We start from the raw sequence: 72,089 nt of genomic DNA, 5'->3' as shown, positions 1-72,089 counted from the left end.
GAAGTGTTTCAACAAAAATACATGAAAATATTAATTAATTTGGAAATATTTTCGATGCTTACTGGTTTTTTACCAGTTCATTTTAAGTACGTTAATCTATTTTAGTCCTATTTACGCCTATTTTAGGCCTATGTACGCCTGTATATGTGACTTACTATATGCCTTTAAGTCATGTTTCGTAGACTTAAATAAATATAGTTGATGCTTACTGGTTTTTTACCAGTTAATTTTAAGTACGTTAATCTGTTTTAGTCCTATTTACGCCTATTTTAGAACTATGTGCGCCTGAAGAAGTGTTTCAACAAAGAGACATGAAAATATTAATTAATTTGAAAATATTTTCGATGCTTACTGGTTTTTTACCAGTTCATTTTAAGTACGTTAATCTATTTTAGTCCTATTTACGCCTATTTTAGGCCTATGTACGCCTGTATATGTGACTTACTATATGCCTTTAAGTCACGTTTCGTAGACTTAAATAAATATATTTGATGCTTACTGGTTTTTTACCAGTTAATTTTAAGTACGTTAATCTGTTTTAGTCCTATTTACGCCTATTTTAGACCTATGTGAGTCTGAAGAAGTGTTTCAACAAAAATACATGAAAATATTAATTAATTTTGAAATATATTCGATGCTTACTGGTTTTTTTACCGGTTCTTTTTAAGTACGTTAATCTATTTTAGTCCTATTTACGCCTATGTGCGCCTGTAGAAGTGTTTCAACAAAAATACATGAAAATATTAATTAATTTGGAAATATTTTCGATGCTTACTGGTTTTTTACGAGTTCATTTTAAGTACGTTAATCTATTTTAGTCCTATTTACGCCTATTTTAGGCCTATGTATGCCTGTAGAAGTGTTTCAACAAAAATACATGAAAATATTAAATAATTTGGAAATATTTTCGATGCTTACTGGTTTTTTACCAGTTCATTTTAAGTACGTTAATCTATTTTAGTCCTATTTACGCCTATGTGCGCCTGTAGAAGTGTTTCAACAAAAATACATGAAAATATTAATGAATTTGGAAATATTTTCGATCCTTACTGGTTTTTTACCAGTTCATTTTAAGTACGTTACTCTATTTTAGTCCTATTTACGCCTATTTCAGGCCCTTGCATGCCTGTAGAAGTGTTTCAACAAAAATACATGAAATATTAATTAATTTTGAAATATTTTCGATGCTAACTGGTTTTTTACCAGTTCATTTTAAGTACGTTAATCTATTTTAGTCCTATTTACGCCTATGTGCGCCTGTAGAAGTGTTTCAACAAAAATACATGAAAATATTAATTAATTTGGAAATATTTTCGATGCTTACTGGTTTTTTACGAGTTCATTTTAAGTACGTTAATCTATTTTAGTCCTATTTACGCCTATTTTAGGCCTATGTATGCCTGTAGAAGTGTTTCAACAAAAAAACATGAAAATATTAATTAATTTGGAAATATTTTCGATGCTTACTGGTTTTTTACCAGTTCATTTTAAGTACGTTAATCTATTTAAGTCCTATGTATGCCTGTAGAAGTGTTTCAACAAAAATACATGATAATATTAATTTATTTGGAAATATTTTCGATGCTTACTGGTTTTTTACCAGCTCATTTTAAGTACGTTAAACTATTTTAGTCCTATTTACGCCTATTTTAGGCCTTTGTATGCCTGTAGAAGTGTTTCAACAAAAATACATTAAAATATTAATTAATTTTGAAATATTTTCGATGCTTACTGGTTTTTTACCAGTTCATTTTAAGTACGTTAATCTATTTTAGTCCTATTTACGCCTGTAGAAATGTTTCAACAAAAATACATGAAAATATTAATTAATTTTGAAATATTTTCGATGCTGACTTGTTTTTTACCAGTCCATTTTAAGTACGTTAATCTATTTTAGTCCTATTTACGCCTATGTGCGCCTGTAGAAGTGTTTCAACAAAAATACATGAAAATATTAATTAATTTGGAAATATTTTCGATGCTTACCGGTTTTTTACCAGTTCATTTTAAGTACGTTAATCTATTTTAGTCCTATTTACGCCTATTTTAGGCCTATGTATGCCTGTAGAAGTGTTTCAACAAAAATACATGAAAATATTAATTAATTTGGAAATATTTTCGATGCTTACTGGTTTTTTACCAGTTCATTTTAAGTACGTTAATCTATTTACGCCTATTTTAGGCCTATGTATACCTGTAGAAGTGTTTCAACAAAAATACATGAAAATATTAATTAATTTGGAAATATTTTCGATGCTTACTGGTTTTTTACCAGTTCATTTTAAGTACGTTAATCTATTTTAGTCCTATTTACGCCTATTTTAGGCCTATGTACGCCTGTATATGTGACTTACTATATGCCTTTAAGTCACGTTTCGTAGACTTAAATAAATATAGTTGATGCTTACTGGTTTTTTACCAGTTAATTTTAAGTACGTTAATCTGTTTTAGTCCTATTTACGCCTATTTTAGAACTATGTGCGCCTGAAGAAGTGTTTCAACAAAGAGACATGAAAATATTAATTAATTTGAAAATATTTTCGATGCTTACTGGTTTTTTACCAGTTCATTTTAAGTACGTTAATCTATTTTAGTCCTATTTACGCCTATTTTAGGCCTATGTACGCCTGTATATGTGACTTACTATATGCCTTTAAGTCACGTTTCGTAGACTTAAATAAATATATTTGATGCTTACTGGTTTTTTACCAGTTAATTTTAAGTACGTTAATCTGTTTTAGTCCTATTTACGCCTATTTTAGACCTATGTGAGTCTGAAGAAGTGTTTCAACAAAAATACATGAAAATATTAATTAATTTTGAAATATATTCGATGCTTACTGGTTTTTTTACCGGTTCTTTTTAAGTACGTTAATCTATTTAAGTCCTATGTATGCCTGTAGAAGTGTTTCAACAAAAATACATGAAAATATTAATTAATTTGGAAATATTTTCGATGCTTACTGGTTTTTTACCCGTTCATTTTAAGTACGTTAATCTATTTAAGTCCTATTTACGCCTATTTTAGGCCTTTGTATGCCTGTAGAAGTGTTTCAACAAAAAAAAATGAAAATATTAATGAATTTGGAAATATTTTCGATCCTTACTGGTTTTTTACCAGTTCATTTTAAGTACGTTTATCTATTTTAGTCCTATTTACGCCTATTTCAGGCCCTTGTATGCCTGTAGAAGTGTTTCAACAAAAATACATGAAAATATTTATTAATTTTGAAATATTTTCGATGCTTACTGGTTTTTTACCAGTTCATTTTAAGTACGTTAATCTATTTAAGTCCTATTTACGCCTACTTCAGGCCTATGTATGCCTGTAGAAGTGTTTCAACAAAAATACATGAAAATATTAATTAATTTGGAAATATTTTCGATGCTTTCTGGTTTTTTACCCGTTCATTTTAAGTACGTTAATCTATTTAAGTCCTATTTACGCCTATTTTAGGCCTTTGTATGCCTGTAGAAGTGTTTCAACAAAAAAAATGAAAATATTAATTAATTTGGAAATATTTTCGATGCTTACTGGTTTTTTACCAGTTCATTTTTAGTACGTTAATCTATTTTAGTCCTATTTACGCCTATGTGCGCCTGTAGAAGTGTTTCAACAAAAATACATGAAAATATTAATTAATTTGGAAATATTTTCGATGCTTACTGGTTTTTTACCAGTTCATTTTAAGTACGTTAATCTATTTTAGTCCTATTTACGCCTATGTGCGCCTGTAGAAGTGTTTCAACAAAAATACATGAAAATATTAATTAATTTGGAAATATTTTCGATGCTTACTGGTTTTTTACCAGTTCATTTTAAGTACGTTAATCTATTTTAGTCCTATTAACGCCTATTTTAGGCCTATGTATGCCTGTAGAAGTGTTTCAACAAAAATACATGAAAATATTAATTAATTTTGAAATATTTTCGATGCTTACTGGTTTTTTACCAGTTAATCTGTTTTAGTCCTATTTACGCCTATTTTAGAACTATGTGCGCCTGAAGAAGTGTTTCAACAAAGAGACATGAAAATATTAATTAAATTGAAAATATTTTCGATGCTTACTGGTTTTTTACCAGTTCATTTTAAGTACGTTAATCTATTTTAGTCCTATGTACGCCTGTAGATGTGACTTACTATATGCCTTTAAGTCACGTTTCGTAGACTTAAATAAATATATTTGATGCTTACTGGTTTTTTACCAGTTAATTTTAAGTACGTTAATCTATTTTAGTCCTATTTACGCCTATGTGCGCCTGTAGAAGTGTTTCAACAAAAATACATGAAAATATTAAATAATTTGGAAATATTTTCGATGCTTACTGGTTTTTTACCAGTTCATTTTAAGTACGTTAATCTATTTTAGTCCTATTTACGCCTATGTGCGCCTGTAGAAGTGTTTCAACAAAAATACATGAAAATATTAATTAATTTTGAAATATTTCGGATGCTTACTGGTTTTTTATCAGTTCATTTTAAGTACGTTAATCTATTTTAGGCCTATGTATGCCTGTAGAAGTGTTTCAAGAAAAATACATGAAAATATTAATTAATTTGGAAATTTTTTCGATGCTTACTGGTTTTTTACCAGTTCATTTTAAGTACGTTAATCTATTTTAGTCCTATTTACGCCTATGTGCGCCTGTAGAAGTGTTTTAACAAAAATACATGAAAATATTAATTAATTTGGAAATATTTTCGATGCTTTCTGGTTTTTTACCCGTTCATTTTAAGTACGTTAATCTGTTTTAGTCCTATTTACGCCTATTTTAGGCCTATGTATGCCTGTAGAAGTGTTTCAACAAAAATACATGAAAATATTATTTAATTTGGAAATATTTTCGATGCTTACTGGTTTTTTACCAGTTCATTTTAAGTACGTTAATCTATTTTAGTCCTATTTACGCCTATTTTAGGCCTATGTATGCCTGTAGAAGTGTTTCAACGAAAATACATGAAAATATTAATTAATTTGGATATATTTTCGATGCTTACTGGTTTTTTAGCAGTTCAATTTAAGTACGTTAATCTATTTACGCCTATGTGCGCCTGTAGAAGTGTTTCAACAAAAAGACATGCAAATATTAATTAATTTGGAAATATATTCGACGCTCACTGGTTTTTTAACCGGTTCATTTTAAGCACGTTAATCTATTTTAGTCCTATTTACGCCTATTTTAGGCCTATGTATGCCTGTAGAAGTGTTTCAACGAAAATACATGAAAATATTAATTAATTTGGAAATATTTTCGATGCTTACTGGTTTTTTACCAGTTCATTTTAAGAACGATAATCTATTTTAGTCCTATTTACGCCTGTAGAAGTGTTTCAAGAAAAATACATGAAAATATTAATTAATTTGGAAATGTTTTCGATGCTTACTGGTTTTTTACCAGTTCATTTTAAGTACGTTAATCTATTTTAACCCTATTTACGCCTATGTGCGCCTTTAGAAGTGTTTCAACAAAAATACATGAAAATTTTAATTAATTTGGAAATATTTTCGATGCTTACTGGTTTTTTACCAGTTCATTTTAAGTACGTTAATCTATTTTAGTCCTATTTACGCCTATTTTAGGCCTATGTATGCCTGTAGAAGTGTTTCAACAAAAATACATGAAAATATTAATTAATTTGGAAATATTTTCGATGCTTACTGGTTTTTTACCAGTTCATTTTAAGTACGTTAATCTATTTACGCCTATTTTAGGCCTATGTATACCTGTAGAAGTGTTTCAACAAAAATACATGAAAATATTAATTAATTTGGAAATATTTTCGATGCTTACTGGTTTTTTACCAGTTCATTTTAGGTACGTTAATCTATTTTAGTCCTATTTACGCCTATTTTAGGCCTATGTACGCCTGTATATGTGACTTACTATATGCCTTTAAGTCACGTTTCGTAGACTTAAATAAATATAGTTGATGCTTACTGGTTTTTTACCAGTTAATTTTAAGTACGTTAATCTGTTTTAGTCCTATTTACGCCTATTTTAGAACTATGTGCGCCTGAAGAAGTGTTTCAACAAAGAGACATGAAAATATTAATTAATTTGAAAATATTTTCGATGCTTACTGGTTTTTTACCAGTTCATTTTAAGTACGTTTATCTATTTTAGTCCTATTTACGCCTATTTTAGGCCTATGTACGCCTGTATATGTGACTTACTATATGCCTTTAAGTCACGTTTCGTAGACTTAAATAAATATATTTGATGCTTACTGGTTTTTTACCAGTTAATTTTAAGTACGTTAATCTGTTTTAGTCCTATTTACGCCTATTTTAGACCTATGTGAGTCTGAAGAAGTGTTTCAACAAAAATACATGAAAATATTAATTAATTTTGAAATATATTCGATGCTTACTAGTTTTTTTACCGGTTCTTTTTAAGTACGTTAATCTATTTAAGTCCTATGTATGCCTGTAGAAGTGTTTCAACAAAAATACATGAAAATATTAATTAATTTGGAAATATTTTCGATGCTTACTGGTTTTTTACCCGTTCATTTTAAGTACGTTAATCTATTTAAGTCCTATTTACGCCTATTTTAGGCCTTTGTATGCCTGTAGAAGTGTTTCAACAAAAAAAAATGAAAATATTAATGAATTTGGAAATATTTTCGATCCTTACTGGTTTTTTACCAGTTCATTTTAAGTACGTTTATCTATTTTAGTCCTATTTACGCCTATTTCAGGCCCTTGTATGCCTGTAGAAGTGTTTCAACAAAAATACATGAAAATATTAATTAATTTTGAAATATTTTCGATGCTTACTGGTTTTTTACCAGTTCATTTTAAGTACGTTAATCTATTTAAGTCCTATTTACGCCTACTTCAGGCCTATGTATGCCTGTAGAAGTGTTTCAACAAAAATACATGAAAATATTAATTAATTTGGAAATATTTTCGATGCTTTCTGGTTTTTTACCCGTTCATTTTAAGTACGTTAATCTATTTAAGTCCTATTTACGCCTATTTTAGGCCTTTGTATGCCTGTAGAAGTGTTTCAACAAAAAAAATGAAAATATTAATTAATTTGGAAATATTTTCGATGCTTACTGGTTTTTTACCAGTTCATTTTTAGTACGTTAATCTATTTTAGTCCTATTTACGCCTATGTGCGCCTGTAGAAGTGTTTCAACAAAAATACATGAAAATATTAATTAATTTGGAAATATTTTCGATGCTTACTGGTTTTTTACCAGTTCATTTTAAGTACGTTAATCTATTTTAGTCCTATTTACGCCTATGTGCGCCTGTAGAAGTGTTTCAACAAAAATACATGAAAATATTAATTAATTTGAAAATATTTTCGATGCTTACTGGTTTTTTACCAGTTCATTTTAAGTACGTTAATCTATTTTAGTCCTATTAACGCCTATTTTAGGCCTATGTATGCCTGTAGAAGTGTTTCAACAAAAATACATGAAAATATTAATTAATTTTGAAATATTTTCGATGCTTACTGGTTTTTTACCAGTTAATTTTAAGTACGTTAATCTGTTTTAGTCCTATTTACGCCTATTTTAGAACTATGTGCGCCTGAAGAAGTGTTTCAACAAAGAGACATGAAAATATTAATTAAATTGAAAATATTTTCGATGCTTACTGGTTTTTTACCAGTTCATTTTAAGTACGTTAATCTATTTTAGTCCTATGTACGCCTGTAGATGTGACTTACTATATGCCTTTAAGTCACGTTTCGTAGACTTAAATAAATATATTTGATGCTTACTGGTTTTTTACCAGTTAATTTTAAGTACGTTAATCTATTTTAGTCCTATTTACGCCTATGTGCGCCTGTAGAAATGTTTCAACAAAAATACATGAAAATATTAAATAATTTGGAAATATTTTCGATGCTTACTGGTTTTTTACCAGTTCATTTTAAGTACGTTAATCTATTTTAGTCCTATTTACGCCTATGTGCGCCTGTAGAAGTGTTTCAACAAAAATACATGAAAATATTAATTAATTTTGAAATATTTCGGATGCTTACTGGTTTTTTACCAGTTCATTTTAAGTACGTTAATCTATTTTAGGCCTATGTATGCCTGTAGAAGTGTTTCAAGAAAAATACATGAAAATATTAATTAATTTGGAAATTTTTTCGATGCTTACTGGTTTTTTACCAGTTCATTTTAAGTACGTTAATCTATTTTAGTCCTATTTACGCCTATGTGCGCCTTTAGAAGTGTTTCAACAAAAATACATGAAAATTTTAATTAATTTGGAAATATTTTCGATGCTTACTGGTTTTTTACCAGTTCATTTTAAGTACGTTAATCTATTTTAGTCCTATTTACGCCTTTGTGCGCCTGTAGAAGTCGTTCAAGAAAAATACATGAAAATATTAATTAATTTGGAATTATTTTCGATGCTTATTGGTTTTTTACCAGTTAATTTTAAGAACGTTAATCTGTTTTAGTCCTATTTACGCCTATTTCAGGCCTATGTATGCCTGTAGAAGTGTTTCAACAAAAATACATGAAAATATTGATTAATTTGAAAATATTTTCGATAATTACTGGTTTTTTACCAGTTCATTTTAAGTACGTTAATCTATTTTAGTCCTATTTACGCCTATGTGCGCCTGTAGAAGTGTTTCAACAAAAATACATGAAAATATTAATTAATTTGGAAATATTTCGGATACTTACTGGTTTTTTACCAGTTCATTTTAAGTACGTTAATCTATTTTAGGCCTATGTATGCCTGTAGAAGTGTTTCAATAAAAATACATGAAAATATTCATTAATTTGGAAAATTTTTCGATGCTTACTGGTTTTTTACCAGTTCATTTTAAGTACGTTAATCTATTTTAGTCCTATTTACGCCTATGTGCGCCTGTAGAAGTGTTTTAACAAAAATACATGAAAATATTAATTAATTTGGAAATATTTTCGATGCTTTCTGGTTTTTTACCCGTTCATTTTAAGTACGTTAATCTGTTTTAGTCCTATTTACGCCTATTTTAGGCCTATGTGCGCCTGTAGAAGTGTTTTAACAAAAATACATGAAAATATTATTTAATTTGGAAATATTTTCGATGCTTACTGGTTTTTTACCAGTTCATTTTAAGTACGTTAATCTATTTTAGTCCTATGTATGCCTGTAGAAGTGTTTCAACGAAAATACATGAAAATATTAATTAATTTGGATATATTTTCGATGCTTACTGGTTTTTTAGCAGTTCAATTTAAGTACGTTAATCTATTTACGCCTATGTGCGCCTGTAGAAGTGTTTCAACAAAAAGACATGAAAATATTAATTAATTTGGAAATATATTCGACGCTCACTGGTTTTTTAACCGGTTCATTTTAAGCACGTTAATCTATTTTAGTCCTATTTACGCCTATTTTAGGCCTATGTATGCCTGTAGAAGTGTTTCAACGAAAATACATGAAAATATTAATTAATTTGGAAATATTTTCGATGCTTACTGGTTTTTTACCAGTTCATTTTAAGAACGATAATCTATTTTAGTCCTATTTACGCCTGTAGAAGTGTTTCAAGAAAAATACATGAAAATATTAATTAATTTGGAAATGTTTTCGATGCTTACTGGTTTTTTACCAGTTCATTTTAAGTACGTTAATCTATTTTAGTCCTATTTACGCCTATGTCCGCCTTTAGAAGTGTTTCAACAAAAATACATGAAAATTTTAATTAATTTGGAAATATTTTCGATGCTTACTGGTTTTTTACCAGTTCATTTTAAGTACGTTAATCTATTTTAGTCCTATTTACGCCTATGTGCGCCTTTAGAAGTGTTTCAACAAAAATACATGAAAATATTAATTAATTTGGAAATATTTCGGATGCTTACTGGTTTTTTACCAGTTCATTTTAAGTACGTTAATCTATTTTAGTCCTATTTACGCCTATGTGCGCCTTTAGAAGTGTTTCAACAAAAATACATGAAAATTTTTATTAATTTGGAAATATTTTCGATGCTTACTGGTTTTTTACCAGTTCATTTTAAGTACGTTAATCTATTTTTGTCCTATTTACGCCTATTTCAGGCCTATGTATGCCTGTAGAAGTGTTTCAACAAAAATACATGAAAATTTTAATTAATTTGGAAATATTTTCGATGCTTACTGGTTTTTTACCAGTTCATTTTAAGTACGTTAATCTATTTTAGTCCTATTTACGCCTATTTCAGGCCTATGTATGCCTGTAGAAGTGTTTCAACAAAAATACATGAAAATATTAAATAATTTGGAAATATTTTCGATGCTTACTGGTTTTTTACCAGTTCATTTTAAGTACGTTAATCTATTTTAGTCCTATTTACGCCTATGTGCGCCTGTAGAAGTGTTTAAACAAAAATACATGAAAATATTAATTAATTTTGAAATATTTCGGATGCTTACTGGTTTTTTACCAGTTCATTTTAAGTACGTTAATCTATTTTAGGCCTATGTATGCCTGTAGAAGTGTTTCAAGAAAAATACATGAAAATATTAATTAATTTGGAAATTTTTTCGATGCTTACTGGTTTTTTACCAGTTCATTTTAAGTACGTTAAACTATTTTAGTCCTATTTACGCCTATGTGCGCCTGTAGAAGTGTTTTAACAAAAATACATAAAAATATTAATTAATTTGGAAATATTCTCGATGCTTACTGCTTTTTACCAGTTCATTTTAAGTACGTTAATCTATTTTAGTCCTATTTACGCCTATTTTAGACCTATGTACGCCTGTAGATGTGACTTACTATATGCCTTTAAGTCACGTTTCGTAGACTTAAATAAATATATTTGATGCTTACTGGTTTTTTACCAGTTAATTTTAAGTACGTTAATCTGTTTTAGTCCTATTTACGCCTATTTAAGACCTATGTGCGTCTGAAGAAGTGTTTCAACAAAAATACATGAAAATATTAATTAATTTGGAAATATTTTCGATGCTTACTGGTTTTTTACCAGTTCATTTTAAGTACGTTAATCTATTTTATTCCTATGTACGCCTGTAGATGTGACTTACTATATGCCTTTAAGTCACGCTTCGTAGACTTAAATAAATATATTTGATGCTTACTGGTTTTTACCAGTTAATTTTAAGTACGTTAATCTGTTTTAGTCCTATTTACGCCTATTTCAGGCCCTTGCATGCCTGTAGAAGTGTTTCAACAAAAATACATGAAAATATTAATTAATTTGGAAATATTTTCGATGCTTACCGGTTTTTTACCAGTTCATTTTAAGTACGTTAATCTATTTTAGTCCTATTTACGCCTATTTTAGGCCTATGTATGCCTGTAGAAGTGTTTCAACAAAAATACATGATAATATTAATTTATTTGGAAATATTTTCGATGCTTACTGGTTTTTTACCAGCTCATTTTAAGTACGTTAATCTATTTTAGTCCTATTTACGCCTATTTTAGGCCTATGTATGCCTGTAGAAGTGTTTCAACAAAAATACATGAAAATATTAATTAATTTGGAAATATTTTCGATGCTTACTGGTTTTTTACCAGTTCATTTTAAGTACGTTAATCTATTTTAGTCCTATTTACGCCTATGTGCGCCTGTAGAAGTGTTTCAACAAAAATACATGAAAATATTTATGAATTTGGAAATATTTTCGATCCTTACTGGTTTTTTACCAGTTCATTTTAAGTACGTTACTCTATTTTAGTCCTATTTACGCCTATTTCAGGCCCTTGCATGCCTGTAGAAGTGTTTCAACAAAAATACATGAAAATATTAATTAATTTTGAAATATTTTCGATGCTAACTGGTTTTTTACCAGTTCATTTTAAGTACGTTAATCTATTTTAGTCCTATTTACGCCTATGTGCGCCTGTAGAAGTGTTTCAACAAAAATACATGAAAATATTAATTAATTTGGAAATATTTTCGATGCTTACTGGTTTTTTACGAGTTCATTTTAAGTACGTTAATCTATTTTAGTCCTATTTACGCCTATTTTAGGCCTATGTATGCCTGTAGAAGTGTTTCAACAAAAATACATGAAAATATTAATTAATTTGGAAATATTTTCGATGCTTACTGGTTTTTTACCAGTTCATTTTAAGTACGTTAATCTATTTAAGTCCTATGTATGCCTGTAGAAGTGTTTCAACAAAAATACATGATAATATTAATTTATTTGGAAATATTTTCGATGCTTACTGGTTTTTTACCAGCTCATTTTAAGTACGTTAAACTATTTTAGTCCTATTTACGCCTATTTTAGGCCTTTGTATGCCTGTAGAAGTGTTTCAACAAAAATACATGAAAATATTAATTAATTTTGAAATATTTTCGATGCTTACTGGTTTTTTACCAGTTCATTTTAAGTACGTTAATCTATTTTAGTCCTATTTACGCCTGTAGAAATGTTTCAACAAAAATACATGAAAATATTAATTAATTTTGAAATATTTTCGATGCTTACTGGTTTTTTACCAGTCCATTTTAAGTACGTTAATCTATTTTAGTCCTATTTACGCCTATGTGCGCCTGTAGAAGTGTTTCAACAAAAATACATGAAAATATTAATTAATTTGGAAATATTTTCGATGCTTACCGGTTTTTTACCAGTTAATTTTAAGTACGTTAATCTGTTTTAGTCCTATTTACGCCTATTTTAGACCTATGTGAGTCTGAAGAAGTGTTTCAACAAAAAAAAATGAAAATATTAATGAATTTGGAAATATTTTCGATCCTTACTGGTTTTTTACCAGTTCATTTTAAGTACGTTTATCTATTTTAGTCCTATTTACGCCTATTTCAGGCCCTTGTATGCCTGTAGAAGTGTTTCAACAAAAATACATGAAAATATTAATTAATTTTGAAATATTTTCGATGCTTACTGGTTTTTTACCAGTTCATTTTAAGTACGTTAATCTATTTAAGTCCTATTTACGGCTTCTTCAGGCCTATGTATGCCTGTAGAAGTGTTTCAACAAAAATACATGAAAATATTAATTAATTTGGAAATATTTTCGATGCTTTCTGGTTTTTTACCCGTTCATTTTAAGTACGTTAATCTATTTAAGTCCTATTTACGCCTATGTGCGCCTGTAGAAGTGTTTCAACAAAAAGACATGAAAATATTAATTAATTTGGAAATATTTTCGATGCTTACTGGTTTTTTACCAGTTCATTTTAAGTACGTTAATCTATTTTAGTCCTATGTACGCCTGTATATGTGACTTACTATATGCCTTTAAGTCACGTTTCGTAGACTTAAATAAATATATTTGATGCTTACTGGTTTTTTACCAGTTCATTTTAAGTACGTTAATCTATTTTAGTCCTATGTACGCCTGTAGATGTGACTTACTATATGCCTTTAAGTCACGTTTCGTAGACTTAAATAAATATATTTGATGCTTACTGGTTTTTTACCAGTTAATTTTAAGTACGTTAATCTATTTTAGTCCTATTTACGCCTATGTGCGCCTGTAGAAGTGTTTCAACAAAAATACATGAAAATATTAATTAATTTGGAAATATTTTCGATGCTTACTGGTTTTTTACCAGTTCATTTTAAGTACGTTAATCTATTTTAGTCCTATTTACGCCTATGTGCGCCTGTAGAAGTGTTTCAACAAAAATACATGAAAATATTAATTAATTTGGAAATATTTTCGATGCTTACTGGTTTTTTACCAGTTCATTTTAAGTACGTTAATCTATTTTAGTCCTATTTACGCCTATTTTAGGCCTATGTATGCCTGTAGAAGTGTTTCAACAAAAATACATGAAAATATTAATTAATTTGGAAATATTTTCGATGCTTACTGGTTTTTTACCAGTTCATTTTAAGTACGTTAATCTATTTACACCTATTTTAGGCCTATGTATGCCTGTAGAAGTGTTTCAACAAAAATACATGATAATATTAATTAATTTGGAAATATTTTCGATGCTTACTGGTTTTTTACCAGTTCATTTTAAGTACGTTAATCTATTTTAGTCCTATTTACGCCTATTTTAGGCCTATATACGCCTGTATATGTGACTTACTATATGCCTTTAAGTCACGTTTCGTAGACTTAAATAAATATATTTGATGCTTACTGGTTTTTTACCAGTTAATTTTAAGTACGGTAATCTGTTTTAGTCCTATTTACGCCTATTTTAGACCTATGTGCGCCTGAAGAAGTGTTTCAACAAAAAGACATGAAAATATTAATTAATTTGGAAATATTTTCGATGCTTACTGGTTTTTTACCAGTTCATTTTAAGTACGTTAATCTATTTGAGTCCTATTTACGCCTATTTTAGGCCTATGTATGCCTGTAGAAGTGTTTCAACAAAAATACATGAAAATATTAATTAATTTGGAAATATATTTGATGCTTACTGGTTTTTTATCAGTTCATTTTAAGTACGTTAATCTATTTTAGTCCTATTTACGCCTATTTTAGGCCTATGTATGCCTGTAGAAGTTTTTCAACAAAAATACATGAAAATATTAATTAATTTTGAAATATTTTCGATGCTTACTGGTTTTTTACCAGTTCATTTTAAGTACGTTAATCTATTTTAGTCCTATTTACGCCTATTTTAGGCCTATGTATGCCTGTAGAAGTTTTTCAACAAAAATACATGAAAATATTAATTAATTTTGAAATATTTTCGATGCTTACTGGTTTTTTACCAGTTCATTTTAAGTACGTTAATCTATTTTAGTCCTATTTACGCTTATGTGCGCCTGTGGAAGTGTTTCAACAAAAATACATGAAAATATTAATTAATTTGGAAATATTTTCGATGCTTACTGGTTTTTTACCAGTTCATTTTAAGTACGTTAATCTATTTACACCTATTTTAGGCCTATGTATGCCTGTAGAAGTGTTTCAACAAAAATACATGATAATATTAATTAATTTGGAAATATTTTCGATGCTTACTGGTTTTTTACCAGTTCATTTTAAGTACGTTAATCTATTTTAGTCCTATTTACGCCTATTTTAGGCCTATATACGCCTGTATATGTGACTTACTATATGCCTTTAAGTCACGTTTCGTAGACTTAAATAAATATATTTGATGCTTACTGGTTTTTTACCAGTTAATTTTAAGTACGGTAATCTGTTTTAGTCCTATTTACGCCTATTTTAGACCTATGTGCGCCTGAAGAAGTGTTTCAACAAAAAGACATGAAAATATTAATTAATTTGGAAATATTTTCGATGCTTACTGGTTTTTTACCAGTTCATTTTAAGTACGTTAATCTATTTGAGTCCTATTTACGCCTATTTTAGGCCTATGTATGCCTGTAGAAGTGTTTCAACAAAAATACATGAAAATATTAATTAATTTGGAAATATATTTGATGCTTACTGGTTTTTTATCAGTTCATTTTAAGTACGTTAATCTATTTTAGTCCTATTTACGCCTATTTTAGGCCTATGTATGCCTGTAGAAGTTTTTCAACAAAAATACATGAAAATATTAATTAATTTTGAAATATTTTCGATGCTTACTGGTTTTTTACCAGTTCATTTTAAGTACGTTAATCTATTTTAGTCCTATTTACGCCTATTTTAGGCCTATGTATGCCTGTAGAAGTTTTTCAACAAAAATACATGAAAATATTAATTAATTTTGAAATATTTTCGATGCTTACTGGTTTTTTACCAGTTCATTTTAAGTACGTTAATCTATTTTAGTCCTATTTACGCTTATGTGCGCCTGTGGAAGTGTTTCAACAAAAATACATGAAAATATTAATTAATTTGGAAATATTTTCGATGCTTACTGGTTTTTTACCAGTTCATTTTAAGTACGTTAATCTATTTTAGTCCTATTTACGCCTATTTTAGGCCTATGTATGCCTGTAGAAGTGTTTCAACAAAAATACATCAAAATAATAAATTTGGAAATATTTTCGATGCTTACTGGTTTATTACCAGTTCATTTTAATTATGTTTATCTATTTTAGTCCTATGTGCGCCTGTAGAAGTGTTTCAACAAAAATACATGAAAATATTAATTAATTTGGAAATATTTTCGATGCTTACTGTATTTTTTACCAGTTCATTTTAAGTACGTTAATCTATTTTAGTCCTATTTACGCCTATGTGCGCCTGTAGAAGTGTTTCAACAAAAAGACATGAAAATATTAATTAATTTGGAAATATATTCGATGCTCACTGGTTTTTTTACCGGTTCATTTTAAGTACGTTAATCTATTTTAATCCTATTTACGCCTATTTTAGGCCTATGTATGCCTGTAGAAGTGTTTCAACGAAAATACATGAAAATATTAATTAATTTGGAAATATTTTCGATGCTTACTGGTTTTTTACCAGTTCATTTTAAGTACGATAATATATTTTAGTCCTATTTACGCCTGTAGAAGTGTTTCAAGAAAAATACATCAAAATAATAAATTTGGAAATATTTTCGATGCTTACTGGTTTATTACCAGTTCATTTTAATTATGTTTATCTATTTTAGTCCTATTTACGCCTATGTGCGCCTGTAGAAGTGTTTCAACAAAAATACATGAAAATATTAATTAATTTGGAAATATTTTCGATGCTTACTGTATTTTTTACCAGTTCATTTTAAGTACGTTAATCTATTTTAGTCCTATTTACGCCTATGTGCGCCTGTAGAAGTGTTTCAACAAAAAGACATGAAAATATTAATTAATTTGGAAATATATTCGATGCTCACTGGTTTTTTTACCGGTTCATTTTAAGTACGTTAATCTATTTTAATCCTATTTACGCCTATTTTAGGCCTATGTATGCCTGTAGAAGTGTTTCAACGAAAATACATGAAAATATTAATTAATTTGGAAATATTTTCGATGCTTACTGGTTTTTTACCAGTTCATTTTAAGTACGATAATATATTTTAGTCCTATTTACGCCTGTAGAAGTGTTTCAAGAAAAATACATGAAAATATTAATTAATTTGGAAATGTTTTCGATGCTTACTGGTTTTTACCAGTTCATTTTAAGTACGTTAATCTGTTTTAGTCCTATTTACGCCTATTTTAGACCTATAAACGCCTGTAGATGTGACTTACTATATGCCTTTAAGTCACGTTTCGTAGACTTAAATAAATATATTTGATGCTTACTGGTTTTTAACCAGTTAATTTTAAGTACGTTAATCTGTTTTAGTCCTATTTACGCCTATTTTAGACCTATGTGCGCCTGAAGAAGTGTTTCAACAAAAAGACATGAAAATATTAATTAATTTGGAAATATTTTCGATGCTTACTGGTTTTTTACCAGTTCATTTTAAGTACGTTAATCTATTTTAGTCCTATGTACGCCTGTAGATGTGACTTACTATATGCCTTTAAGTCACGTTTCGTAGACTTAAATAAATATATTTGAGGCTTACTGGTTTTTTACCAGTTAATTTTAAGTACGTTAATCTGTTTTAGTCCTATTTACGCCTTTTTTAGACCTATGTGCGCCTGAAGAAGTGTTTCAACAAAAAGACATGAAAATACTAATTAATTTTGAAATATATTCGATGCTTACTGGTTTTTTACCAGTTCATTTTAAGTACGTTAATCTATTTTAGTCCTATTTACGCCTATTTTAGGCCTATGTACGCCTGTATATGTGACTTACTATATGCCTTTAAGTCACGTTTCGTAGACTTAAATAAATATATTTGATGCTTACTGGTTTTTTACCAGTTAATTTTAAGTACGTTAATCTGTTTTAGTCCTATTTACGCCTATTTTAGACCTATGTGAGTCTGAAGAAGTGTTTCAACAAAAATACATGAAAATATTAATTAATTTTGAAATATATTCGATGCTTACTGGTTTTTTTACCGGTTCTTTTTAAGTACGTTAATCTATTTAAGTCCTATGTATGCCTGTAGAAGTGTTTCAACAAAAATACATGAAAATATTAATTAATTTGGAAATATTTTCGATGCTTACTGGTTTTTTACCCGTTCATTTTAAGTACGTTAATCTATTTAAGTCCTATTTACGCCTATTTTAGGCCTTTGTATGCCTGTAGAAGTGTTTCAACAAAAAAAAATGAAAATATTAATGAATTTGGAAATATTTTCGATCCTTACTGGTTTTTTACCAGTTCATTTTAAGTACGTTTATCTATTTTAGTCCTATTTACGCCTATTTCAGGCCCTTGTATGCCTGTAGAAGTGTTTCAACAAAAATACATGAAAATATTAATTAATTTGGAAATATTTTCGATGCTTTCTGGTTTTTTACCCGTTCATTTTAAGTACGTTAATCTATTTAAGTCCTATTTACGCCTATTTTAGGCCTTTGTATGCCTGTAGAAGTGTTTCAACAAAAAAAATGAAAATATTAATTAATTTGGAAATATTTTCGATGCTTACTGGTTTTTTACCAGTTCATTTTTAGTACGTTAATCTATTTTAGTCCTATTTACGCCTATGTGCGCCTGTAGAAGTGTTTCAACAAAAATACATGAAAATATTAATTAATTTGGAAATATTTTCGATGCTTACTGGTTTTTTACCAGTTCATTTTAAGTACGTTAATCTATTTTAGTCCTATTAACGCCTATTTTAGGCCTATGTATGCCTGTAGAAGTGTTCCAACAAAAATACATGAAAATATTAATTAATTTTGAAATATTTTCGATGCTTACTGGTTTTTTACCAGTTAATTTTAAGTACGTTAATCTGTTTTAGTCCTATTTACGCCTATTTTAGAACTATGTGCGCCTGAAGAAGTGTTTCAACAAAGAGACATGAAAATATTAATTAAATTGAAAATATTTTCGATGCTTACTGGTTTTTTACCAGTTCATTTTAAGTACGTTAATCTATTTTAGTCCTATGTACGCCTGTAGATGTGACTTACTATATGCCTTTAAGTCACGTTTCGTAGACTTAAATAAATATATTTGATGCTTACTGGTTTTTTACCAGTTAATTTTAAGTACGTTAATCTATTTTAGTCCTATTTACGCCTATGTGCGCCTGTAGAAGTGTTTCAACAAAAATACATGAAAATATTAAATAATTTGGAAATATTTTCGATGCTTACTGGTTTTTTACCAGTTCATTTTAAGTACGTTAATCTATTTTAGTCCTATTTACGCCTATGTGCGCCTGTAGAAGTGTTTCAACAAAAATACATGTAAATATTAATTAATTTTGAAATATTTCGGATGCTTACTGGTTTTTTACCAGTTCATTTTAAGTACGTTAATCTATTTTAGGCCTATGTATGCCTGTAGAAGTGTTTCAAGAAAAATACATGAAAATATTAATTAATTTGGAAATTTTTTCGATGCTTACTGGTTTTTTACCAGTTCATTTTAAGTACGTTAATCTATTTTAGTCCTATTTACGCCTATGTGCGCCTTTAGAAGTGTTTCAACAAAAATACATGAAAATTTTAATTAATTTGGAAATATTTTCGATGCTTACTGGTTTTTTACCAGTTCATTTTAAGTACGTTAATCTATTTTAGTCCTATTTACGCCTTTGTGCGCCTGTAGAAGTCGTTCAAGAAAAATACATGAAAATATTAATTAATTTGGAATTATTTTCGATGCTTATTGGTTTTTTACCAGTTAATTTTAAGAACGTTAATCTGTTTTAGTCCTATTTACGCCTATTTCAGGCCTATGTATGCCTGTAGAAGTGTTTCAACAAAAATACATGAAAATATTGATTAATTTGGAAATATTTTCGATACTTACTGGTTTTTTACCAGTTGATTTTTAGTACGTTAATCTATTTTAGTCCTATTTACGCCTATGTGCGCCTTTAGAAGTGTTTCAACAAAAATACATGAAAATATTAATTAATTTGGAAATATTTCGGATGCTTACTGGTTTTTTACCAGTTCATTTTAAGTACGTTAATCTATTTTAGGCCTATGTATGCCTGTAGAAGTGTTTCAATAAAAATACATGAAAATATTCATTAATTTGGAAATTTTTTCGATGCTTACTGGTTTTTTACCAGTTCATTTTAAGTACGTTAATCTATTTTAGTCCTATTTACGCCTATGTGCGCCTGTAGAAGTGTTTTAACAAAAATACATGAAAATATTAATTAATTTGGAAATATTTTCGATAATTTCTGGTTTTTTACCCGTTCATTTTAAGTACGTTAATCTGTTTTAGTCCTATTTACGCCTATTTTAGGCCTATGTATGCCTGTAGAAGTGTTTCAACAAAAATACATGAAAATATTATTTAATTTGGAAATATTTTCGATGCTTACTGGTTTTTTACCAGTTCATTTTAAGAACGTTAATCTATTTTAGTCCTATTTACGCCTATTTTAGGCCTATGTATGCCTGTAGAAGTGTTTCAACGAAAATACATGAAAATATTAATTAATTTGGATATATTTTCGATGCTTACTGGTTTTTTAGCAGTTCAATTTAAGTACGTTAATCTATTTACGCCTATGTGCGCCTGTAGAAGTGTTTCAACAAAAAGACATGAAAATATTAATTAATTTGGAAATATATTCGACGCTCACTGGTTTTTTAACCGGTTCATTTTAAGCACGATAATCTATTTTAGTCCTATTTACGCCTATTTTAGGCCTATGTATGCCTGTAGAAGTGTTTCAACGAAAATACATGAAAATATTAATTAATTTGGAAATATTTTCGATGCTTACTGGTTTTTTACCAGTTCATTTTAAGAACGATAATCTATTTTAGTCCTATTTACGCCTGTAGAAGTGTTTCAAGAAAAATACATGAAAATATTAATTAATTTGGAAATGTTTTCGATGCTTACTGGTTTTTTACCAGTTCATTTTAAGTACGTTAATCTATTTTAGTCCTATTTACGCCTATGTGCGCCTTTAGAAGTGTTTCAACAAAAATACATGAAAATTTTAATTAATTTGGAAATATTTTCGATGCTTACTGGTTTTTTACCAGTTCATTTTAAGTACGTTAATCTATTTTAGTCCTATTTACGCCTATGTGCGCCTTTAGAAGTGTTTCAACAAAAATACATGAAAATATTAATTAATTTGGAAATATTTCGGATGCTTACTGGTTTCTTACCAGTTCATTTTAAGTACGTTAATCTATTTTAGTCCTATTTACGCCTATGTGCGCCTTTAGAAGTGTTTCAACAAAAATACATGAAAATATTTATTAATTTGGAAATATTTTCGATGCTTACTGGTTTTTTACCAGTTCATTTTAAGTACGTTAATCTATTTTAGTCCTATTTACGCCTATTTCAGGCCTATGTATGCCTGTAGAAGTGTTTCAACAAAAATACATGAAAATATTAAATAATTTGGAAATATTTTCGATGCTTACTGGTTTTTTACCAGTTCATTTTAAGTACGTTAATCTATTTTAGTCCTATTTACGCCTATGTGCGCCTGTAGAAGTGTTTAAACAAAAATACATGAAAATATTAATTAATTTTGAAATATTTCGGATGCTTACTGGTTTTTTACCAGTTCATTTTAAGTACGTTAATCTATTTTAGGCCTATGTATGCCTGTAGAAGTGTTTCAAGAAAAATACATGAAAATATTAATTAATTTGGAAATTTTTTCGATGCTTACTGGTTTTTTACCAGTTCATTTTAAGTACGTTAAACTATTTTAGTCCTATTTACGCCTATGTGCGCCTGTAGAAGTGTTTTAACAAAAATACATAAAAATATTAATTAATTTGGAAATATTCTCGATGCTTACTGCTTTTTACCAGTTCATTTTAAGTACGTTAATCTATTTTAGTCCTATTTACGCCTATTTTAGACCTATGTACGCCTGTAGATGTGACTTACTATATGCCTTTAAGTCACGTTTCGTAGACTTAAATAAATATATTTGATGCTTACTGGTTTTTTACCAGTTAATTTTAAGTACGTTAATCTGTTTTAGTCCTATTTACGCCTATTTAAGACCTATGTGCGCCTGAAGAAGTGTTTCAACAAAAATACATGAAAATATTAATTAATTTGAAAATATTTTCGATGCTTACTGGTTTTTTACCAGTTCATTTTAAGTACGTTAATCTATTTTATTCCTATGTACGCCTGTAGATGTGACTTACTATATGCCTTTAAGTCACGTTTCGTAGACTTAAATAAATATATTTGATGCTTACTGGATTTTACCAGTTAATTTTAAGTACGTTAATCTGTTTTAGTCCTATTTACGCCTATTTTAGACCTATGTGCGCCTGAAGAAGTGCTTCAACAAAAAGACATGAAAATATTAATTAATTTTGAAATATATTCGATGCTTACTGGTTTTTTTACCGGTTCATTTTAAGAACGTTAATCTATTTAAGTCCTATTTACGCCTATTTTAGGCCTATGTATGCCTGTAGAAGTGTTTCAACAAAAATACATGATAATATTAATTTATTTGGAAATATTTTCGATGCTTACTGGTTTTTTACCAGCTCATTTTAAGTACGTTAATCTATTTTAGTCCTATTTACGCCTATTTTAGGCCTATGTATGCCTGTAGAAGTGTTTCAACAAAAATACATGAAAATATTAATTAATTTGGAAATATTTTCGATGCTTAATGGTTTTTTACCAGTTCATTTTAAGTACGTTAATCTATTTTAGTCCTATTTACGCCTATGTGCGCCTGTAGAAGTGTTTCAACAAAAATACATGAAAATATTTATGAATTTGGAAATATTTTCGATCCTTACTGGTTTTTTACCAGTTCATTTTAAGTACGTTAATCTATTTTAGTCCTATTTACGCCTATGTGCGCCTGTAGAAGTGTTTCAACAAAAATACATGTAAATATTAATTAATTTGGAAATATTTTCGATGCTTACTGGTTTTTTACGAGTTCATTTTAAGTACGTTAATCTATTTTAGTCCTATTTACGCCTATTTTAGTCCTATTTACGCCTGTAGAAATGTTTCAACAAAAATACATGAAAATATTAATTAATTTTGAAATATTTTCGATGCTTACTGGTTTTTTACCAGTTCATTTTAAGTACGTTAATCTATTTTAGTCCTATTTACGCCTATTTTAGGCCTATGTACGCCTGTATATGTGACTTACTATATGCCTTTAAGTCACGTTTCGTAGACTTAAATAAATATATTTGATGCTTACTGGTTTTTTACCAGTTAATTTTAAGTACGTTAATCTGTTTTAGTCCTATTTACGCCTATTTTAGACCTATGTGAGTCTGAAGAAGTGTTTCAACAAAAATACATGAAAATATTAATTAATTTTGAAATATATTCGATGCTTACTGGTTTTTTTACCCGTTCATTTTAAGTACGTTAATCTATTTAAGTCCTATTTACGCCTATTTTAGCCTTTGTATGCCTGTAGAAGTGTTTCAACAAAAAAAAATGAAAATATTAATGAATTTGGAAATATTTTCGATCCTTACTGGTTTTTTACCAGTTCATTTTAAGTACGTTTATCTATTTTAGTCCTATTTACGCCTATTTCAGGCCCTTGTATGCCTGTAGAAGTGTTTCAACAAAAATACATGAAAATATTAATTAATTTTGAAATATTTTCGATGCTTACTGGTTTTTTACCAGTTCATTTTAAGTACGTTAATCTATTTAAGTCCTATTTACGGCCTATTTTAGGCCTTTGTATGCCTGTAGAAGTGTTTCAACAAAAAAAAATGAAAATATTAATTAATTTGGAAATATTTTCGATGCTTACTGGTTTTTTACCAGTTGATTTTTAGTACGTTAATCTATTTTAGTCCTATTTACGCCTATGTGCGCCTTTAGAAGTGTTTCAACAAAAATACATGAAAATATTAATTAATTTGGAAATATTTTCGATGCTTACTGGTTTTTTACCAGTTCATTTTAAGTACGTTAATCTATTTTAGTCCTATTTACGCCTATGTGCGCCTGTAGAAGTGTTTCAACAAAAATTCATGAAAATATTAATTAATTTGGAAATATTTTCGATGCTTACTGGTTTTTACCAGTTCATTTTAAGTACGTTAATCTATTTTAGTCCTATTAACGCCTATTTTAGGCCTATGTATGCCTGTAGAAGTGTTTCAACAAAAATACATGAAAATATTAATTAATTTGGAAATATTTTCGATGCTTACTGGTTTTTTACCAGTTAATTTTAAGTACGTTAATCTGTTTTAGTCCTATTTACGCCTATTTTAGAACTATGTGCGCCTGAAGAAGTGTTTCAACAAAGAGACATGAAAATATTAATTTAATTGAAAATATTTTCGATGCTTACTGGTTTTTTACCAGTTCAATTTAAGTACGTTAATCTATTTTAGTCCTATGTACGCCTGTAGATGTGACTTACTATATGCCTTTAAGTCACGTTTCGTAGACTTAAATAAATATATTTGATGCTTACTGGTTTTTTACCAGTTAATTTTAAGTACGTTAATCTATTTTAGTCCTATTTACGCCTATGTGCGCCTGTAGAAGTGTTTCAACAAAAATACATGAAAATATTAATTAATTTGGAAATATTTTCGATGCTTACTGGTTTTTTACCAGTTCATTTTAAGTACGTTAATCTATTTTAGTCCTATTTACGCCTATGTGCGCCTGTAGAAGTGTTTCAACAAAAATACATGAAAATATTAATTAATTTGGAAATATTTTCGATGCTTACTGGTTTTTTACCAGTTCATTTTAAGTACGTTAATCTATTTTAGTCCTATTTACGCCTATTTTAGGCCTATATACGCCTGTATATGTGACTTACTATATGCCTTTAAGTCACGTTTCGTAGACTTAAATAAATATATTTGATGCTTACTGGTTTTTTACCAGTTAATTTTAAGTACGGTAATCTGTTTTAGTCCTATTTACGCCTATTTTAGACCTATGTGCGCCTGAAGAAGTGTTTCAACAAAAAGACATGAAAATATTAATTAATTTGGAAATATTTTCGATGCTTACTGGTTTTTTACCGGTTCATTTTAAGTACGTTAATCTATTTGAGTCCTATTTACGCCTATTTTAGGCCTATGTATGCCTGTAGAAGTGTTTCAACAAAAATACATGAAAATATTAATTAATTTGGAAATATATTTGATGCTTACTGGTTTTTTATCAGTTCATTTTAAGTACGTTAATCTATTTTAGTCCTATTTACGCCTATTTTAGGCCTATGTATGCCTGTAGAAGTTTTTCAACAAAAATACATGAAAATATTAATTAATTTTGAAATATTTTCGATGCTTACTGGTTTTTTACCAGTTCATTTTAAGTACGTTAATCTATTTTAGTCCTATTTACGCCTATTTTAGGCCTATGTATGCCTGTAGAAGTTTTTCAACAAAAATACATGAAAATATTAATTAATTTTGAAATATTTTCGATGCTTACTGGTTTTTTACCAGTTCATTTTAAGTACGTTAATCTATTTTAGTCCTATTTACGCTTATGTGCGCCTGTGGAAGTGTTTCAACAAAAATACATGAAAATATTAATTAATTTGGAAATATTTTCGATGCTTACTGGTTTTTTACCAGTTCATTTTAAGTACGTTAATCTATTTTAGTCCTATTTACGCCTATTTTAGGCCTATGTATGCCTGTAGAAGTGTTTCAACAAAAATACATCAAAATAATAAATTTGGAAATATTTTCGATGCTTACTGGTTTATTACCAGTTCATTTTAATTATGTTAATCTATTTTAGTCCTATTTACGCCTATGTGCGCCTGTAGAAGTGTTTCAACAAAAATACATGAAAATATTAATTAATTTGGAAATATTTTCGATGCTTACTCGTTTTTTACCAGTTCATTTTAATTACTTTAATCTATTTTAGTCCTATTTACGCCTATGTGCGCCTGTAGAAGTGTTTCAACAAAAAGACATGAAAATATTAATTAATTTGGAAATATATTCGATGCTCACTGGTTTTTTTACCGGTTCATTTTAAGTACGTTAATCTATTTTAGTCCTATTTACGCCTATTTTAGGCCTATGTATGCCTGTAGAAGTGTTTCAACGAAAATACATGAAAATATTAATTAATTTGGAAATATTTTCGATGCTTACTGGTTTTTTACCAGTTCATTTTAAGTACGATAATATATTTTAGTCCTATTTACGCCTGTAGAAGTGTTTCAAGAAAAATACATGAAAATATTAATTAATTTGGAAATGTTTTCGATGCTTACTGGTTTTTTACCAGTTCATTTTAAGTACGTTAATCTGTTTTAGTCCTATTTACGCCTATTTTAGACCTATAAACGCCTGTAGATGTGACTTACTATATGCCTTTAAGTCACGTTTCGTAGACTTAAATAAATATATTTGATGCTTACTGGTTTTTAACCAGTTAATTTTAAGTACGTTAATCTGTTTTAGTCCTATTTACGCCTATTTTAGACCTATGTGCGCCTGAAGAAGTGTTTCAACAAAAAGACATTAAAATATTAATTAATTTGGAAATATTTTCGATGCTTACTGGTTTTTTACCAGTTCATTTTAAGTACGTTAATCTATTTTAGTCCTATGTACGCCTGTAGATGTGACTTACTATATGCCTTTAAGTCACGTTTCGTAGACTTAAATAAATATATTTGAGGCTTACTGGTTTTTTACCAGTTAATTTTAAGTACGTTAATCTGTTTTAGTCCTATTTACGCCTATTTTAGACCTATGTGCGCCTGAAGAAGTGTTTCAACAAAAAGACATGAAAATACTAATTAATTTTGAAATATATTCGATGCTTACTGGTTTTTTACCAGTTCATTTTAAGTACGTTAATCTATTTTAGTCCTATGTACGCCTGTAGATGTGACTTACTATATGCCTTTAAGTCACGTTTCGTAGACTTAAATAAATATATTTGAGGCTTACTGGTTTTTTACCAGTTAATTTTAAGTACGTTAATCTGTTTTAGTCCTATTTACGCCTATTTTAGACCTATGTGCGCCTGAAGAAGTGTTTCAACAAAAAGACATGAAAATACTAATTAATTTTGAAATATATTCGATGCTTACTGGTTTTTTACCAGTTCATTTTAAGTACGTTAATCTATTTTAGTCCTATTTACGCCTATTTTAGGCCTATGTACGCCTGTATATGTGACTTACTATATGCCTTTAAGTCACGTTTCGTAGACTTAAATAAATATATTTGATGCTTACTGGTTTTTTACCAGTTAATTTTAAGTACGTTAATCTGTTTTAGTCCTATTTACGCCTATTTTAGACCTATCTTAGTCTGAAGAAGTGTTTCAACAAAAATACATGAAAATATTAATTAATTTTGAAATATATTCGATGCTTACTGGTTTTTTTACCGGTTCTTTTTAAGTACGTTAATCTATTTAAGTCCTATGTATGCCTGTAGAAGTGTTTCAACAAAAATACATGAAAATATTAATTAATTTGGAAATATTTTCGATGCTTACTGGTTTTTTACCCGTTCATTTTAAGTACGTTAATCTATTTAAGTCCTATTTACGCCTATTTTAGGCCTTTGTATGCCTGTAGAAGTGTTTCAACAAAAAAAAATGAAAATATTAATGAATTTGGAAATATTTTCGATCCTTACTGGTTTTTTACCAGTTCATTTTAAGTACGTTTATCTATTTTAGTCCTATTTACGCCTATTTCAGGCCCTTGTATGCCTGTAGAAGTGTTTCAACAAAAATACATGAAAATATTAATTAATTTTGAAATATTTTCGATGCTTACTGGTTTTTTACCAGTTCATTTTAAGAACGTTAATCTATTTAAGTCCTATTTACGCCTACTTCAGGCCTATGTATGCCTGTAGAAGTGTTTCAACAAAAATACATGAAAATATTAATTAATTTGGAAATATTTTCGATGCTTTCTGGTTTTTTACCCGTTCATTTTAAGTACGTTAATCTATTTAAGTCCTATTTACGCCTATTTTAGGCCTTTGTATGCCTGTAGAAGTGTTTCAACAAAAAAAATGAAAATATTAATTAATTTGGAAATATTTTCGATGCTTACTGGTTTTTTACCAGTTCATTTTTAGTACGTTAATCTATTTTAGTCCTATTTACGCCTATGTGCGCCTGTAGAAGTGTTTCAACAAAAATACATGAAAATATTAATTAATTTGGAAATATTTTCGATGCTTACTGGTTTTTTACCAGTTCATTTTAAGTACGTTAATCTATTTTAGTCCTATTTACGCCTATGTGCGCCTGTAGAAGTGTTTCAACAAAAATACATGAAAATATTAATTAATTTGGAAATATTTTCGATGCTTACTGGTTTTTTACCAGTTCATTTTAAGTACGTTAATCTATTTTAGTCCTATTAACGCCTATTTTAGGCCAATGTATGCCTGTAGAAGTGTTTCAACAAAAATACATGAAAATATTAATTAATTTTGAAATATTTTCGATGCTTACTGGTTTTTTACCAGTTAATTTTAAGTACGTTAATCTGTTTTAGTCCTATTTACGCCTGTAGATGTGACTTACTATATGCCTTTAAGTCACGTTTCGTAGACTTAAATAAATATATTTGATGCTTACTGGTTTTTTACCAGTTAATTTTAAGTACGTTAATCTATTTTAGTCCTATTTACGCCTATGTGCGCCTGTAGAAGTGTTTCAACAAAAATACATGAAAATATTAAATAATTTGGAAATATTTTCGATGCTTACTGGTTTTTTACCAGTTCATTTTAAGTACGTTAATCTATTTTAGTCCTATTTACGCCTATGTGCGCCTGTAGAAGTGTTTCAACAAAAATACATGAAAATATTAATTAATTTTGAAATATTTCGGATGCTTACTGGTTTTTTACCAGTTCATTTTAAGTACGTTAATATATTTTAGGCCTATGTATGCCTGTAGAAGTGTTTCAAGAAAAATACATGAAAATATTAATTAATTTGGAAATTTTTTCGATGCTTACTGGTTTTTTACCAGTTCATTTTAAGTACGTTAATCTATTTTAGTCCTATTTACGCCTATGTGCGCCTTTAGAAGTGTTTCAACAAAAATACATGAAAATTTTAATTAATTTGGAAATATTTTCGATGCTTACTGGTTTTTTACCAGTTCATTTTAAGTACGTTAATCTATTTTAGTCCTATTTACGCCTTTGTGCGCCTGTAGAAGTCGTTCAAGAAAAATACATGAAAATATTAATTAATTTGGAATTATTTTCGATGCTTATTGGTTTTTTACCAGTTAATTTTAAGAACGTTAATCTGTTTAAGTCCTATTTACGCCTATTTCAGGCCTATGTATGCCTGTAGAAGTGTTTCAACAAAAATACATGAAAATATTGATTAATTTGGAAATATTTTCGATACTTACTGGTTTTTTACCAGTTCATTTTAAGTACGTTAATCTATTTTAGTCCTATTTACGCCTATGTGCGCCTGTAGAAGTGTTTCAACAAAAATACATGAAAATATTAATTAATTTGGAAATATTTCGGATGCTTACTGGTTTTTTACCAGTTCATTTTAAGTACGTTAATCTATTTTAGGCCTATGTATGCCTGTAGAAGTGTTTCAATAAAAATACATGAAAATATTCATTAATTTGGAAATTTTTTCGATGCTTACTGGTTTTTTACCAGTTCATTTTAAGTACGTTAATCTATTTTAGTCCTATTTACGCCTATGTGCGCCTGTAGAAGTGTTTTAACAAAAATACATGAAAATATTAATTAATTTGGAAATATTTTCGATGCTTTCTGGTTTTTTACCCGTTCATTTTAAGTACGTTAATCTGTTTTAGTCCTATTTACGCCTATTTTAGGCCTATGTATGCCTGTAGAAGTGTTTCAACAAAAATACATGAAAATATTATTTAATTTGGAAATATTTTCGATGCTTACTGGTTTTTTACCAGTTCATTTTAAGTACGTTAATCTATTTTAGTCCTATTTACGCCTATTTTAGGCCTATGTATGCCTGTAGAAGTGTTTCAACGAAAATACATGAAAATATTAATTAATTTGGATATATTTTCGATGCTTACTGGTTTTTTAGCAGTTCAATTTAAGTACGTTAATCTATTTACGCCTATGTGCGCCTGTAGAAGTGTTTCAACAAAAAGACATGAAAATATTAATTAATTTGGAAATATATTCGACGCTCACTGGTTTTTTAACCGGTTCATTTTAAGCACGTTAATCTATTTTAGTCCTATGTATGCCTGTAGAAGTGTTTCAACGAAAATACATGAAAATATTAATTAATTTGGAAATATTTTCGATGCTTACTGGTTTTTTACCAGTTCATTTTAAGAACGATAATCTATTTTAGTCCTATTTACGCCTGTAGAAGTGTTTCAAGAAAAATACATGAAAATATTAATTAATTTGGAAATGTTTTCGATGCTTACTGGTTTTTTACCAGTTCATTTTAAGTACGTTAATCTATTTTAGTCCTATTTACGCCTATGTGCGCCTTTAGAAGTGTTTCAACAAAAATACATGAAAATTTTAATTAATTTGGAAATATTTTCGATGCTTACTGGTTTTTTACCAGTTCATTTTAAGTACGTTAATCTATTTTAGTCCTATTTACGCCTATTTTAGACCTATGTACGCCTGTAGATGTGACTTACTATATGCCTTTAAGTCACGTTTCGTAGACTTAAATAAATATATTTGATGCTTACTGGTTTTTTACCAGTTAATTTTAAGTACGTTAATCTGTTTTAGTCCTATTTACGCCTATTTTAGACCTATGTGAGTCTGAAGAAGTGTTTCAACAAAAATACATGAAAATATTAATTAATTTTGAAATATATTCGATGCTTACTGGTTTTTTTACCCGTTCATTTTAAGTACGTTAATCTATTTAAGTCCTATTTACGCCTATTTTAGCCTTTGTATGCCTGTAGAAGTGTTTCAACAAAAAAAAATGAAAATATTAATGAATTTGGAAATATTTTCGATCCTTACTGGTTTTTTACCAGTTCATTTTAAGTACGTTTATCTATTTTAGTCCTATTTACGCCTATTTCAGGCCCTTGTATGCCTGTAGAAGTGTTTCAACAAAAATACATGAAAATATTAATTAATTTTGAAATATTTTCGATGCTTACTGGTTTTTTACCAGTTCATTTTAAGTACGTTAATCTATTTAAGTCCTATTTACGGCTTCTTCAGGCCTATGTATGCCTGTAGAAGTGTTTCAACAAAAATACATGAAAATATTAATTAATTTGGAAATATTTTCGATGCTTTCTGGTTTTTTACCCGTTCATTTTAAGTACGTTAATCTATTTTAGTCCTATTTACGCCTATTTTAGGCCTATGTATGCCTGTAGAAGTGTTTCAACAAAAATACATGAAAATATTAATTAATTTGGAAATATTTTCGATGCTTACTGGTTTTTTACCAGTTCATTTTAAGTACGTTAATCTATTTACGCCTATTTTAGGCCTATGTATACCTGTAGAAGTGTTTCAACAAAAATACATGAAAATATTAATTAATTTGGAAATATTTTCGATGCTTACTGGTTTTTTACCAGTTCATTTTAAGTACGTTAATCTATTTTAGTCCTATTTACGCCTATTTTAGGCCTATGTACGCCTGTATATGTGACTTACTATATGCCTTTAAGTCACGTTTCGTAGACTTAAATAAATATATTTGATGCTTACTGGTTTTTTACCAGTTAATTTTAAGTACGTTAATCTGTTTTAGTCCTATTTACGCCTATTTTAGACCTATGTGAGTCTGAAGAAGTGTTTCAACAAAAATACATGAAAATATTAATTAATTTTGAAATATATTCGATGCTTACTGGTTTTTTTACCCGTTCATTTTAAGTACGTTAATCTATTTAAGTCCTATTTACGCCTATTTTAGCCTTTGTATGCCTGTAGAAGTGTTTCAACAAAAAAAAATGAAAATATTAATGAATTTGGAAATATTTTCGATCCTTACTGGTTTTTAACCAGTTCATTTTAAGTACGTTTATCTATTTTAGTCCTATTTACGCCTATTTCAGGCCCTTGTATGCCTGTAGAAGTGTTTCAACAAAAATACATGAAAATATTAATTAATTTTGAAATATTTTCGATGCTTACTGGTTTTTTACCAGTTCATTTTAAGTACGTTAATCTATTTAAGTCCTATTTACGGCTTCTTCAGGCCTATGTATGCCTGTAGAAGTGTTTCAACAAAAATACATGAAAATATTAATTAATTTGGAAATATTTTCGATGCTTTCTGGTTTTTTACCCGTTCATTTTAAGTACGTTAATCTATTTAAGTCCTATTTACGCCTATTTTAGGCCTTTGTATGCCTGTAGAAGTGTTTCAACAAAAAAAAATGAAAATATTAATTAATTTGGAAATATTTTCGATGCTTACTGGTTTTTTACCAGTTGATTTTTAGTACGTTAATCTATTTTAGTCCTATTTACGCCTATGTGCGCCTTTAGAAGTGTTTCAACAAAAATACATGAAAATATTAATTAATTTGGAAATATTTTCGATGCTTACTGGTTTTTTACCAGTTCATTTTAAGTACGTTAATCTATTTTAGTCCTATTAACGCCTATTTTAGGCCTATGTATGCCTGTAGAAGTGTTTCAACAAAAATACATGAAAATATTAATTAATTTGGAAATATTTTCGATGCTTACTGGTTTTTTACCAGTTAATTTTAAGTACGTTAATCTGTTTTAGTCCTATTTACGCCTATTTTAGAACTATGTGCGCCTGAAGAAGTGTTTCAACAAAGAGACATGAAAATATTAATTTAATTGAAAATATTTTCGATGCTTACTGGTTTTTTACCAGTTCATTTTAAGTACGTTAATCTATTTTAGTCCTATGTACGCCTGTAGATGTGACTTACTATATGCCTTTAAGTCACGTTTCGTAGACTTAAATAAATATATTTGATGCTTACTGGTTTTTTACCAGTTAATTTTAAGTACGTTAATCTATTTTAGTCCTATTTACGCCTATGTGCGCCTGTAGAAGTGTTTCAACAAAAATACATGAAAATATTAATTAATTTGGAAATATTTTTGATGCTTACTGGTTTTTTACCAGTTCATTTTAAGTACGTTAATCTATTTTAGTCCTATTTACGCCTATGTGCGCCTGTAGAAGTGTTTCAACAAAAATACATGAAAATATTAATTAATTTGGAAATATTTTCGATGCTTACTGGTTTTTTACCAGTTCATTTTAAGTACGTTAATCTATTTTAGTCCTATTTACGCCTATTTTAGGCCTATGTATGCCTGTAGAAGTGTTTCAACAAAAATACATGATAATATTAATTAATTTGGAAATATTTTCGATGCTTACTGGTTTTTTACCAGTTCATTTTAAGTACGTTAATCTATTTTAGTCCTATTTACGCCTATTTTAGGCCTATATACGCCTGTATATGTGACTTACTATATGCCTTTAAGTCACGTTTCGTAGACTTAAATAAATATATTTGATGCTTACTGGTTTTTTACCAGTTAATTTTAAGTACGGTAATCTGTTTTAGTCCTATTTACGCCTATTTTAGACCTATGTGCGCCTGAAGAAGTGTTTCAACAAAAAGACATGAAAATATTAATTAATTTGGAAATATTTTCGATGCTTACTGGTTTTTTATCAGTTCATTTTAAGTACGTTAATCTATTTTAGTCCTATTTACGCCTATTTTAGGCCTATGTATGCCTGTAGAAGTTTTTCAACAAAAATACATGAAAATATTAATTAATTTTGAAATATTTTCGATGCTTACTGGTTTTTTACCAGTTCATTTTAAGTACGTTAATCTATTTTAGTCCTATTTACGCCTATTTTAGGCCTATGTATGCCTGTAGAAGTTTTTCAACAAAAATACATGAAAATATTAATTAATTTTGAAATATTTTCGATGCTTACTGGTTTTTTACCAGTTCATTTTAAGTACGTTAATCTATTTTAGTCCTATTTACGCTTATGTGCGCCTGTGGAAGTGTTTCAACAAAAATACATGAAAATATTAATTAATTTGGAAATATTTTCGATGCTTACTGGTTTTTTACCAGTTCATTTTAAGTACGTTAATCTATTTTAGTCCTATTTACGCCTATTTTAGGCCTATGTATGCCTGTAGAAGTGTTTCAACAAAAATACATCAAAATAATAAATTTGGAAATATTTTCGATGCTTACTGGTTTATTACCAGTTCATTTTAATTATGTTAATCTATTTTAGTCCTATTTACGCCTATGTGCGCCTGTAGAAGTGTTTCAACAAAAATACATGAAAATATTAATTAATTTGGAAATATTTTCGATGCTTACTCGTTTTTTACCAGTTCATTTTAATTACTTTAATCTATTTTAGTCCTATTTACGCCTATGTGCGCCTGTAGAAGTGTTTCAACAAAAAGACATGAAAATATTAATTAATTTGGAAATATATTCGATGCTCACTGGTTTTTTTACCGGTTCATTTTAAGTACATTAATCTATTTTAGTCCTATTTACGCCTATTTTAGGCCTATGTATGCCTGTAGAAGTGTTTCAACGAAAATACATGAAAATATTAATTAATTTGGAAATATTTTCGATGCTTACTGGTTTTTTACCAGTTCATTTTAAGTACGATAATATATTTTAGTCCTATTTACGCCTGTAGAAGTGTTTCAAGAAAAATACATGAAAATATTAATTAATTTGGAAATGTTTTCGATGCTTACTGGTTTTTTACCAGTTCATTTTAAGTACGTTAATCTGTTTTAGTCCTATTTACGCCTATTTTAGACCTATAAACGCCTGTAGATGTGACTTACTATATGCCTTTAAGTCACGTTTCGTAGACTTAAATAAATATATTTGATGCTTACTGGTTTTTAACCAGTTAATTTTAAGTACGTTAATCTGTTTTAGTCCTATTTACGCCTATTTTAGACCTATGTGCGCCTGAAGAAGTGTTTCAACAAAAAGACATTAAAATATTAATTAATTTGGAAATATTTTCGATGCTTACTGGTTTTTTACCAGTTCATTTTAAGTACGTTAATCTATTTTAGTCCTATGTACGCCTGTAGATGTGACTTACTATATGCCTTTAAGTCACGTTTCGTAGACTTAAATAAATATATTTGAGGCTTACTGGTTTTTTACCAGTTAATTTTAAGTACGTTAATCTGTTTAAGTCCTATTTACGCCTATTTTAGACCTATGTGCGCCTGAAGAAGTGTTTCAACAAAAAGACATGAAAATACTAATTAATTTTGAAATATATTCGATGCTTACTGGTTTTTTACCAGTTCATTTTAAGTACGTTAATCTATTTTAGTCCTATGTACGCCTGTAGATGTGACTTACTATATGCCTTTAAGTCACGTTTCGTAGACTTAAATAAATATATTTGAGGCTTACTGGTTTTTTACCAGTTAATTTTAAGTACGTTAATCTGTTTTAGTCCTATTTACGCCTATTTTAGACCTATGTGCGCCTGAAGAAGTGTTTCAACAAAAAGACATGAAAATACTAATTAATTTTGAAATATATTCGATGCTTACTGGTTTTTTACCAGTTCATTTTAAGTACGTTAATCTATTTTAGTCCTATTTACGCCTATTTTAGGCCTATGTACGCCTGTATATGTGACTTACTATATGCCTTTAAGTCACGTTTCGTAGACTTAAATAAATATATTTGATGCTTACTGGTTTTTTACCAGTTAATTTTAAGTACGTTAATCTGTTTTAGTCCTATTTACGCCTATTTTAGACCTATCTTAGTCTGAAGAAGTGTTTCAACAAAAATACATGAAAATATTAATTAATTTTGAAATATATTCGATGCTTACTGGTTTTTTTACCGGTTCTTTTTAAGTACGTTAATCTATTTAAGTCCTATGTATGCCTGTAGAAGTGTTTCAACAAAAATACATGAAAATATTAATTAATTTGGAAATATTTTCGATGCTTACTGGTTTTTTACCCGTTCATTTTAAGTACGTTAATCTATTTAAGTCCTATTTACGCCTATTTTAGGCCTTTGTATGCCTGTAGAAGTGTTTCAACAAAAAAAAATGAAAATATTAATGAATTTGGAAATATTTTCGATCCTTACTGGTTTTTTACCAGTTCATTTTAAGTACGTTTATCTATTTTAGTCCTATTTACGCCTATTTCAGGCCCTTGTATGCCTGTAGAAGTGTTTCAACAAAAATACATGAAAATATTAATTAATTTTGAAATATTTTCGATGCTTACTGGTTTTTTACCAGTTCATTTTAAGTACGTTAATCTATTTAAGTCCTATTTACGCCTACTTCAGGCCTATGTATGCCTGTAGAAGTGTTTCAACAAAAATACATGAAAATATTAATTAATTTGGAAATATTTTCGATGCTTTCTGGTTTTTTACCCGTTCATTTTAAGTACGTTAATCTATTTAAGTCCTATTTACGCCTATTTTAGGCCTTTGTATGCCTGTAGAAGTGTTTCAACAAAAAAAATGAAAATATTAATTAATTTGGAAATATTTTCGATGCTTACTGGTTTTTTACCAGTTCATTTTTAGTACGTTAATCTATTTTAGTCCTATTTACGCCTATGTGCGCCTGTAGAAGTGTTTCAACAAAAATACATGAAAATATTAATTAATTTGGAAATATTTTCGATGCTTACTGGTTTTTTACCAGTTCATTTTAAGTACGTTAATCTATTTTAGTCCTATTTACGCCTATGTGCGCCTGTAGAAGTGTTTCAACAAAAATACATGAAAATATTAATTAATTTGGAAATATTTTCGATGCTTACTGGTTTTTTACCAGTTCATTTTAAGTACGTTAATCTATTTTAGTCCTATTAACGCCTATTTTAGGCCAATGTATGCCTGTAGAAGTGTTTCAACAAAAATACATGAAAATATTAATTAATTTTGAAATATTTTCGATGCTTACTGGTTTTTTACCAGTTAATTTTAAGTACGTTAATCTGTTTTAGTCCTATTTACGCCTGTAGATGTGACTTACTATATGCCTTTAAGTCACGTTTCGTAGACTTAAATAAATATATTTGATGCTTACTGGTTTTTTACCAGTTAATTTTAAGTACGTTAATCTATTTTAGTCCTATTTACGCCTATGTGCGCCTGTAGAAGTGTTTCAACAAAAATACATGAAAATATTAAATAATTTGGAAATATTTTCGATGCTTACTGGTTTTTTACCAGTTCATTTTAAGTACGTTAATCTATTTTAGTCCTATTTACGCCTATGTGCGCCTGTAGAAGTGTTTCAACAAAAATACATGAAAATATTAATTAATTTTGAAATATTTCGGATGCTTACTGGTTTTTTACCAGTTCATTTTAAGTACGTTAATATATTTTAGGCCTATGTATGCCTGTAGAAGTGTTTCAAGAAAAATACATGAAAATATTAATTAATTTGGAAATTTTTTCGATGCTTACTGGTTTTTTACCAGTTCATTTTAAGTACGTTAATCTATTTTAGTCCTATTTACGCCTATGTGCGCCTTTAGAAGTGTTTCAACAAAAATACATGAAAATTTTAATTAATTTGGAAATATTTTCGATGCTTACTGGTTTTTTACCAGTTCATTTTAAGTACGTTAATCTATTTTAGTCCTATTTACGCCTTTGTGCGCCTGTAGAAGTCGTTCAAGAAAAATACATGAAAATATTAATTAATTTGGAATTATTTTCGATGCTTATTGGTTTTTTACCAGTTAATTTTAAGAACGTTAATCTGTTTAAGTCCTATTTACGCCTATTTCAGGCCTATGTATGCCTGTAGAAGTGTTTCAACAAAAATACATGAAAATATTGATTAATTTGGAAATATTTTCGATACTTACTGGTTTTTTACCAGTTCATTTTAAGTACGTTAATCTATTTTAGTCCTATTTACGCCTATGTGCGCCTGTAGAAGTGTTTCAACAAAAATACATGAAAATATTAATTAATTTGGAAATATTTCGGATGCTTACTGGTTTTTTACCAGTTCATTTTAAGTACGTTAATCTATTTTAGGCCTATGTATGCCTGTAGAAGTGTTTCAATAAAAATACATGAAAATATTCATTAATTTGGAAATTTTTTCGATGCTTACTGGTTTTTTACCAGTTCATTTTAAGTACGTTAATCTATTTTAGTCCTATTTACGCCTATGTGCGCCTGTAGAAGTGTTTTAACAAAAATACATGAAAATATTAATTAATTTGGAAATATTTTCGATGCTTTCTGGTTTTTTACCCGTTCATTTTAAGTACGTTAATCTGTTTTAGTCCTATTTACGCCTATTTTAGGCCTATGTATGCCTGTAGAAGTGTTTCAACAAAAATACATGAAAATATTATTTAATTTGGAAATATTTTCGATGCTTACTGGTTTTTTACCAGTTCATTTTAAGTACGTTAATCTATTTTAGTCCTATTTACGCCTATTTTAGGCCTATGTATGCCTGTAGAAGTGTTTCAACGAAAATACATGAAAATATTAATTAATTTGGATATATTTTCGATGCTTACTGGTTTTTTAGCAGTTCAATTTAAGTACGTTAATCTATTTACGCCTATGTGCGCCTGTAGAAGTGTTTCAACAAAAAGACATGAAAATATTAATTAATTTGGAAATATATTCGACGCTCACTGGTTTTTTAACCGGTTCATTTTAAGCACGTTAATCTATTTTAGTCCTATGTATGCCTGTAGAAGTGTTTCAACGAAAATACATGAAAATATTAATTAATTTGGAAATGTTTTCGATGCTTACTGGTTTTTTACCAGTTCATTTTAAGTACGTTAATCTATTTTAGTCCTATTTACGCCTATGTGCGCCTTTAGAAGTGTTTCAACAAAAATACATGAAAATTTTAATTAATTTGGAAATATTTTCGATGCTTACTGGTTTTTTACCAGTTCATTTTAAGTACGTTAATCTATTTTAGTCCTATTTACGCCTATTTTAGACCTATGTACGCCTGTAGATGTGACTTACTATATGCCTTTAAGTCACGTTTCGTAGACTTAAATAAATATATTTGATGCTTACTGGTTTTTTACCAGTTAATTTTAAGTACGTTAATCTGTTTTAGTCCTATTTACGCCTATTTAAGACCTATGTGCGCCTGAAGAAGTGTTTCAACAAAAATACATGAAAATATTAATTAATTTGGAAATATTTTCGAAGCTTACTGGTTTTTTACCAGTTCATTTTAAGTACGTTAATCTATTTTATTGCTATGTACGCCTGTAGATGTGACTTACTATATGCCTTTAAGTCACGTTTCGTAGACTTAAATAAATATATTTGATGCTTACTGGTTTTTACCAGTTAATTTTAAGTACGTTAATCTGTTTTAGTCCTATTTACGCCTATTTTAGACCTATGTGCGCCTGAAGAAGTGCTTCAACAAAAAGACATGAAAATATTAATTAATTTTGAAATATATTCGATGCTTACTGGTTTTTTTACCGGTTCATTTTAAGAACGTTAATCTATTTAAGTCCTATTTACGCCTATTTTAGGCCTATGTATGCCTGTAGAAGTGTTTCAACAAAAATACATGATAATATTAATTTATTTGGAAATATTTTCGATGCTTACTGGTTTTTTACCAGCTCATTTTAAGTACGTTAATCTATTTTAGTCCTATTTACGCCTATTTTAGGCCTATGTATGCCTGTAGAAGTGTTTCAACAAAAATACATGAAAATATTAATTAATTTGGAAATATTTTCGATGCTTACTGGTTTTTTACCAGTTCATTTTAAGTACGTTAATCTATTTTAGTCCTATTTACGCCTATGTGCGCCTGTAGAAGTGTTTCAACAAAAATACATGAAAATATTTATGAATTTGGAAATATTTTCGATCCTTACTGGTTTTTTACCAGTTCATTTTAAGTACGTTACTCTATTTTAGTCCTATTTACGCCTATTTCAGGCCCTTGCATGCCTGTAGAAGTGTTTCAACAAAAATACATGAAAATATTAATTAATTTTGAAATATTTTCGATGCTAACTGGTTTTTTACCAGTTCATTTTAAGTACGTTAATCTATTTTAGTCCTATTTACGCCTATGTGCGCCTGTAGAAGTGTTTCAACAAAAATACATGAAAATATTAATTAATTTGGAAATATTTTCGATGCTTACTGGTTTTTTACGAGTTCATTTTAAGTACGTTAATCTATTTTAGTCCTATTTACGCCTATTTTAGGCCTATGTATGCCTGTAGAAGTGTTTCAACAAAAATACATGAAAATATTAATTAATTTGGAAATATTTTCGATGCTTACTGGTTTTTTACCAGTTCATTTTAAGTACGTTAATCTATTTTATTGCTATGTACGCCTGTAGATGTGACTTACTATATGCCTTTAAGTCACGTTTCGTAGACTTAAATAAATATATTTGATGCTTACTGGTTTTTACCAGTTAATTTTAAGTACGTTAATCTGTTTTAGTCCTATTTACGCCTATTTTAGACCTATGTGCGCCTGAAGAAGTGCTTCAACAAAAAGACATGAAAATATTAATTAATTTTGAAATATATTCGATGCTTACTGGTTTTTTTACCGGTTCATTTTAAGTACGTTACTCTATTTTAGTCCTATTTACGCCTATTTCAGGCCCTTGCATGCCTGTAGAAGTGTTTCAACAAAAATACATGAAAATATTAATTAATTTTGAAATATTTTCGATGCTAACTGGTTTTTTACCAGTTCATTTTAAGTACGTTAATCTATTTTAGTCCTATTTACGCCTATGTGCGCCTGTAGAAGTGTTTCAACAAAAATACATGAAAATATTAATTAATTTGGAAATATTTTCGATGCTTACTGGTTTTTTACGAGTTCATTTTAAGTACGTTAATCTATTTTAGTCCTATTTACGCCTATTTTAGGCCTATGTATGCCTGTAGAAGTGTTTCAACAAAAATACATGAAAATATTAATTAATTTGGAAATATTTTCGATGCTTACTGGTTTTTTACCAGTTCATTTTAAGTACGTTAATCTATTTAAGTCCTATGTATGCCTGTAGAAGTGTTTCAACAAAAATACATGATAATATTAATTTATTTGGAAATATTTTCGATGCTTACTGGTTTTTTACCAGCTCATTTTAAGTACGTTAAACTATTTTAGTCCTATTTACGCATATTTTAGGCCTTTGTATGCCTGTAGAAGTGTTTCAACAAAAATACATGAAAATATTAATTAATTTTGAAATATTTTCGATGCTTACTGGTTTTTTACCAGTTCATTTTAAGTACGTTAATCTATTTTAGTCCTATTTACGCCTGTAGAAATGTTTCAACAAAAATACATAAAAATATTAATTAATTTTGAAATATTTTCAATGCTTACTGGTTTTTTACCAGTCCATTTTAAGTACGTTAATCTATTTTAGTCCTATTTACGCCTATGTGCGCCTGTAGAAGTGTTTCAACAAAAATACATGAAAATATTAATTAATTTGGAAATATTTTCGATGCTTACCGGTTTTTTACCAGTTCATTTTAAGTACGTTAATCTATTTTAGTCCTATTTACGCCTATTTTAGGCCTATGTATGCCTGTAGAAGTGTTTCAACAAAAATACATGAAAATATTAATTAATTTGGAAATATTTTCGATGCTTACTGGTTTTTTACCAGTTCATTTTAAGTACATTAATCTATTTACGCCTATTTTAGGCCTATGTATACCTGTAGAAGTGTTTCAACAAAAATACATGAAAATATTAATTAATTTGGAAATATTTTCGATGCTTACTGGTTTTTTACCAGTTCATTTTAAGTACGTTAATCTATTTTAGTCCTATTTACGCCTATTTTAGGCCTATGTACGCCTGTATATGTGACTTACTATATGCCTTTAAGTCACGTTTCGTAGACTTAAATAAATATATTTGATGCTTACTGGTTTTTTACCAGTTAATTTTAAGTACGTTAATCTGTTTTAGTCCTATTTACGCCTATTTTAGACCTATGTGAGTCTGAAGAAGTGTTTCAACAAAAATACATGAAAATATTAATTAATTTTGAAATATATTCGATGCTTACTGGTTTTTTTACCCGTTCATTTTAAGTACGTTAATCTATTTAAGTCCTATTTACGCCTATTTTAGCCTTTGTATGCCTGTAGAAGTGTTTCAACAAAAAAAAATGAAAATATTAATGAATTTGGAAATATTTTCGATCCTTACTGGTTTTTTACCAGTTCATTTTAAGTACGTTTATCTATTTTAGTCCTATTTACGCCTATTTCAGGCCCTTGTATGCCTGTAGAAGTGTTTCAACAAAAATACATGAAAATATTAATTAATTTTGAAATATTTTCGATGCTTACTGGTTTTTTACCAGTTCATTTTAAGTACGTTAATCTATTTAAGTCCTATTTACGGCTTCTTCAGGCCTATGTATGCCTGTAGAAGTGTTTCAACAAAAATACATGAAAATATTAATTAATTTGGAAATATTTTCGATGCTTTCTGGTTTTTTACCCGTTCATTTTAAGTACGTTAATCTATTTAAGTCCTATTTACGCCTATTTTAGGCCTTTGTATGCCTGTAGAAGTGTTTCAACAAAAAAAAATGAAAATATTAATTAATTTGGAAATATTTTCGATGCTTACTGGTTTTTTACCAGTTGATTTTTAGTACGTTAATCTATTTTAGTCCTATTTACGCCTATGTGCGCCTTTAGAAGTGTTTCAACAAAAATACATGAAAATATTAATTAATTTGGAAATACATTTGATGCTTACTGGTTTTTTACCAGTTAATTTTAAGTACGGTAATCTGTTTTAGTCCTATTTACGCCTATTTTAGACCTATGTGCGCCTGAAGAAGTGTTTCAACAAAAAGACATGAAAATATTAATTAATTTGGAAATATTTTCGATGCTTACTGGTTTTTTACCAGTTCATTTTAAGTACGTTAATCTATTTGAGTCCTATTTACGCCTATTTTAGGCCTATGTATGCCTGTAGAAGTGTTTCAACAAAAATACATGAAAATATTAATTAATTTGGAAATATATTTGATGCTTACTGGTTTTTTATCAGTTCATTTTAAGTACGTTAATCTATTTTAGTCCTATTTACGCCTATTTTAGAACTATGTGCGCCTGAAGAAGTGTTTCAACAAAGAGACATGAAAATATTAATTAAATTGAAAATATTTTCGATGCTTACTGGTTTTTTACCAGTTCATTTTAAGTACGTTAATCTATTTTAGTCCTATGTACGCCTGTAGATGTGACTTACTATATGCCTTTAAGTCACGTTTCGTAGACTTAAATAAATATATTTGATGCTTACTGGTTTTTTACCAGTTCGTTTTAAGTACGTTAATCTATTTTAGTCCTATGTACGCCTGTAGATGTGACTTACTATATGCCTTTAAGTCACGTTTCGTAGACTTAAATAAATATATTTGATGCTTACTGGTTTTTTACCAGTTAATTTTAAGTACGTTAATCTATTTTAGTCCTATTTACGCCTATGTGCGCCTGTAGAAGTGTTTCAACAAAAATACATGAAAATATTAATTAATTTGGAAATATTTTCGATGCTTACTGGTTTTTTACCAGTTCATTTTAAGTACGTTAATCTATTTTAGTCCTATTTACGCCTATGTGCGCCTGTAGAAGTGTTTCAACAAAAATACATGAAAATATTAATTAATTTGGAAATATTTTCGATGCTTACTGGTTTTTTACCAGTTCATTTTAAGTACGTTAATCTATTTTAGTCCTATTTACGCCTATTTTAGGCCTATGTATGCCTGTAGAAGTGTTTCAACAAAAATACATGAAAATATTAATTAATTTGGAAATATTTTCGATGCTTACTGGTTTTTTACCAGTTCATTTTAAGTACGTTAATCTATTTACACCTATTTTAGGCCTATGTATGCCTGTAGAAGTGTTTCAACAAAAATACATGATAATATTAATTAATTTGGAAATATTTTCGATGCTTACTGGTTTTTTACCAGTTCATTTTAAGTACGTTAATCTATTTTAGTCCTATTTACGCCTATTTTAGGCCTATATACGCCTGTATATGTGACTTACTATATGCCTTTAAGTCACGTTTCGTAGACTTAAATAAATACATTTGATGCTTACTGGTTTTTTACCAGTTAATTTTAAGTACGGTAATCTGTTTTAGTCCTATGTGCGCCTGAAGAAGTGTTTCAACAAAAAGACATGAAAATATTAATTAATTTGGAAATATTTTCGATGCTTACTGGTTTTTTACCAGTTCATTTTAAGTACGTTAATCTATTTGAGTCCTATTTACGCCTATTTTAGGCCTATGTATGCCTGTAGAAGTGTTTCAACAAAAATACATGAAAATATTAATTAATTTGGAAATATATTTGATGCTTACTGGTTTTTTATCAGTTCATTTTAAGTACGTTAATCTATTTTAGTCCTATTTACGCCTATTTTAGGCCTATGTATGCCTGTAGAAGTTTTTCAACAAAAATACATGAAAATATTAATTAATTTTGAAATATTTTCGATGCTTACTGGTTTTTTACCAGTTCATTTTAAGTACGTTAATCTATTTTAGTCCTATTTACGCCTATTTTAGGCCTATGTATGCCTGTAGAAGTTTTTCAACAAAAATACATCAAAATATTAATTAATTTTGAAATATTTTCGATGCTTACTGGTTTTTTACCAGTTCATTTTAAGTACGTTAATCTATTTTAGTCCTATTTACGCTTATGTGCGCCTGTGGAAGTGTTTCAACAAAAATACATGAAAATATTAATTAATTTGGAAATATTTTCGATGCTTACTGGTTTTTTACCAGTTCATTTTAAGTACGTTAATCTATTTTAGTCCTATTTACGCCTATTTTAGGCCTATGTATGCCTGTAGAAGTGTTTCAACAAAAATACATCAAAATAATAAATTTGGAAATATTTTCGATGCTTACTGGTTTATTACCAGTTCATTTTAATTATGTTAATCTATTTTAGTCCTATTTACGCCTATGTGCGCCTGTAGAAGTGTTTCAACAAAAAGACATGAAAATATTAATTAATTTGGAAATATATTCGATGCTCACTGGTTTTTTTACCGGTTCATTTTAAGTACGTTAATCTATTTTAGTCCTATTTACGCCTATTTTAGGCCTATGTATGCCTGTAGAAGTGTTTCAACGAAAATACATCAAAATAATAAATTTGGAAATATTTTCGATGCTTACTGGTTTATTACCAGTTCATTTTAATTATGTTAATCTATTTTAGTCCTATTTACGCCTATGTGCTCCTGTAGAAGTGTTTCAACAAAAAGACATGAAAATATTAATTAATTTGGAAATATATTCGATGCTCACTGGTTTTTTTACCGGTTCATTTTAAGTACGTTAATCTATTTTAGTCCTATTTACGCCTATTTTAGGCCTATGTATGCCTGTAGAAGTGTTTCAACGAAAATACATGAAAATATTAATTAATTTGGAAATATTTTCGATGCTTACTGGTTTTTTACCAGTTCATTTTAAGTACGATAATATATTTTAGTCCTATTTACGCCTGTAGAAGTGTTTCAAGAAAAATACATGAAAATATTAATTAATTTGGAAATGTTTTCGATGCTTACTGGTTTTTTACCAGTTCATTTTAAGTACGTTAATCTATTTAAGTCCTATTTACGCCTATTTTAGACCTATAAACGCCTGTAGATGTGACTTACTATATGCCTTTAAGTCACGTTTCGTAGACTTAAATAAATATATTTGATGCTTACTGGTTTTTAACCAGTTAATTTTAAGTACGTTAATCTGTTTTAGTCCTATTTACGCCTATTTTAGACCTATGTGCGCCTGAAGAAGTGTTTCAACAAAAAGACATGAAAATATTAATTAATTTGGAAATATTTTCGATGCTTACTGGTTTTTTACCAGTTCATTTTAAGTACGTTAATCTATTTGAGTCCTATTTACGCCTATTTTAGGCCTATGTATGCCTGTAGAAGTGTTTCAACAAAAATACATGAAAATATTAATTAATTTGGAAATATTTTCGATGCTTACTTGTTTTTTACCAGTTCATTTTAAGTACGTTAATCTATTTTAGTCCTATTTACGCTTATGTGCGCCTGTGGAAGTGTTTCAACAAAAATACATGAAAATATTAATTAATTTGGAAATATTTTCGATGCTTACTGGTTTTTTACCAGTTCATTTTAAGTACGTTAATCTATTTTAGTCCTATTTACGCCTATTTTAGGCCTATGTATGCCTGTAGAAGTGTTTCAACAAAAATACATCAAAATAATAAATTTGGAAATATTTTCGATGCTTACTGGTTTATTACCAGTTCATTTTAATTATGTTAATCTATTTTAGTCCTATTTACGCCTATGTGCGCCTGTAGAAGTGTTTCAACAAAAATACATGAAAATATTAATTAATTTGGAAATGTTTTCGATGCTTACTGGTTTTTTACCAGTTCATTTTAAGTACGTTAATCTATTTAAGTCCTATTTACGCCTATTTTAGACCTATAAACGCCTGTAGATGTGACTTACTATATGCCTTTAAGTCACGTTTCGTAGACTTAAATAAATATATTTGATGCTTACTGGTTTTTAACCAGTTAATTTTAAGTACGTTAATCTATTTACGCCTATTTTAGACCTATGTGCGCCTGAAGAAGTGTTTCAACAAAAATACATGAAAATATTAATTAATTTGGAAATATTTTCGATGCTTACTGGTTTTTTACCAGTTCATTTTAAGTACGTTAATCTATTTTAGTCCTATGTACGCCTGTAGATGTGACTTACTATATGCCTTTAAGTCACGTTTCGTAGACTTAAATAAATATATTTGAGGCTTACTGGTTTTTTACCAGTTAATTTTAAGTACGTTAATCTGTTTTAGTCCTATTTACGCCTATTTTAGACCTATGTGCGCCTGAAGAAGTGTTTCAACAAAAAGACATGAAAATACTAATTAATTTTGAAATATATTCGATGCTTACTGGTTTTTTTACCGGTTCATTTTAAGTACGTTAATCTATTTAAGTCCTATTTACGCCTATTTTAGGCCTATGTATGCCTGTAGAAGTGTTTCAACAAAAATACATGATAATATTAATTTATTTGGAAATATTTTCGATGCTTACTGGTTTTTTACCAGCTCATTTTAAGTACGTTAATCTATTTTAGTCCTATTTACGCCTATAGAAGTGTTTCAACAAAAATACATGAAATATTAATTAATTTGGAAATATTTTCGATGCTTACTGGTTTTTTACCAGCTCATTTTAAGTACGTTAATCTATTTTAGTCCTATTTACGCCTTTTTTAGGCCTATGTATGCCTGTAGAAGTGTTTTAACAAAAATACATGAAAATATTAATTAATTTGGAAATATTTTCGATGCTTACTGGTTTTTTACCAGTTCATTTTAAGTACGTTAATCTATTTTAGTCCTATTTACGCCTATTTTAGGCCTATGTACGCCTATAGATGTGACTTACTATATGCCTTGTACGTTGGGTGGAGAAAAATCGGCTGCATTAGCTTCTTGTTGCACTTAGCCATTGTATACCATTTTGATAGTAGATTAAACCTAAACTCCAAACAATTCCACGTATTTAAAAAACCCACTTATTCAGAAATAAATAAATACACTTTTCAAAATAAACCCACTTATTATTTCAATCAAAAACATTTTGGAAATAGTATAAAACCGACTCCGTCATGCAAATTTATTCATTCTTATAGTCTCTCTAGAAACGTAGAAGCAAATCTTCAATAGATTTCAAGAAACAAACTTGGTAAATATACTGTTCTCTATCTTTTTTTCTTGGTAGTATAATTTATCGTAGAATTAAAAATTAATACCATGAATTTAAATTTGTTTATATTTATGTAAAATTTGCCTTTTTTCTATATTTTATTTCTTCTATTTGCATAGTAAATGGACCATATTTCCATAAAATTGGCATCGGGGAAGAGTACGTCGGTACGACAACCGATTCTATGATTTTATTTCATTGCGGCGAATGTACAGAAGAATTGACAGTAAGAGGAGGAGCACTCTACTTTTGCTGGGGCAGAGAATGCGCACATTATCAAAGGAGTGTAATTTGTCGACATGGTAATACCTATACCAAACACATCCCCGGGCATCTGATAAAGGAGTTCCCGCCCCATCTCAGCTGTACGTACTGTGGAAGAAGAGGCTCGAAGAGCAGCCGTCGAGGGAGGAGTGCGAGGCGTTCGATTTCATGGGTTGTTGTCACTACCCTAAATCCCCCCGAGAGCGAACTGTTGTTCGTTTAATAAATAAATAAATAAAATTGTGAATAATTTAGAAATAAATGTCTATTGACTTTTCTTTGTCCTATAATATAAGTTTATTCCTAAATTTAAAAGAAATCTTATTGTAATAAGCTTAAAGAGAGAGAGAGAAAGAATTGCTTAATTTATTAATTTAGGGTTATAAGTCATCATAATAACTTATATCCAGGGTATAATATACTAAACTTCAATAAATTTGACTTGATCAAGTAGGTAATATATGATTCCAACTAAGTATACAAATGCTTCAATCATCCATAACCCTTTATTTAAATTACAATGTTTGTGAAAAGGCTTCATTTAAGTATGCGACATCATTTAAACAATCATAAATTAATTCGTTTATGTCGAAGGGGGAATACCCTGTAAATTCAACCAAAAAATCTTTTTTTACACGATTCAAATAATCCTGGGAGTAGATACAAAAGGTATCATATATATTTAAAAAATAATTAATTTCATTCCATGTAGTAGACATTTTTTGTATTACGCTACGTAAATGGAAACTTTTCCCTGGTCCTCTTTTCTGAATGACGTACACAATTTCGGTACTTGGCCAGAAAGGATATGTTTAATCATCGACTTAAAGTACTGATCTGAACACTCTACCTGTACAAATTAATTAATATTTTCATGTCTGTCGTTGAAACATGTCTACAGGCGTACATAAGCCTAAAATAGGCGTAAATAGGACTAAAACAGATTAACGTACTTAAAATGAACCGGTAAAAAACCAGTAAGCGTCGAGGCTACGAGTGGAGTGGGGGCTTATCTGTCCTACGTGCGCGCCTTCTTTCAGGAGGCGGATACTCTCGCCTCACATTTGGCTTAACGGGAAAACTTCTAGTTTGTTGTCGGGCGCTCGGAGCTAGTAAGCCGGGCAAGCCGGGGATCGCCTGTGAAGAGTTCAATTGGGTTAAATTGGAAATAAACTTGAAATATCCGGTAGGTTTTAGGATTTAAATACGCTTTTTGGCAATTTCGCCAATATTGGAATCTTTAAATTAAGATAAATGTATGAAATTTTGTTTCGCTTATATATTAATTACACAAATCTATTCAATTTTTTCCGCTGGATCCGAAACCGCAGCATTGCCTCACAGTTTCATCTAGGCGCTATCGAGTAAATAAACATTGAAAAATATGAAATAGTAAAATATTTAATTTTAATTAAACTTACAACTACGTTCATACGTTCCCTCTGGGACTTGAATACTCAAATCGGTTTTCACGACAACCCAACCCCCTACATCTATTATATAATCGTAGGCCAACCTCAAATCCATACTTGTGGACTGCAGTGTTGTGCGGATGCGAATTTGGATAGTTTCTCAAACTTCATATCCATGGTGAGAATAAAGAATAACTTTAACTTATTTACAATCCATTTATATAGCAGCTTGGTTATTTCCAAGCTCCACTACATATTTCATAACTTGAGAAATCTATTTAACAAGTTTCCAATCATCTCAATACCAATTTCACATATCGAAAATTATTAATTTTATAAGTAGTTCGATAAAATAATTAAATTATAAATAAAAAATATATCCAAAACATCTCCACTTCATATTTAACAACTTGGGAAATCCTTCCATCTCAAGTACACCAAGTTTTGTTATAAAAGCCCATAAACCCATATGAAAATTATAAATTATCTCCCTCTCTCTCTTCGATTAATTAAGTTCAAAGAAGTTTCTACCTATCTCTCTCTGTCATCGTTCCAAGTCTCGACCATGGAAAACGAAGTCGATATGTGTGTAACCAAACAGGTGTTGAGGTTTAAAGTACGCGATGATAAAATTTCTTTTCGCATGCTGGAAATCGTTGTTAAGAAATATAAGAATTGGTTCCGCAGATCCATGGAGTCAAACCATATAAAAAAAACATATAGATGTTCATTTGGCTGCTCATGTTAGTATTCCCAGGATTTCTAAAAGAATGGGGCCTCAAGCTCATAAATACGTTAAGGTAGGTCCAGTTCTAAAATATTAAATCTATATTTTAATCTGTTACCGCTCTCTAATCAATATTTTTAAACTGATTTTTACATTAAGTGGGAGTTTAAATTAAGCAAATTCCAAACTCAATAAGTGTTTTCAGTGAAATTAATACATTTGATAGATTGAAGAGCGTACTGTGGGTGTAACTGAGGAAGAGGAGGAGGAAGTCGAACAAATTTTCTATCTGTTCTGGGAAGACGCCCAGCATCACTCGCCCAGGCCCCAGTACCACCCGCCAAGACTCCAGTCATTGAAATTCTAGACGCTGAAGCCATACCTGTCCAGGGTCTAGTCGTCGAGATTCCAGCCGTCGTAACCCCACCTATTCAGGTTCCAGTCTCCGAAATCGCGGCTGCCCTACTTGCAGAAACAGATTTTTTGAATGCACCATCTACGTCAAGGGGAAGCAGAAGACTTCCCGTAGAAAAAAGAAACACAAAAAAAATTTATGTAAATAACGATTTACAGATTGCACTTTTAATAAAAATAAAATTGTTTTCATTGGAATTGACTTTTTTCTTTTTCCTCATGATTATTACTTCTCTTAAAATCCTACTACTACACTCGAAGTATTTATCATCACTGATGATAAATTAATACATTTATATGCTACTGATGATTCATCAGTAGCATATAAATGTATTAATTTTCAAAATTAGTTATGATCTTTTAATTCTAGCTGGTATATTATTATGAAATGAAATACTAGTTAAGCAATTTATTGGTAATGAACTTTTTCATTAGTACGCGTTTAAAATGTTTTCATGTCTTTTTGTTGAAACACTTCTACAGGCGTAAATAGACCTAAAATAGACAATGTCTTTTTTGTTGAAACACTTCTACAGGCGCACATAGGCCTAAAATAGGCGTAAATAGGACTAAAATAGATTAACGTACTTAAAATGAACCGGTAAAAAACCAGTAAGCATCGAATATATTTCCAAATTAATTAATATATTCATGTCTTTTTGTTGAATCACTTCTACAGGCATACATAGGCTTAAAATAGGCGTAAATAGGACTAAAATAGATTAACGTACTTAAAATGAAACGGTAAAAAAAACCAGTAAGCATCGAATATATTTCCAAATTAATTAATATTTTCATGTCTTTTTGTTGAAACACTTCTACAGGCGCACATAGGTCTAAAATAGGCGTAAATAGATTAACGTACTTAAAATTAACTGGTAAAAAAAACCAGTAAGCATCGAATATATTTATTTAAGTCTACGAAACGTGATTATAATCGGAGATGAAATTTTATTTTCTAGGGAAAAACCACGTGCGATACGTAATTATATTAGGCTCGGATATCATTGAGAAATAAATGATAATAGAAATTTTGTTGTTTACGCAAACATTCATTCCTAAACTTTGGATGACTCCTATTTTTGAAGATTGATTATCTACAATTATCTTTTATTTCAAAACTGTTTCTTAACTATCGAAGTTGGATGGAGGTTAGGTATAAATACCTCTGAAATGAAAATGAATAATTCATAATACGATACCAACAACTACAAGTATAACTCAAAAACAAAATGTCATCCGAAAATTTGTTTAAGTGGTAAGATTTGAATTTTGTTAATAATCTCTTAAATTTTTTCAAGTAGAGTAAGATTTAATAATTCCTTTTTTTTCTTTTTTAGCTGGACCAAAGTACCGGAAGGGTATGACCCAAATATATTTTTTGGGTCAGAAGGTAAAAATAGTTATTCTTAAATCTAAGCTTATTTTTCATGTTGGAATTTCTCCATATTCCAAACTTTATTAGATTGACCAAAATGCTAAGTATATATCTCTTTTTCTTTCTTTCTGGTAGCATACAGTTGAGAGCGGATTGAGCTTACAAGCAATGTTCCATTTAAAAAAAACACATAATAATAATAATAATAATCAGCTAGGCTAATACCCAAGGCACCACCTTGGATTTTATAGAGGACGTAGAAATCCTATGGTGGGGATAACAAAAACAGATATTAAATAAATAAAAGAATTGATTTACCATATTTATTTTTTTCTTAAAATCCTACTGTTACTACACTCGAAGTATTTATCATCAGTAGCATATGAATGTATTAATTTTCAAAATTAGTTAAGACCTTTTAATTCTAGCTGGTATATTACTATGAAATGAAATACTAGTTTAGCACTTTATTGGTAATGAACTTTATCATTAGTATGCGTTTAAAATGATACAATTAGGCCTAGCGTGTAGGCTTACATAAAGGTGAGTAAATTTTAGGCTATAAAAGGTTGCCTCGATACGCTGTGGTTGCTAAGGGCTAAGGTTGGTAACTTCGTTGCTAACGAACATCGTGACGTCACTGAGATGAGCTCATATTGAAAATCAATAGGATCTCATCTGGGTGACGTCAGCAGCAGACGAATTTTGGAGGTAATCCAACAATTCTTTTAAACCGTTTTCTCGATCGAGACGCCATTGGGCTTAGATATTATAAATTCCATGACAATAAGGTATAAACTTGGCTTATCTTTGATAAAAACGCCTCTTATTCTAAAGAACTTGTTCAGTTCTCGAGAATATATTAGATTATATTAGAGTTAGGCTAACATTTATACTTATTTACGAAAATATTCCATTTAACTTCATTTCCGATATGGACTCTGAAGTACAAACATCGGCTATAATCGCCGTCCTGAAACAACCATCTAAAATTATTGCCGTAGTGATAATTTTAATTACAATTTTCTTACTTGAGTTCATTTTGTGTTATTTTGAAAACGTTTCTACCGCAAAATTGTAACTTTTTGTCACTGTAGTTCACAAAATTGTATTATAATAGTATACTAATTTAATTTATATTAATTACATTGTTTCTTTAGGATATGATTGCATCAAAAGCTCTCGAGAGGAATCTACAATGGGATTTTTTCAAGTGGGTTAATATGTGACGACAAACAATAGGTTCCACTTTAGATATTAAACTGGGTTAATTATGTGACGTTGTCCCCTAGGAGGGGTTATACAACCAGCGTGTCCGTCTGTGGGTGTGTGTGTGTGTGAGTCTGCATACGATTGACAAGTGGGCCTGTGCGCAGACTTTTGAGCCACCAACATGGAAACACAAATCATGTGGGGACATTTTTCAGGTCCCCAGAGATCAAAACTATTTAATTTAAGTTTTTAGACTAACTACAGTTTAAATTAAAAATATCAGAAATGTCCCCACAGATAACCGAACAAACTTTTAAGAATAGATCTGGAGACTTTGGAAATTCACACACTATCAAAAGATGGCGCCAGTAGTAAAAATGTACTGAAGTCCCAAGATATCCCCAAAATTTTCGATGTCTGCTCATGGACGAACATCTGTGGACCAAAAAATCGATTTTAATTACAATTTCGACCGATAGATGGCGATATATTTAGGTCCCCGAATATACATTAAACAGTGTGATCCCCAGTAATCCATTAAAAAGATCATTGCAGTTCTCACTTAGAAAACTTGTGAAAAAAGATGAAATTATTCATAAAATTCTAATAATAAAACAAAACAGTTATTATATGACATATTGGCAAACAGCTCAGAATGGTGTGTATGTTTATGTCCCCACGTATACATTATAAAGATTGTAAAAGTCCCCACTTATAAAAAGTGGAGATCGGTTTCTACGGAATGTGTGAATTTCTATAAGTCCCCGGAACCACGTTAAAAAGTCTTTTAAGGTCCCCATTTGTAAATTTTAAATTCGTGAGTTCAGATGAATTTGATCATAAAATGTAATTAAATGCTAAACTAATTAAAAAGACAACAAAACAATAAGTATGTGACATTTTGGCTAATATACAATAATGGTGTGTACATGTTCCTATTAATACATGATAAAGAATGTTAAAGACCCTATCTATACAGGTTTATGTTTTACACACAAATGAGCTCTAGGTAAGAAAAACATTATTGAAATTAGATCGGTTTTAAACGGAATGCGTGAAGTACAAAAAGTACCAGGAAATACGTTGAAAAGACTATTGGGGTTACCATTTGTAAATTTTCAATTTGTGAGCTCAGATGAAATTCATAAAAAAAAATGTTATTAAATGCTAAACTAATTAAAATGAGGGAAAAAATATGTATATAATTTTTTTCGCAAACAGCCCAAAATGGTGTGTATATAACACCACTTCTACGTTATAAAGAATGTAAAAGACCCTACTTAAAAAAATTAATAATAATACATTGAAATGAGCTCTTGCTAAGAAAAACATTATGGAATTTCGATCGGTTTCAGCGGAATGTGTGAAGCTCAAAAAGTCCCCGGCACTACGTTGAAAAGACTATTGGGGTTCCCATTTGTCAATTTTAATTTTGTGAGCTCAGATGAATTTAGTCAACAAATGCATTTACAGATGCACCTGGACCTCCCACACTAACTGATGAACATCTACTCATTATATTTGCCTTGGTGGTACCCAGCAAACACAAATCGTCCCTGGGACGTCCCAGCATGGTCCTTAGAGCCCAGCTTGGTCCCGTCCAAAATTCGTCCTACGGGACGAATAACGGACGTCCCATTTTAGTCCTCGTAGAACCAATTTCGTGACATCCGATATTCAGCCCAATCGACGTCGCATGGATCTCCACTAATTGGTCCGAAATGTTTCGTCCATCAATGCTATCTAGAGGTGCGTTTATCAGCAATTAATTTTAATTTTTGTCACCTGTATTTGTATTTGAGCTGATAATGATTAATGAACCAAAAATATTAATTTAATTAAAAATATTATTATTTAAATTTACGGGTTTATTTAACGTGAATTAATGAAATTACGTGTTAAATCAAAACTACTTAATTATTTAATTAATTTTTTCTGTTCTTAATTTTTTATATTATTATTTTCTTAATTTTTATTTCCATTATTTTCATTTCATGAATTATTTCTACAATCACAGCCAATTACTGCGAAAAAGCTGATCTAAGTTGGCCGAGCTAAAGTCCTTTTAAAATATCTGGTAGCCCATTTTGTAGTTTCTTTTGTACGACGCCATTACTCGATAGTTTGGAATCGGTCACCATAAAGTAGATAATGGGTTCTACACAAACGTTAAAGATTATAACATAGTAATCTCTAGTATTGCTGATAATATATCATAAGAATAAGTATTTTATTAAAAAACTGTTTGATTTTCTTAATGATTTTAACTCGATTTTTTTAATGTGTCTTTTACAGAGGTAGGAAGAAAATATGTTTGATCAAAGTCTTTTCATTTTGGACCTGTACATGTTTCAATTTAACTTTTTAAGTTTATTATTCATTACTCTCACTGAACGGTTCGCCTAAAGCTTTATTTTATTTTGTTATATTTTATATATTGGATTTGGAATTCCAAAAGTAAGATTTGCGTTGAATTCTCCGAATGTTAGGGAAGGTTCGCTGTTTTGAAAGTTCATTTTGGACCTGTACATGTTTCAATTTAACTTTTTCAGTTTATTATTCATTACTCTCACTGAACGGTTCGCCTAAAGCTTTATTTCATACTGTTATATTTTATATATTGAATTTTGGAATTCCAAAAGTAAGATTTGCGTTGAATTCTCAGAAAGTTAGGGAAGGTTCACTGTTTTTAAAGTTCATTTTGGACCTGTACATGTTTTAATTTAACTTTTTAAGTTTATTATTCATTACTCTCACTGAGTGGTTCGCCTAAAGCTTTATTTCCTTTCATTGTGTTATATTTTATATATTGGATTTGGAATTCCAAAAGTAAGATTTGCGTTGAATTCTCCGAATGTTAGGGAAGGTTCGCTGTTTTTAAAGTTCATTTTGGACCTGTACATGTTTCAATTTAACTTTTTAAGTTTATTATTCATTATTCTCACTGAGTGGTTCGCCTAAAGCTTTATTTCATTTTGTTATTTTTTATATATTGGATTTGGAATTCCAAAAGTAAGATTTGTGTTGAATTCTCCGAATGTTAGGGAAGGTTCGCTGTTTTTAAAGTTCATTTTGGTTCTGTACATGTTTCAATTTAACTTTTTAAGTTTATTATTCATTTTTCTCACTGAACGGTTCGCCTAAAGCTTTATTTTATACTGTGATAATTTATATAGTTAAATTGTAATTCCAAAAGTAAGATTTGCATTGAATTCTCCGAATGTTACTGAAGGTTCGCTGTTTTTATAGTTCATTTTGTACCTGTACATGTTTCAATTTAACTTTTTAAGTTTATTATTCATCACTCTCAATGAGTGGTTCGCCTAAAGCTTTATTTAATTTTGTTATAATTTATATATTGGATTTGGAATTCCAAAAGTAAGATTTGCGTGTAATTCTCCGAATGTTAGGGAAGGTTCGCTGTTTTGAAAGTTCATTTTGGACCTGTACATGTTTCAATTTAACTTTTTAAGTTAATTATTCATTACTCTCACTGAACGGTTCGCCTAAAGCTTTATTTTATACTGTGATATTTTATATAGTTAAATTGTAATTCCAAAAGTAAGATTTGGATAAATATTAAAATTAAGCTTCGAGAAACAGTAATTTCTAGAGTACATTTTTCATCCGATAGTCTTAATTTTTTTAAGGAATAGTATTAAATGGCTTAGTTTTATTTTGCTTCTGATTTAAAAATTAATTTTATTGTTTTTTTTACATTTGTATAAGGAAGGTTATTTAATTTTTTAATTGTTTAGTTCGAAATTTATTTTGTTATATAAAAATTAAATAACTCTATAAGTTTTGTAATTTATATGTTAACTGCTGATACTTGCAGAGTTCATGTTATTACAATCAAATTGTACACTTGTTGCTGGATTTTTTCCATTATCTTGTATTTTAATGTTTTGAATAAAATTTTAATATCAAGTTTGGCTTTTTAAATTATTTGTTCAGAATACGATATCCAATGAACGTCCTAGTTTCATCCCTATTGAGCCATTATTGAACCAAATTAAAGGCCGAAAGACATCCAGGGGACGACCGCCGTAATCGCCGTTGGATGTCCGAAAACTCGTCCCCGGGACGTACTACGGCTATAGACAAACCGGACATTTGGACGTCCTTTAACCTCCAACCGACGTCAACCCCGGATTTTGGGATGTCCTACGGACGAAGGCAAGATCCGAGTGTGACGTCTATCGGATGTCCATAGGACGTGTTTGTGTTTGCTGGGTAGGTAATGATACATTGCTTGATACGGTAGTTGTAATGTTACTAGGTGTACTGATCAGCTGAGATTGAATAACTGGAACTTGTATCGAGCCTTTATTGAAATTAGATCGGTTTCGAGGAAACGTGTCAATTTGTTAAATCCCCGGAACTACGTTGAAAAGACTTTTAGGGTTCCCATTTGTTTATTATAAATTTTTTAGAACATTTTAAAATCATAAAAAAATAGATATTAAATGCTTACCTAATTAAAAAGACAACAAAACAATAAGTGTTAAGGAGCATAACACTAATTTGACTGAAACATTTACGTCAAAAATCTGTTCCTTCATTTAAATGTTAATATACAGTAATTGCTCAGAGTGTAGGTGAAGCTGTTCGTTTTTACAAACTTCTACTCCAAATCGCCGCTTGATAATTTGCATTTACTGAATGTTGGTAAAGTGCAAACCTTTCACGGAGGTACCTGACTATAATTTTTTGACCTTTCTTCAGCCTAAATTAGTCATAACAAAGATCGTTTACTGACCTTGCATACATTTTACCAGTAAACTTAAACTTTCAAGTTTATCGACAAGATCGTCTTCTAAAATCCAAGATTTCCCTAATGTGATAGCACTCTCTGCAAGGCGCCGTTTTAAAGGAAATATAACCTCACCGCGTTCTTTATGGAAGATCCCTGACAATTTCAGTCACTATAATCTATATTAAAGTATAAGTAGAGGAACAATGAGAGTCCTGGAACACGGGTTGAAACATAAGTGAGGTGGGAAAGGGGTGTATGTTAAAACCCGTAGAAAAGCAACATATGTTATTTTGTGGTAGTTTTTTCGATAGATAAGATAAAATATTGATAAGGTTCGGCTTGTTTCTCTTTATCTCACGATATAAATATAGTATGGAGTAAGTTGAGAATGTATTCAAATGATGTAAGTTGTAAAGAGTGATATGTTCTTGTTAACCTAGGTGGGAGATGAGGACCGGGTAAATCCACATACGGTACAATGAGATAACTATATCGCGTGGTGGAGGTGTGGAGGGAGGTGCGGAGAGGTGTATGTTAAATTTGCATAGATTTTTGCTTGGTGAGAGTTCTAAATCAGGAGAGGCGGAGGTGTACGTTAAATTTTCATTTGAATTTTTTGCTGGATGAGAGTTCTAAATCAAGAGTAGTTGAGCGTTAAATGTCCATAGAGCTGGGCGATAGTTCGAGACCAGAGAGATAAGTTTAAAAGATAAGAACTTGATAACGCGGGTGTGTATTTACTACGAGATAATACTGAGATATAAGACGCGAGCGCGTCGGGAGAGACAATAATCTGTCAATTCGTTGATATTTGACGCGACCGATTCCCTAAAACAATATGTTAGGTGTTTTCTCCCATGGTGGAGGTGGGATTGAGGTGGAGTGAGGTGGGATTGGGGTGTATGTTAAAACCCGTAGAAAAGCAACATATGTTATTTTGTGGTAGTTTTTTCGATAGATAAGATAAGATATTAGAAGAAGGAAAGTGAGGGTCTGGCTCCGAACCCGGGTTCGGGTTTGGGTTCGGGATCGAAATCCGGGATTTAAGGGATGAAATGGGGGTAAAATCATCGAAAAGTCAATGTATTTAGGGTATTTCTCGCGACGATTTGTTTTCCCGTATATCAACATATTGTGTCCAGGCCAGCTTGTTCATTTATCTACGCTTATCTCGAAAGATACTTGAACGTATATCTTATCAAGTTTAATCGTACGGAATAAGTTGAAATGATGTAAAAATTGATAACCTAGGCGGCGCGTGCGCAGATTCCCCGGGGGACGCGGTTAATTTGAATTGAAGTGTTTTGACGTCATGGAATATTTGTTGTTAAAGTAGAATGGAAATATTTTTAAACTTCATTTTAATAGCATTAACGCGTAAGTAGTACTTAAATATGCTTAACACTTGAACCTATCTCACGAGTATTTCAAACGAATATTTTAAGTATGAGAAACGTATTGTTCTCAAATGATACTTGAATATACTATAAAAGAGGTTGTATAGCGTTGTAGAGGGTCATTCCACGGTTAACTGCGGTAGCTATATTCAAGATGCCTAAAGCCCAACATATTTGCCCTACGTGCGCGAAAAGTTTCGCTACCAAGTCCTCCTTAAATCGGCATGTTAGCATCTTTCCGTCCACCATCGCCATACCGTCCACCTTCACCTAGTCTGCTTCAAGAAATTCAACTGGAATCTACCCATACACAACCATCTACAGCGGATTTACCCAACAACCCAACGCCATCACCTGTTCCCGCCTCATCAATACTTGATGAAACACCACCAGCATCTTCAAGTATGGTCCAGGCCTTGAATGATACGTTAGCATCTATCCGTTACAATGCTGAAGACTATGATATTGATGCGGGGATGTTTATCGGACGTTACCGAGCCGCTTTCAGTAAATTTATAATGGAAAGACTCACCAGTAAACGTGGAATTAAATGGTTCCTACTCGTAAGATCTGTTTATATGAGACCTTTAGGGGGTGAGGAACAAAGAGCGGAAGTACGACCCTATTTCCGGAGCACTATGCAAACAACATTAACGCCCGATGTCATTGAAAGCCAGCTGAATGAATGTCTTGAAACAATACAGTCAGCAGCGGAAAACTTTGAAGCGACAGGTATGTACTAAATATAAAAGTTATATTTTGAACTAAAACATTATATTTTTGATAGGATCGGGTTGGGTAATTGACCGTGTTCTGTATGTAGAATTAAATGTAGCATCTTACCAACCGTTGCGAGGGTCATCGTATATGGAACTACCTGAAAAACTATCTCGACGTCGTGCGATTCTTAATATTAGAAACGAAAATGATGAGAAATGTTTTCTCTGGTCAATTTTAGCTAAACTTCACCCAGTTTATAAGTTTCATCACCCTAACAGTGTTTCCAAATATACACCTTATGAAAACGAACTTGATACCACTGATATATCTTTTCCTTTCAAATTAAACGCTACGGAACTTAAAAAATTTGAATTAATGAATAATTTATCAATATCTGTGTTCGGCTTCTCGGGAGATATATTCCCTCTTTACGTAAGCTCCAACAAGTGTGGTAAGGAAAGGGAGGTTGATTTGCTATACATCACCGATGAAACTAAAGATATTGACGATGGGAATAGACATTACTGTCTTATACGAGACCTAGGAAAACTGTTACAGCATCTAACAAAACACAAAAGTACAAGTTATTACTGCAGGTAATTTAATTTCCAATATATTAGTTTGCAATCTACTAATTATTTTCTGTATTAGAATGTGTCTTCACCGATTCAGCGGAAACAACGCTGAACAGCGACGTGATGCGCATATCGAAGAATGCGCCACCCACGGCGTCCAAAAAACAGTTTTCCCTACCAAGAAGAAGACGCTTTATTTTGATAAATATGAGTGGACGGAAAAAGTAAAAATAAAAATTATTTAATTTAACTCTTAATGAAATGAAATTATTAGGTGCAGTATGTATTTTACGCCGATTTTGAAGCAATCCTACCGAGAGTTCAAGGATGTGATCTAGATCCCGATTTAAATACCAGCAAAGTAAACATGCACATCAGCTGCGCGTATTCGTGGGTGCTTGTTGGACCTAACGGTAAGTTATCTGTCAAAATTCCCTTTTAGATATATTATAAGAGAATACTTATAGGTGTACCTGTTCGAACCGATTGCTATCGAGGTCAAGATGCAACTCGAAGATTTCTGGAGTCTATTCTGGAATTAGAGACGGAGTTGATGGAACTCATTGAAACCAATGTACCATTGATTATAACCCCGGAGGAGGAGGAACAGTTTCAAGCTGCTACGCTTTGCTACATTTGTCAGAAGCAGCTAAATCAGGGAAATATGCCCGCTGTTCGAGATCATTGTCATTTCACTGGCAAATATAGGGGGCCAGCGCATAACCTCTGTAATCTTCAAAAGAAAGTTCCAGAATTTATCCCTGTTTTCCTTCATAACCTTAGCAGGTGATTTTATTAAGTTAATTAACCAGGAAATAAACCTAATAATAATAATAAATCTTCATAGATACGATTTACATCTTATATGTCAGGAGATTGGTCATTTTAAGGAACAGACACTTGACTGTATTCCTTCCACTAGCGAAAATTATATTTCACTCAAACTAGGTTAAATATATTTAATTATGAATTTAACCTTAACAGTAATTTTATTATTATTTTTAGGGAGATTTAGGTTTTTAGACTCTTATCGATTTCTAAGCGATAGCCTCGATGCTCTAGTATCTAATCTCGTTTTGGAAGGAGCCAGTAAATTTCAGATTGTTAAGAAATATTTTGAAAGTGATAAAGTTCAACTGCTTTTGCGGAAGGGAGTCTACCCGTACGAGTATATGGACGATGAAAAGAAATTTGACGAGACGATGCTGCCACCTAGAGAAGCGTTTTTCAGTTCATTGAAAAATCAAAATATTTTAGAATCTGATTATTTACACGCTCAAAATGTTTGGACAGCGTTTAATATTCAAACATTAGGTAAAATTACTATAGTATAAATATTTCAAATCTCTTAACCTTGGTTTTCGTAGGGGAATACACCGACCTCTATGTGAAAAGCGATGCGTTACTCTTAGCCGACGTTTTTGAAAATTTTAGAACATTATCTATAACTCATTATAAATTAGATCCCGCTCACGCTTACACCGCACCAGGTTTAGCCTGGCAAGCAGCTTTGAAGATGACCGATGTTCGCCTCGATCTCATACTTGATATAGATCAACACTTATTTATTGAAAAGGGTAACGCTTTTTGATATTTTAAATATTATTGTATTTACATTGAATTTTTAGGAATTCGAGGCGGTGTTTCAATGATCTCAACTCGCTATTCTGAAGCGAATAACAAATATATGCCCGACACATATGATTCGTCTAAAGAGAGCAGTTATATATGCTATTTAAGTAATTTACATTTTTAAAAAAATATATATATTTTTTTTTATTTTAATTATTTTAATTTTAATTGTATTAATTAACTTAATTTAACTTAATTGAAGATGCTAATAATTTGTACGGTGCTGTTATGTGTGAACCACTACCGCTAGGCGACTTCCAGTGGGTTCAGGAGGATGATTTGCAAACACTCTGTGAAAATATTCTGAGTATTCCCAATAACGTTGAAAACGGATACATTTTAGAGGTAAATAACAAGTGTTATAATTATTGAATTATATTTTTAAAGAATCGTTTCCTTTGCAGGTGGATCTTGAATATCCTCCAGAGTTGCATGACTTACATAACGATCTCCCAGTAGCGGCGGAATCTAAAGTTATTACACGTGATATGCTATCTCCATACTCCAAAGATCTCTTAGGAAAATTAAATATTAAGGAGAATCAAAGTCTACCAAAACTTCTTCCAAATTTAAATAATAAAGAGAAATACATAGTACATTACCGCAATTTAAAATATTATGTAGAATTAGGTTTGAAAATAACCAAGGTTCATCGAGCTCTAACCTTCACTCAAGGAAAATGGTTAGAAAAATATGTTAGATTCAACACTGAACAGAGGAAATTATCCAAGAGTTCATTTGAAAAGAATTTCTGGAAACTAATGGTTAACTCTGTTTTCGGGTAAATCAATTTAAATAATTTATTGCTGTTTTTTCCCTTACTTCATTTAATTCTTTAGAAAAACAATGGAAAATTTACGGAAGCATATAAATTTCGAGTTGATTCATAAACCAGAAAGAATGTTAAAAGTTACAAGTTCCCCGCAGTTTGAACACTTTACCATCTTTAATGAAGAGTTAGCCGGCGCTCATAAGAAAAGAGCTAAAATTGTTCTTAACCGGCCTATATTTACCGGATTCACCATTCTAGATTTATCCAAGGAGCTCATGTATCGGTTCCATTATGGATTCATAAAAAATACGTACGGGGACAAAGCATCACTATTATTTACAGACACTGGTAATTTAATTTAATATGCATTTTTTATTTAAATAGTACTAATATATAAAATATTTACAGACAGTCTAACGTACAACATTAAGACGGATGATGTTTATAAAGACTTTGAAGTTCATAAAAACCGCTTTGACTTCTCTGATTATCCACCTTCGCATTTCCTTCATTCTAATCAGAATAAAAAAGCTCTCGGTTATTTTAAAGACGAGACAAATTCGCAGTTAATTCAAAGCTTTGTAGGACTTCGTCCAAAGCTTTATTCTATTAAATTGTACGGGGAGTCTAAGACCGCTGAAGAGATAGAAAAGGAGTTGCGATTGGGGAAATCTTAAGAGTCAATTTTAAACCATAAAAAGGTTTGTAAGGGCGTTGCCATGAACGTTATTAGAAACGTCATCCGCCACGAAGACTATGAACGTTGTCTTTTTAATCAAGAAACCATGTCAGCCGAGATGATGCGTATAGCTAGTTTCAAGCATGAACTATTTACTTTAAATACTAGAAAACTTTGTTTATCACCAAATGATGATAAGAGATACATTCTACCCTGCGGGGTTCGTACATTAGCGCACGGTCATAAAGATATTGAAAAATTATAATGAATGCTTGTATTTATGTATATATAAAAAAAAACTGCTATTGCTATAAATTGTAAAAAAAATTATTTTATTGAATACATTTTGCACATAAACTCTTTAATCATTTTATCGTTTACATATTTATCTTTCTTAAACCTAGACACAATGTTATACATTTCTATTCCTTTACACCTGTTTATAGCAAAATAGATACAGAATGCTCCACACGTATTACTAGAATTACTCTGTAATTGATTAGAATTAAAAGTTACAGTTTTACTGTTTCGTTCAATAAAGTCATTAAATTTAAAATAATCTGGCGGGTTTCCAAAGGAATCCATGAATTCACAATTTTTATGTTTAGAAAAATATATTAGAACCCAGTGTTCTCCAGGTTCAGCACTCGTATCGGTATTTACAATAAATAGAGAAGGGAATATTTTTACGTATTTAGGTAGCTTGTCAGCCGCGAACACGCCTTGAAATATACTTTTAGTACTTAAATCTTTTTCAAGAATTTTAGTTATCTGTAGCGAATCCATTAATTACTGTAATCGAAAATCACGGTTCGATTTTTATCAATTTCAATCAAATTTTGAAACTCAGCGTAAATTAGAATGGAAATCGTCTCCGGTAACGGTTTTGCAAATTTTAATTCTAATCTCAGGTTACTGTTTTTTACAAGATGCAAGTGATTAGCGTTGTTATTAAGATCCGAGGTTAAATTGTACGCGAATAAACAATTTCCGTTAGGCTAATCTTCCCGACTTATCTGATTCCCTTCATCTACGTTCCACTGATTAGTTTGAATGAAAAGATTGCAATACGCTTGAATATATTGATTCTCCTCAAAGTTTAGAGATAACGCTTTATGAGGGACGCTGCTACCGTCAATGTACAATCCAATGCTTGATAAATTGAAATGTTGAAAGTTGTACGGGGATTTTTTCAAATCTCCTAGAAACGCTTTTTGTTCCACAAACCCGATAACAACTTTCTTGGGTGCTTGTCCGGTAAATAAATGATCTTGCACACTAGCCATAAGACCAGCGGGTATAGAAAATGAGGTGCACTCCGAACGAGTTACAGGATATTTAGCGGTTCCATATTGTAGCGCCTTGGCTTGAGTGAGCGATAGTTCCGGTATAACTTTAACTTTCCTCAGATAAAGGGAAGCTGATAAAATCTCCACTTTACATTTTACGTCGGAATGAACGCAAAAAGCTGCTCTATTTTTATCGAATTTAAATTTCAAATCAACCATATTTAATAAAAAGCGTGGTTGTTGACATAAATCAGTATGGACTACGCCTAACAAGTCAATCGCCCCTTTTTGCGCTAAACTCGCTCGTTTAGAGAAACCATCGTTATCGAAAAATGAATCGAACTTTCCAGGCGTATCCCGATAGAAAAGTGAACTCGTTAAATAACTTTTTTTCGCAGAATCTCCGAACGTTAATAAAGTTTGTATCATACTTTTATAAGCGTAATTTTGACTGGAAGGTGTTACTGATCTTTCATTAAGAGATACGTGGATGTCGCTAAAAAGCGAATGAAGAAACAAATTCTCGGGGGCGATATTGTCGGCTGGAGTTCCGGCGGCCCCACCCGCAACACCTGGAACCGCGGGTTGCGGTAGTTGACCATTATCTTTAGTTACCTTAACTCGAACGTGCAGCAAAGTTTGTGAAAGGTCTATATACGTTTCAGAGTTACCGTTGATAGAAAATGTAATTGATGCGTTATCAACTATATTTGATATTGGATTATACTCAACCCATTCTCCACCAATAATCGAAGATTGTGTCATAGGTACTTGAAACAAATCTAGCTCGGAATTTATACACTCAACTGAGTGTGGGTGTAAAAGGGACATTATGAGAATATATCGGAACGTTTAGGGAACCGTCCTTTCGCTATCCTGCCTGCTGTTGAAATGGCGCTTTTCGACTGAGTTCGTTTCCTTTTATTTCCGGAACCCGTCATTCTTTTAATATGATCCGTAGCTGAAGATGTTAGTCTCATGGCTTCATCAGGTGCTGAAGCTAAAGTTTCCCTTCCAGCGTTAATAGAATGCGATTTAAGCGCTGTTTTAATTGGGACTCCGCTAACAACATCGGTCGCTACTTTCGCTCCGGTACTTAAAAGTTTTTTTCCCAAGTAAGTAGCGCCTTTCTTCAGTAAAGGTACCGCGAATCTAAACGCTGAAGATAATATATTTCCTAGTCCATGTCCTCTTTGCACGGCTAAACCTCTATATACAGGTATTCCACCGAAACCAACCTGGTTTAAATAGTAACTTTCATAATCAGTTCTTGAAGGTGAATATTCAGACCTCATGATGTTAACTGTTCGCTCTCTTAAGCTAGAATGAAGGTGTATCCGGAATGATTAAAGGTTTATAGTGAAGTCCACATTTTACGGGGTTTAAAATGTAATACAACGTGAGCTTTTCCACTATGAAACTGTATTGGCTCACCTAAATCATCTGTTATATTAATCTCTATAGTCTTAATATTATTACACACGACTGGTAGGTAATGAGGTTGTGAAAATATTTTTGTAGTTGTTTTCCCATTAGACTCGGCTTTCTCTTCGACGCTTATGATTCTTAATAGAGGTGCTAAACTATCCCCAACAACGCTATTTTCAACCAGATCAGAATAAACGAATAAGGAATGTAACCCAGCGTTCATATCAACTGGGTAGGGGGTTATCATTGAATTTAAAATGGTGAAATCATTATCTCTTCTATCCTTAAAACCTAGTAAAATCGATAGATCGGGGCCAATTACAGCTCTGATTTTCGGTTGCAATTTAACTTTAATTCGATTAGAATAATTTAAATAAGCGAATGTAACTTGTTCTTCTTGGTTGTGGACGTTCATAACATGTAATAGTTCTTCCGGAGTTTTATAAAAACCCGCGGGAACTTCAATTATTTTATCATATTCGAGAGGGTCTTTAACTGGAGGGTTATCAGTCATTTTATCATATTCGAGAGGGTCTTTAATAACCAATAGATTAGGTTTTCGAACGTTATGCCATGTCCGAGGATAGCTTATTTCCGCTAACCCAACTTCGTACTGCTCCTCAAATCTTAACGGTTCAGCTAAATACGTTCGAAATTTACCAACGCTATTATCTTGGTAATATAATGACGAGGAATCTGAAGGTAGCGTTACGTAAAAACTCATTTTAAATCCACTTCTTGTATCCAAGAATTAAATGTTCTACGCGGCCGTCCGATTTTTTCCTCTTTTTTATTACTTTTTCGATTATGAAGTAACAGTCTTTTAAATCTCGACCAACAATCTGAACCTCCTCTCGATAGAATACTCCTAAAATGGGGTTAGAATTTAAATCCATCAGCTTATATACAGGTGGGTCACGTGGCAGTCTCTCAGCTATTTTAAACAATTCTGTAGTAAAATTCGGGTTATATTTCTTATCGAAAATTGATAAATTTCTACTTATTCTACAAATATCTCCAATTTCAAACGCGTATGTTAACGGAGGAGAAAAATTTACCGAACCGTAAAGATTTTTCCATATTTTAGCAGAGTTATCTAGAGTAACTTCCGCGGGTTTACATTTAATTGATCTGTGATAACTATTGTTATAAGCGTTTATAATATCATCTAAAACGTCGATATATTTAAGGGTGTTATTCTGCGTGAAATAGCGATATAAACGAGATTTAAAACTTCTAATGAATCTTTCAATAATGGACGCTTTCATTTCTGATCGGGTAGCGAAAAATTTAATGTTCCTTCGTTGTAATTCACTCTGCACTTCTTGACAGACAAATTCGTTTCCATGATCACTTTGAATTCTTTTCGGTTGACGGCCTTTTTCAAAAACGTTACGTAACGCTTCTAAAATTGTAACACCTTTCTTATTTTTAACTGCTACAGCCATAGCGTATTTGCTAAATATGTCGATAATACATAATACGTAGCGAGATCCTGAATTATATTTAGACAGCTTCTGAAAATCTGCCAAGTCCGCTTGCCACTGTTCGTCAATTCCATAAACAATAGTTCGATTTCGTTTGAATCGTCTTCTAGCAGGTTTATGCAGCGTATATGTATCCTGCTTTATTAGAAATTGTTTTACTTTTTCCAATGAAACCTTTTAACCTTTATGTCGAGCTGAATTATAGAGCGCTCGAACTCCAGCGAATGACCCTGGGTCTGCGGGGTTAGTATAGATCTGCTCAAGTTCTTTCTCCATATTGGGTAATATTTTGATGTAATGGCATGTAACGCCAAAAAAGGAAATTAAATAATTCTAATATTATAATAACTATGATAATTAATACAGCTGTGATAATTTTCGGTGATTTTGAAAATGATTGTGATAAATAGGCTAAAAGTCCTAAAGAGACCATTTCTGTACAACCTTCCATTGTAGGCTTATACTATGAAATGAGAACAAAATTATAATGTTAATATATTTTATTTAGTATGTATCCAAGATCTTAGAGGACTAGGTGAAGATGATGATAACATTGAACTACTTGGTGGTGTATGAAATACAGCGAATGTTTTTAACAGTGTCAATCTTACAGGATTTTTAATTAAACGTTTTGAAATATTTGACTTATGAATGCCCTCGTAAAACTCTGTAACTCCTATAGGATCAATCGCTGTTCCAGGCGTTTTTCTCACAGCGTCATACAAAAGATCGATTATATTAGATCCTCCAATCACTTGTCCTCGAATAGAAAGCTCTCCTGAGTTAGCCCATCTAATATATCTCGGATCTTCCGTAGTCGCTCGGTATAATGAAATCGCATCACTAACATAAGTTGCAGGTAGAGAATAAGATATTTGCGCGAACCAGGTTTTAGGCCGTTCAGAGTTTTCAATAACGGGAGAGATTTGCTCTTTACGTACGTAAGTTAACCGTCGTTGGAGAGTTTGATTGTATAATGCTAATTTCTCTGATTCGTTTAAATCTGGATTATCTAGAATAGATTTCATTTCATCATCGAGTGTCTTCTCTTTTTGAAGTTCAGGTGTTTCTTCTGTTTTGGAAGGTGGAGTGTTTTTTAATCTCTCCATTACATCTACAGGTACTAGAAGCATTTTTCGAGCCATCATCGGTTTATAGCTCGGCTAATTGCACTTCCGGCGACTGAGCTAACGATAGATAGCAGTGGCGCTAATAAAAATGGAAGAAAACCACCTTTTTGTACCAGTATCTTTCGTCGTTTTGATATAGGGTTCTTCTTCGACACGTTTCGTATAACCGCGCTATGTTTCTTTAACCGCTTACGATGACGTTCTGACAGTTCAATTGTTCCGTGTAATACATTTATACAACATTCAACGAGAGCCAGTATAGCTTCCTTGCTAGCGTATTTAATAGCTGTCTTTCTTTGATTTAGATTACAGGATGTCAGGAAACGTAGAAAGTCTAGGTTTTCCTTTACTCGTTTTGAGACATCCATTTAGAGATTTTCTTAGCCTTTCTTAAAGCGCAATGAACAGTTTCGGAATGAAAAGGGCAGTTTAATTCAACGTCTTCTAGTTCTGATAATTTAGGACAGCCGATATCTTCGATGTTAGTTACTGGAACACCGAGGAGTGTCGATAATACTGCAGCTTTTTCTAAACCTTTGGTGAAAAACGAAGTAGCTTTTTCCGCTATCTGATTGCAAATGTCACGTCTCGTTCTGTAAGGACGTTCGCCGTCATTCCATCGAAGATGACAAATGTTATGAGATATCCATCTGCATTGTCTTTTATCTTCGTTTGAAAGCTCTTTGAAAGGGTATGGAGATTTGAAAGTAAACACTTCCGATTCTTCAGTTTCTAATACTACGTAAGCTAATTCTTTAATAATCCACTCTCGATTAACCCTAAAAAAATTCCCTTCTATAATACACTTCATTTTGGAATAAAGACAGCCGATTCTTCACCCGGTATTAAACCTGTTCGTAGTAAATACTGATCTGGGGTGTGAGGTTTCAAGTCAACTAATAAATACCCAAATTTCCGTGACGTAGCTTGTTGAAACGCATCAATAACGTATTTGCTATTGGTTGGAGATATCTGCCTCGCGAGATGATAAATTGTTGATTTATCTCGTGGTGATTTAAAAATAAATAGATAATGAGCATTTAAATTCAAAGTTCTTATTTCTTTTCCGGGGTAATAAAGGTTTTGCATTAAAATTAGTACGGAGGTGTTTCTGTGATGAGATCCACGAATAAATAAATTAGTTACATCTTTATTATTAGATATCTCGCATAACAAATCGTCTAAAATAACTAAATTCCTAATTTGCGGGTTTAATATATTAACATCGAGTAACCCTTCGTGAAACTCGACTGAAGGTGTGTGTTCTAATATTGATTGAAATACTTTCGGCTGATACTCGGTATAACACCATATTATCCTCTCCGGAGGAGGGGATATGCAGGTCTTCTTATGTTGAATCAACCGTCCCACCAGGAATGACTTTCCGCATTGGGTGGACCCGGCTACAAGCCCATTCATTGGATGTTGTAAGCTTAAATCCATAATGGTTAATGAGAATCGGAACATTAGTGCAATCAATTTTATTAGTTTTTTAACAAGTTTTTAGCATTGCATATTATTAGTGACAGTATATTATTTAAAATTTCTTTCGACAATTCACAGCGAATAGTAAACATTTCAATAATATTTTCACAATCTACCGACATAATTATTTCATAAAAATGCAAATCTACACGCTTAGAATAATCCGTCATGATACAATCATGCTGGAGTTGAGATGGATGATCAATTTGACAGCCATTGCACGCTTTCTTCAGAGCTTCGTGTAATTGTTTAATTACAACGTTAGTCATCGCCTCCTTTATTTCCTTGATTTTCTTTAAACACTTCTGAATCGACTCGTACTGGTCGAGGAAATTCAACCATGAAGATTGAGCGAAAGCTACCCCCTCTTTAGTCGGTAACAGTTTTCCATAGTTTACTCCATAACCATGGTACATTTGTCTAAAATCTAAAACCTTTTGTTCGGCAAATCTATGAACCGAAAACCGTTTGGTTTCAGAACCTGTGAAAACCCACGAAGTTTCAGCTTCGTTATTGAAATAAGCTTCAATGGCATCTTTCTTTGTCCATAGCTCTTGCAGTTCCGCTTCTGTTAGTTTGATACCCTTTGTTAAATCTAATAGACCGCAGTGGATGGTTTCATCTGCATAAACGATTAACCCTTTGTCAGCAGACACAGGAAATGAACAATTCCTATAAAATAAATGCATTAAGACAAAGTTAAGAATTATCACTGAGTATTCCTACTTACATTTTAAGGTTCCTCGGAGTCACTTCCAATACAATTCAGATGGTGAACTTTCTAAATATGGTCTTACTATTATACGGTTTTCCCTTTTTATACTCTGAAATTATTTATCTTCGATATCTTATTTATTAAAATGGAGTTTAAAATTAATTCCATTCTACGTATACGCATTACGTATATAGGAATTTACCCGGTCCTCATACGGAATCACGTGTACAATTACAATACTTGAGAACGATACGTTTCTCATACTTAAACTTTAGATATTCGTTTGAAATACTCGTGAGAAAGGTTCAAGTGTCAAGCATATGTAAGTACTATAATGATATTAAAATTAAGTTTAAAAATATTTCCATTCTACGTCATTTTAACGAATATTCCATGACGTCAAAACACTCAAATCCATGTTTTAAATTCAAATTAACCGCGCCCCAATCCGCGCACGTTAACCGCGTCCCATATTCCATAACGTCAAAAACTCTTAAATTCAAATTAACCGCGCCTCCCGGGGAATCTGCGCACGCGCCGCCTAGGTTATCAATTTTTACATCATTTCAACTTATTCCGTACGATAAAACTTGATAAGATATACGTTCAAGTATCTTTCGAGATAAGCGTATATAAATGAACAAGCTGGCCTGGACACAATATGTTGATATACGGGAAAACAGATCGTCGCGAGAAATACCCTAAATACATTGACTTTTCGATGATTTTACCCCCATTTCATCCCTTAACTCCCGGATTTCGATCCCGAACCCAAACCCGAACCCGGGTTCGGAGCCAGACCCTCACTTTCCTTCTACTGATATTGATAAGGTTCGGCTTGTTTCTCTTTATCTCACGATTTAAATATAGTATGGAGTAAGTTGAGAATGTATTGAAATGATGTAAGTTGTAAAGA

At 30.6% G+C, this 72,089-nt stretch overlaps 2 protein-coding genes across 2 annotated transcripts; both read left to right on the top strand.

The window, feature by feature from the left end:
- The first annotated feature begins 59,485 nt into the window (after positions 1-59,485).
- On the top strand, positions 59,486-60,581 carry LOC149957390 (uncharacterized). The gene is made up of 3 exons (XM_090167013.1): positions 59,486-59,993; positions 60,049-60,208; positions 60,578-60,581. The coding sequence occupies exons 1-3, from the start codon at positions 59,486-59,488 to the stop codon at positions 60,579-60,581; spliced, it is 672 nt and encodes a 223-aa protein (XP_090023139.1).
- A 1,031-nt stretch (positions 60,582-61,612) lies between these two features.
- Positions 61,613-62,851, top strand: LOC149957389 (uncharacterized). Its single transcript, XM_090167012.1, has 6 exons — positions 61,613-61,870; positions 61,924-62,133; positions 62,185-62,295; positions 62,391-62,533; positions 62,593-62,808; positions 62,846-62,851. Exons 1-6 carry the CDS (start codon positions 61,729-61,731, stop codon positions 62,849-62,851), a joined length of 828 nt encoding a protein of 275 aa, XP_090023138.1. The 5' UTR covers positions 61,613-61,728.
- Positions 62,852-72,089: the final 9,238 nt, after the last annotated feature.

The sequence above is a fragment of the Leiobunum rupestre genome, chromosome 2 (assembly GCF_980474605.1).
Source record: "Leiobunum rupestre chromosome 2, qqLeiRupe1.1.hap1, whole genome shotgun sequence".
In the NCBI taxonomy this organism is placed as follows: domain Eukaryota; kingdom Metazoa; phylum Arthropoda; class Arachnida; order Opiliones; family Sclerosomatidae; genus Leiobunum; species Leiobunum rupestre.
Note: the sequence above shows the minus strand (reverse complement) of the source record. Positions and strands in the feature narration are given on the sequence as shown.

What these genes read in the sequence shown, in the direction of transcription:
- LOC149957390 (XM_090167013.1), top strand. Translation starts at nt 59,486, where the DNA reads ATGTTAGCATCTTTCCGTCCACCATCGCCATACCGTCCACCTTCACCT. An exon ending in GGAAAACTTTGAAGCGACAG is followed by an intron (nt 59,994 to 60,048) that starts GTATGTACTAAA and finishes TATTTTTGATAG; the next exon opens with GATCGGGTTGGGTAATTGAC.
- LOC149957389 (XM_090167012.1), top strand. Translation starts at nt 61,729, where the DNA reads ATGGACGATGAAAAGAAATTTGACGAGACGATGCTGCCACCTAGAGAA. An exon ending in ACACTTATTTATTGAAAAGG is followed by an intron (nt 62,134 to 62,184) that starts GTAACGCTTTTT and finishes TTGAATTTTTAG; the next exon opens with GAATTCGAGGCGGTGTTTCA. An exon ending in CAGTTATATATGCTATTTAA is followed by an intron (nt 62,296 to 62,390) that starts GTAATTTACATT and finishes ACTTAATTGAAG; the next exon opens with ATGCTAATAATTTGTACGGT.